The sequence below is a fragment of the Candoia aspera genome, chromosome 3 (assembly GCF_035149785.1).
Source record: "Candoia aspera isolate rCanAsp1 chromosome 3, rCanAsp1.hap2, whole genome shotgun sequence".
In the NCBI taxonomy this organism is placed as follows: domain Eukaryota; kingdom Metazoa; phylum Chordata; class Lepidosauria; order Squamata; family Boidae; genus Candoia; species Candoia aspera.
The window spans coordinates 208,815,521-208,885,162 of NC_086155.1; the positions used below are offsets into that span (position 1 = coordinate 208,815,521).

The 69,642-nt window shown below is 52.6% G+C and overlaps 2 protein-coding genes across 5 annotated transcripts; both read left to right on the top strand.

Moving 5' to 3' along the window:
• The first annotated feature begins 248 nt into the window (after nt 1–248).
• On the top strand, nt 249–26,240 carry GPT (glutamic--pyruvic transaminase). 4 transcript variants are annotated; one of them, XM_063299776.1, is made up of 12 exons: nt 249–372; nt 11,623–11,791; nt 14,385–14,474; nt 15,803–15,911; nt 16,873–17,006; nt 18,607–18,850; nt 20,612–20,691; nt 20,995–21,131; nt 21,232–21,406; nt 23,197–23,352; nt 23,930–24,042; nt 25,468–26,240. In XM_063299776.1, the coding sequence occupies exons 2-12, from the start codon at nt 11,654–11,656 to the stop codon at nt 25,568–25,570; spliced, it is 1,479 nt and encodes a 492-aa protein (XP_063155846.1). In that variant the 5' UTR covers nt 249–372; nt 11,623–11,653; the 3' UTR covers nt 25,571–26,240. The 4 variants fall into 4 exon arrangements, with proteins under 4 accessions (XP_063155846.1, XP_063155845.1, XP_063155844.1 ...); XM_063299775.1 differs by lacking the exon at nt 249–372 and adding an exon at nt 2,737–2,837; XM_063299774.1 differs by lacking the exon at nt 249–372 and having other exon boundaries at nt 11,391–11,791.
• A 25,141-nt stretch (nt 26,241–51,381) lies between these two features.
• LOC134494765 (uncharacterized) lies at nt 51,382–68,305 on the top strand. The gene is made up of 7 exons (XM_063300012.1): nt 51,382–51,441; nt 52,111–52,199; nt 52,864–53,187; nt 54,276–54,413; nt 65,410–65,504; nt 67,522–67,816; nt 68,072–68,305. The coding sequence occupies exons 1-7, from the start codon at nt 51,382–51,384 to the stop codon at nt 68,262–68,264; spliced, it is 1,194 nt and encodes a 397-aa protein (XP_063156082.1). The 3' UTR covers nt 68,265–68,305.
• The last annotated feature ends 1,337 nt before the right edge of the window (nt 68,306–69,642 follow it).

Genomic DNA, 69,642 nt, shown 5'->3' on the forward strand with positions numbered 1-69,642 from the left:
TGCCTTTGGGGCACCAAGAGCACTTTATTTTCAGAGCCGCTTAAGTCCCACTGCTCCTTTTGAAATAGTATCTGTTCTCTGCTCTTCGATACATTTTGCCTTATCCTTGGGCGTGTTTAACCTGGCATTTTCTTCCTGTATTGTGTGCTGGTATTTTTAACCTGCTATTTTTATCCTGACAGCCACCCGAGAGTCACTGGGTGGGTGGCTGGGTGGATTTTTTTGTTTTGGTCCGGAGAGGTGATATAAATAACCAAACTGGGTGCCCCGGGAATCAATCAGCGTTCATCGATCCCAGACGGCCTAGGGAAAGGCCCTCTGCACATGCCCAGAGGTCTGCTCCGTGACTGGCTGGCCGTAGCAAGCGAAGAGGTAAACAACCAGGCGCAGCTGAGTCCCGGAGCGCCACGCATTCTTCCAGGCTGACCCGGAGCCCAAATAAAGCTCCGGGCGCGCTGCAGCCGCCGCCTGGTCCTGCCCGCCGTGCCCGGCGCCGCAGCCGCAGCCGGAGCCCAGCCCGTGTCGGGGGTGGGGGGCTTCCCGCGCCACGTGCTGGTGTGGAGGGCCCGGGAAGCGGGGTGCTCGGCCGGTACCCCGGGAGAGCTGAGGGGAGCGGGGCCGGCGGGGCTGTGCGGGGCTGGCCCTGAGCAGCCGGTCCGTAAAGGTCAGCCCGGCCCGCCCGGCCCCACCGACGGCAGGCGACACCCCCTCGCGGCGGGCGCTCCCTCTGCCCGGCTGGAGGAGGAGGAGGAGGGGGAGGAGATTTGCAGGGAAGGCGCTGCCTGGCCGGCGGAGACCAACCCCCCCCGGGAAGGTAGGCGAGGGGCTGCCCCCTTGGCGCGGGGGGGCTGACTGAGAGCAGCCCCTCAGCCTGGCCAGGGAGGGCAGCCTTGGCGGGGGAGAACAGGAGAGTGGGGAGGAAAAACTTGGGGGCAAGGGGAGGGGCTTGTGGCAGCCTGGGCAATGGGTCTCCACCGCCCTTCTGCATCAGGGGCACTGGGGCTAATGGGAGTTGTAGTCCCCCAAGTCGGGGAAGGGTGCTCTGAGTGACTTAGCTGGAGCTGGGAAATTTTTGGGGTTCGGGGACAAAGGAGGAGGTGGGAGCTTCTCACCTCCCTGGGTGGGATGCCTGGGGAGGGGAGGGGAGGGGGTCCACGCGTGTTCCGGAGGGCGCTCAGCTCTGCTCGGAAGGGGCTGCCTTCTCTGCCACCCTGAGGGTCCGGGGCTTATTCCAGGTCACAGCAGCCTGGACCCCCATCTGGGCCGCCAAGGGCTCCCACCTCTCTGGCCTTGCCTGGGGCCTCCAAGAGAGCGCCTCTGGCCAGAGACCAGGGCCACCTCTGGGGCTGGGAACAGAGGAGCCCCCCTGCCTTCTGGGCTTGGCCAGGGGGCACGTGAGGCTGGGGAGGGGGCATGCTCTGCTGTCTCGCTATTGGGGGCTGGGGAGGGCAGGACGAAGCTCAGGGAATGCCCCCCTCCGGCAATGTTGCTCCCAGGGCTGGAGGCTGGGGCAGGAGAGACTCCATGGGGGCAGGCCTTTTGCGGCTCCAGGGGGAGATTTAGATCCCAGCAGCTGCACCCCTCTTTCTTGTCCAACCGGCAACAGCGAACCTCGTCCCTCTTGTGGCTGAGAACCCTGTGTGGGCGTTCCAGGAAACTGCCAGGAGTTGAGCTTCCCTTGAAGGAGACGTTGCCTGGTTATCCGGGCTGGGGGGTGTACAGCCCCTGCCACGTTTCTCCCACCAGGGAAAACCTTTCTTTCCTCCCCTGTTTGCCTTCTGAGCTGTGATTCCAGAACGCAGGTCCAGGGGAGGCTCTCTGGAGAAGGGCCCTCGTTGCTCCCGGGAACCCGCTGAGCCCCGTGGAGGGGGCTGCCCTCTGGCCATGGCGCACACTCGGGTGCAACTGCCAGCGCCAGGAGGGTGCTAGAGAGGGTGTTCACGTTCACACTGGTGCTTTCATCTTTCTGATTGGGTGTAGTCAGGTTAGTGAGCTAATGATTAGGAATCGGTGCAGCCAAAGGAGACTTTGAACCACCTTATCTAGCACCTCAGCCTAATATTTGAATTATTTCTTCTGTCGGACTGTTCCTTCAGGAACTCAAGTCTCCCTCCATTCCTCCCAAAGAAATCCCTGTAAGGTAGGTTGGGGCTGGGAGGAGAGCTTCCATGGCTGTGGGGGGATTAGAACTTGGGTCTCCCTCTCCCCTCCCAGTCCAGCTCCTTCCCCACTGGACCCCCTCCCACCATGGCTCTTGGGCTGAGTGGGGGGGCCTGGCCCGGAGTCCCCCGGGGAGCCACCATGGCTTAGCAGGACCAGACCTGGGTCTCCCCCTCCTACGCCAGCCCCTTCCCCACTGCCCCACAGGGTTTTAGGTTTTTTTCTCCCCAATGAGCTGAGTCTGTCTTTTGTGTCACCACCGCTGGGGGGCAGCAAACAGCCCCACCTCTCTCTCTCTCTCTCTTTCTCTCTCGTCCTCTGGTGGTGGTTCAGATTTCTGTAGCCCCAGATCTGGTGGCCTTGGGCTTTGCTAGGATTTTGCAAGCTGAGTTCACAGTCTGAAATAGCAATAACAGCAAATTTAGGATATTCTTCAACCCAACTATAGGATAGTCCTCGTTTAGCGACCACAATTGGGACCAGCCACTCAGTCATTAAGCAGAGTGGTTGTTAAGTGAAACCACAACTGTACTTATTATGATCTTACTTCAGCTTTCCTTTGCTTGATAGAACTGCGAAGGTTGTAAATGTGAGGATTGGTTGCAAAGTTATTTTTTCATCACTGTTGTAACAGTGAACAGTCACTATACAAAGCAGTCACTAATTGAGGACTACCTGTTCATGCTGTAACCCTGAATGCCTTTCATGAACTGGCAACATTTGCCTGACATCTTAAGCTGGAGTATCTGCAGACCTAAGAGCTAGGTTCACACAACACACTTGTCTCTAAATTAACCTGTTTTTTGGGTATGTGTAATACATTGAGTCATGCACCAGCCAAACAGACTGGTTATGCCAGTCCAGAGCAGAGCAGGCCACACAATAGGGGGCCTGGAAGGAAAAAGTGACAAGGAAGAGCTAGAAGCGTTGGATGTGTTTGGCCTGACAAATAGAAGATGGGATGGGGACCCAACTGCTGTATTCAGGTCCCTAAGGGATTCCTTGTGGAAGAGGAGGTGGAATTCTTCAGAACAACGGGCTTAAATTAAAGATAGTCCTCCCTTAACAACCATCTGTTTAGTGATGGTTCAGACTTACATGAACCGACTTGTGACCGGTCCTCATACTTACGACTGTTGCAGCATCCCCGCATCACGTGATAATGATTTGGGTGCTCGGCAACAGGTTGGCATTTATTACCATTGCAGCGTCACGTGACATCATTTCGACCTTCCCAGCTGGCTTCTGGCAAGCAAAATCAATGGGGAACTGTGTGATTCGCTTAACTACCGTGTGATTAGCTTAATGCCTGCAGTGTTTTGCTTAACGACTACTTCACTTAGCAACCGAAATTCCGGTCTCAATTATGGTGGTTAAGCAAGGACTACCTGTACAAGGAAGTAGATTTTAGTCAGACCTCAGGAAACATTCTAACAGTAGGAGCTGTTCAGAGGACAGAAAGGTGGAGAACACTGGTGGGCATATGGAGGTCGGATGGCCACCAGCTGGGGATGCTGAAGTAGTGGGCAGGGCGTTGGACTAGATGCTCTCAAAGGTTCCTTTCAGGCCCTACGTCTGATGGTCTTATCAGCTGTGATGGGTGCAGATCTGTATACCCATCCTGTGATTCCTTTCTTGGGTAAGCAGCGTTGTGCAAAGAGACAAGAAGGAGTAAGAATAGTGGGCCAAAGAAATTAAGGGCAGGGGATAAGAAAAGAGAAGGAAATATAACTAAAAGTTTACACCAAGACCATTCGTTATTCCTCTGCAAAGACAGAAAGGCACATAGAAGGCACGCTTCCTTGCATCACACTTGCGCGGGCTTCCTCCATGGTTTTCATTCTTTAAACGTCTCACGTCTCTCTCTCTGGAGATCGCATCAGCCCCCTGGCTCTTTCGGTCTTCCCCTTCCTTTTGACCCATTCACTCTTCCTTCACGGATTCTCTCTGTGGTTTGATCCTCACGCAGTCCTCTATGTGATCAGACACCCTCAACATGCTCCTTTCTGGCCGGTCACTCACCCTGGCATCCAGTGAACGAATGGAGGCATTACTGAGGCCCCTCCATCCTTGGCTCTCTCTCTCTCGGATTTCCCACACACCTTTCTTAAGCACCCCCTTCCGCTTGACTTTTGTGACTCTTCGGGCACGGCCAGCTCTCTGTCCATAAAGCAAAGGGGGGCAGCAGCACCTGCTGCTACACAACCATTTCAGCTTCGCTCTACAAACTTTCATTCCCCAGCACAGACCACAAACCAGCCATTAGCCTTCTACCAACACTCACACCTTTTAGAATTTCCCCATCAGCTCTTAAGTTGAACGCCAATATAAAAATACTTCCAATCCAACACATCTCCTGGCCCCGACCCTCAGCCATTCCCTCCCCGCCGGTTTGTGAGATTCTTGACCCTGGTTTAGCTCGGATGCCAGCAGGGTTGGGTCTGGTTAGTACTTGATTGAGAGACCAAAATCCCAGGGCAATGGATTAGGCAAGAGACTGGAGAAAAGCCTCCCTAGACAGTGCCAGCCACTTCCCCATGGCTGCCAAGAAAACTGCATGAATGTGCCCATGAAGTCAACCTGGAGTCAAGGGCAGCTTGAAGGAGTTTCTCTCTCTCTCTCTCCGTGTTGGGTGGGGGCATTTTGCTGCCCACTCTTGGACTAACTCCAGGCATGACTGCTGGGAAGAGCATTTTTGGCAGATGTGAATCATTGACGCATTCTGTGAATCAGCACGGAAAATACTGGGCCAGGGCTTAGCCTGCTTCCCAGGTGAGATTGTCCTTGGCCAGAGCGTGGCTGATTACGGATTAGGGAAATGAAGGACCGGGATTGGGAAACAAAGTCCAACAGTCTCATGGAGGGACTGCCCGGCTGCCCTTCAAAGCTGTGCTTAGGACTGTGTTCCCCAAATGGGACTGGATAGGGCAGATTTTTTTCCTGCTGGGTGTGGACAAGCTTATCTAAGCTCCCCTCTAGCCTTTCCCACCCCGACGTCCTCCATGTGTGATTAACTCCATGGAGTTACATGGCTCTGTGCCTTGGCAGCTGAGCCAAGGGCCAGGGCTGATAGGAATTGTAGTCCAAAACATTCAGAGGACACCAGCTTGGGAAAGACAGCTGGTCTTGAGCAAATCTGCCCAATCTCCTTGCCCTGGCATGAGGCTAGCCCACAGACCTCTCCACGTCCACCTGCTTCTGCTGCGTCTCAGGGTCCTGCCGCTGAGCCACCCCAGGAGTGGCTGAAGGGGCTGCGCTCGGAGGCATGCTTCCCTAATGTCCCACCTCATGACACTGTGAGGGGCATTGATGAGCACTGGGGAAGTGGCCTGCTCAGTGCCTCTTGTGGCTCCAACTGGCTCTGTTGGTTTTTTGGGGGAAGCATCCCTTTCAGCCTGGTCCTCTTCACTGGCCCTTCTTTCTTCTGATGGTGGCAGGGGGAACTGAAACTGCCCAGCCACTTTTTTAATGGGTTCGTTGACTGGTGGACTGGTCCTCCTAGAGTGGGCAAACCCTTGAAATTGACCAGACTGTGCCTGCATGTAATTGAAAGGACTCAGCCTGTCCTTCCGGCAAGAACTTCCCAGCAGCCTGGCCTCCTGACTTCCTCTAAAATATCCATGTTCTTAGGATATTTGATCGCTCCCACACTCATCCCTGTAACTAAATCCCATTCCCATCTCAGCTGCACAAATCCCAATGACCACTGAGGTCAGTAGGTTGACTAAACCCTTTTTTTTTAAAGCTGTTCAATTGTGTCTGATTCTTGGAGGCTGCCTGGACAAATCCCCACAGTTTTCTTGGCAAGGTTTTTCGGAAGTAGTTTGCTATTGCCTCCTTCCTGGGGCTGAGAGAGAGTGACTGGCCCAGGGTCACCCAGCTGGCTTTGTGCCTAAGGTGGGACTAGAACTCACCATCTCCTGGTTTCTAGCCTGGTCCCTTCACCTCTAGGCCACACTGTCTCTCTAACTGACCCATAGTTTGAATGAATTAAAAAAGTTCATTTGGTCAACATACAATGGGAAATAAAAAATCGCGGTGCAGGGCGTAACCAGAGCACTGGGCCTGCCAATGGGAGGAGGCTTTTCACGTGCTGCCTGACATGGGGCGGGGCTGGAATTTCGGCCAAGGGGACCGCCAGTCACGGCCCTTGGACTGTCATGTGTTCCCAGCGGGAAAGAAGAGGTGTGCTTAGGGCTCGGCTGTTCTGCCCTTGCTGCTCTCTGAGTTTGGTTGTTTCCTTGCGGACGTTTCGTTGCCCAGCCAGGCGACATCACCAGGGCGAGGGAGGGTGGGGTTTGCTGCAGACGACCTTCCCTTGTGGAGCAGTGAAGCGAGGACCAAGCTCAGAGGGCACCAGGAACATAAATGTTGCGTGTTGGCTGTATGGAAAACAGCCCAGCGCAGGCCCTTCTGAGCGCATGGCAAGCACACACAGTGGGGGCAGCAAGTTTTAGGGCAGCATGATTTCCTGCCAGCTCTGGGACAGGTGGCAAAGCAGCTGTGTGAAAGAGCCTTGGGGAAGCAAGTGAGATACGCCAGAAAGGGCTCGGCCCCTCTGCCCTCCTCTGGCCGCTGAAAGCCCTGGGATGGCAGATGAGGGTGGGGTGGGAAGCGTGTGCCGCTGCGGGGCAAGGACCATCTTGCTCCACCGCTGCCTTATCACTGGCTGCCCGGGAGCAGAGCAGCAGCATCAGGCTGATAGGCCCACCCTGGAACGCCCTGGATTGTTTTTCAAACAGCCTCCTGGCAGAGGCGCTCAGATGGCTCCTGGCGATCTGCCCTCGGGGGAAGGAGCACCGCACTGTGAGGGCCAGAGGTAGGATTGGCCAGCTCTGCTCCTGGGCTGGGGCTCAGGGTCCACTTGCCCGCTCTCCAGCTCCCAGAGGCCAAACAGGGTCGCCTGTGGAAAGCGCTCCAGCAGCAGAGGGTGCCAGCCCCCCCCCCCTCTGGGAGCCTTGGCCTTGGCCAGCAGCCTTCTCCGCTCCCTCCCAAGGACCTGCCGCTGGTGGGTGTGAGCTGATTTGCGAGCTGCTTGGGGTGGGGGCCTCGGTCACTTCCTGGGAGCAAACCTACCACCTGATTGTGGGATCTGTCGGGACAATTCGTTTTTTAATCCTCCCTGAGCCTCCTGCCATTTAGTCCCTTTGGGTAAAACTGATAGTGGAAGAAAGAGGGTTAGGCAGGCTGGCCTGTGTTACCCACAAATCTGGGCCTGTGGAAGAGAGGCAGAGGAGTCACTGAAGGCAAGCCGAAGGCCCCAATTGTGGGGAGGCTGACTTCTCTGACCACGGGGCGGTGTCCTCTCCATGGCCAGGCCACAGTCAAGACCTGGTGACATCTGTCCACCCAGCACAGAAGGCTGGGCACAAGTTGGGTGGGCACAATGTGGCACAAGCCACATTGACCCCTAGCATGAGGGAGAGAAATATGGACCTCACTGGGGTTCTGGATTAATGGGCTGATCTTGGAGGAGATCCCCTCTTGCTCCCAGCCTTTAGCTGTCATTGGGTGCTGTAATGCAACGTGATAGGCTCTCCTGCTCCTAGCCAGGGACCTCAGGGTCCCTGATGCTTCAGGACTCTCCTCCCACATTCAGGTACCAAGGCTTCTTCCTGTTCCTTTAATGGCAGCTGGCCCTGCAACAGCAACTCAGCTGAGGCTGTTCCCATCATTGTCTCTCTCCTGGAGGACACGCTTAGCCTACTTTGCATCCATGAACGGGCAGTGGTCGGCCAGAGCCCTTGGGTGCTGGGGAGGTGGGGTGAGTGCGTGGGCACTGGGGGGGCTGGGCGCTTATCAGAACAGCTTGGCTTCTCCCTGGAGGAGGGGGGCTGCAGGCATGGGTGCCCTTGGGCCAGGAACTTGGCTGAGCTCCTGAGGCTGGAAAGGTTGGGCGTCTGGGGAAGCGGGAGGGAGGGCTCCCGTGGACGAATGGCCACATCCCAGCAGGCTTAGCACAGATGGCCTGAGAGCGTCAGATCCAGCCTCGTGCAGGCAAGGAGGCACCACTGAAGATGTCCTGTCCAAGGACCTTGCCCTCCAAATCCTGGCACCTTTGTCCTCACCTTGAGAGAAACGCTTCTAGTGGCGAGGATGGAATTATGTTTGGGGGTGGGGTGGGGTTCTCAGCTACTTTCTGCAGGCAGGGGTGTTTGTTAAGGAGCGAGGCCCCTGGGGCTGTCACTGGACATCAGGAGCTGGCAGTAGCTTTTCCCAAGCAAAGTCCAACTGGGGGTATCTGGAGATGGAGGCCACAACAGCAAGATCAAAGCGCTGTCCCTTTTTAATGAAGCAACAGGCTATCTTGATGTTTTTGACCCCTCCCCCGCTCCTGGTGGATGCCCTGCTGTAGAATGTCTAAAGCAGGGTTTCTCAGCCTTGGCAACTTAAGATGTCTGGACTTCAACTCCCAGAATTCCTCAGCCAGCCATGCTGGCGGAGGAATTCTGGGAGTTGAAGTCTAGACATCTTAAAGTTGCAGAGGTTGAGAAACACTGGTCTAAAGATGCATGTGGTGCTTACATAAATGAACAGAAAAGCCAGTGTCCCCCTGCCCCATGGCCGCCCACTCTGCCCTGGCCTGGTCAAGGCCCTCCCGGGGTTCCGTCTGGGAATGTTCTATTTTGTTCCCGTCAAAGCAGCGGAACCTGCTGAGTCCCAGGTTCTGGATCTGCTGGAAGATGTGGTGGCTCAGATCCAAAGCAGGCTGAAGGCAGTGTTGGGGGCCCCAGGGAGGGGGAATGTGCCAGTGGCCAGAGGCAACGTGGACAGGCTTGCCTTAAATGACTTGTGGGCACCCTGGCACCCCTGGGAGGGTATCCTGCTCCAGTCGCGTGGAGTGGCACAGCAGCAGCCCTGGGCACCCTCTGTTTTGGAGCTATTCAGAGGCTTGGTATCTTTCCCAGCCAAACAGACTGCACTACGGATTCTGAAACCATTTTCAGCCCATAACAGTTCATGTGGACAAGGAGGCATTTAAGCCCTGAATTTTTCTGCAGCAAGGGCATAGCCAGAAGCTGGAATGCTTTGAAGGTATTTCCCATCAAACCCCGCAAGGGTTGGCATCCTCACACATCATGGAATCCTCTGGAGGGGTCCCATCAGCCCGTTATTTGCACTACGTCCAAATGCCCGCTGAAGCACTCCTCTGCAGCGCTGACCCCTGGTTCCTTAGGAGCAAGAATGAGACGTGGTCCTCTCCCTCTCTGTGCACAAAGGCGGCCAGATACTCCTGGGGACCAGATACAGCAGGACAGCAGAGCAGGGCACCTTCTGCTGCACCTCTGGGTGGCCAGCGAGGTTAGGGGTGGGGGCTGGCCAACCTGAGGCCCTCGGCTGCTGTACCTCCAGATTGGAGAGGCTGACCTGGCAGTCCCTCGATTCCTCCGAGGTGCCTTTCTGAACAAACATCCCAGAACAGGGACGTCCCGTGGGCCACGTAGGCCTGCCCCACCCTCTCCTGGCTCCGAAGCATTGCTGGCAGCTGCTGACACTGCCTGGCCCGGCTGGAAAGGCAACCCAGCAGGTGAGGCTTGTGGGCCTGCCCGAGATTGCTCCCGCCTCCTGCTCCCCGGCCCGGCTGCACTTTCCGAGTGGAGAGGGGAGGAGAGCAGTCGCCTGTCACCCTGAGCGGCTGCCAGGGATAGGAAGAGCTCCTTGGACTGGCTCGCCTGCCAGGCCTCTGCTGGCAGAGCTGGAGGGGGGGCTCTTTGCAGCCCACCCCAGGGGATGCCTGCACTGCTGCTGAGCTGCTCTTCAGGTGCCCCCCCTTCTCTCTGAGGCTCGTCCTCCCTGTGGTGCGCAGAGACCGTCTGCCTGCCCAGACAGGCTCCAGAGGGCACCTCTCCTCCTGGGGGGCTCCGGAGGGCCCAGCTCCCCGTGTTTCTCTCGCCTCTTGGGTCCCCTGTGCTGGGTTGAGTGGCGAGGGAGTGCCGGAGGCTGCCTACTCTGCTGGCCCGGATTTGCCCCCGCTCAGGACAGATCCTGTTCCTCAGGTTTGCGGGTGAGCCAGCTTTGCTCGCGGCCTCTGATGCCTCCAGCTGAATCAGGCTCCGGGTGCCATTTCCTCGGTTCGCCTGGCCAGCCACTCCAGCTCTTCCCCAAGGTTACCTCCCAGGGAGGCATTTTCCTTGGCTGCTGCAAAGCCACCTTCTTGGCCAACCTGGGCAGTTTAGGGGTGTCTCAGCTCACCTTCAGCTGTGCACGCACAGGGCTGTGCGAGGGTGTGGGAGGTGCCAACAAATGGCTTCTGTCAGTTGTCTGATGCGAGGGAGGTTCCTCAAGAGCTGGTTTGGGGGGGCTTCTAGATTGCAGCTTGCCTTGCATCCATCTTGAGCCCCCAGGTAATGCTCAGCCTGCTGCCCTGCATATTGATCTTCACCTCCCAGAGGTCTAGCAGGTCAGGGGAATTCTGGGTTGAAGTTCAGCATGTCTGGAGGGCATCTGCTTGTGGTCTGCCCTAATGGGGCAGTTCTCTGCTCAGCCACCCTGGAGTGGAGGTAATTGCTGGCAACTTCAGAGTGACTGACCTGCAGGCTCGCTTTGATCCTGGGAAGATGCATGTTGATTGCAAAGGTACCAAAATGCATCTTCAGGGCCAAGACGGGGTGAAGCCATTGCAAACCAGTGGCAATGCCCATTCTTGTAAGCGGCCCATGGGGAGTTTAGAGCAACAGGAAGGCAGCTTTGGGAGTGGGGGGCTCTTCAGGACAGAGGAGCATCCTGCCCATGCCTTTGAGGCTTCTGCTCTCCAGCTGTGCCCAGTCTTTCCATCCCTCCTCTTGGCAGCCCCGCCTCTTTCTCTGGGTGCAAGCGAGGGGAGCCCACTCGGCTCCCCGGCACCCAGCCAGCCCTTCCCTCCCTCCCTCCTCCCACCTGGGCAGCCTGCCCAGAACAAGCAGAACCTCCGTGGGACAGTCGGTGTCTGCTTTGTGCCAGTGGCGCGAGGGCCGGTCCTTTCCGCCACCGTGCTTTCTTCCAGCCAGTCTCCTCCCTCCTGCCCTGTGTTAAAAGGAGCAGCTTCCCCCCTCCCTGCCCATGTGGGAGCAGCTGCCTGGCCTGCCTGGGAGCTGGGTAGGTCCCTCCTCCTCCTGGGGGCAGGGAGGCCAGCCAGGAAGGAGGGGGCCTCGAGCTCAAGGGTGGAAAGGATGGGCCGTCTTGGAGCTGGGCTCCCCACTTGGGTTGGGTTCAAGCCAGGTCCGCCCCTGCACGATTCTCAGCAACTTGGGAAGGGAGAGACCTTCGCCGCCTGTGTGGTGGCTCCTGGCTTCCCTCCCCTGAGCCGGGATCCCGAGCAGTGCATCCCTTGCACGTGCAGCGGCCGAAGCTGTGGCGGCCGATGCTGAGGCAGCGCTTTGCCAGGGCCGTCCTGAGCGGCAGGCTCCCTGGGGCCGAGGCAAGGGGACCACCCTGGTCGGTCCCCCCTCCCTGGCTCAGCCCCGGCCCTCCTTTGCATTTCAGGGCCCTGCGGTGGCAGGCGAGGCAGTCGGAGATGGCAGGGAACAGGGCAGTGCCGGGGGACAAAGTCCTGACTCTGGAGTCCATGAACCCCCACATCCGGAAGGTGGAGTACGCCGTGCGCGGACCCATTGTTGCCCGGGCCAACCAGCTGCAGAAGGAGCTGAAGCAGGTAAGCCGGGCACCTGGCAGAGTCGCTCCTCTGTTTGTGAGCCCTGAGGTTGGGAAGGGTGGTCTTTGCTGAGTGGCCTTCTTTCCCCACTTGCCATTTTTTTCTTTACCGTCCTGGAACAAAGCCCTAAATACTCAATGCACCGTGATAGAACTAAACAGTTCCAAGGTGAGCTTCTTGAAGGCAGCCGGGATTCTGACCTGGGCCAAGTGACAGTGAGGCTGGAGCTGGCGGAGGTTCACTCCACAGACCACCTGGTCACAACTGGGGAAGTGGGTAGCAGAAGCTTTGCCATCAACTGCATAAGGAGGGTCACCGAAGACAAGATACCATCTCACGTCAAACAGCAGTGAAGAGGCCACCTGGAATAAAGGGCGGCCTTCTTCCCAGCACAGGGGCTTTGGGGTTGGGATCAAGATACCCCTGGCCCAGAAGAAACCCTCAAGGCAGGATGAAGGTAGGATGGTTCTCAGGGGCTTCCAGGCTAGGTCACCCCCCCTGCCCCAGGTTGATCTGGAAACTGTTCCCTCCAAGCCTTCCTGTGAGACAGCCCTCCCGTTGTGTTTGTGGTCATCCACTGGCCTCTGGACATCTTCTTGGGTGCCTCTTGGCCTCATTTTCAAGGACTCCACTTCCTAGGCTCCAGAGATGAGGCCTAGGGCAGGGCACCAAGTCTGAGGAATTGACGCCTGGGAAGTTGTTAGCTTTTAGGCAAGTACCATGCAATTGTTTTCGGGGCGATAACGGGGCATTAAAAGGCACCCAAGAACGTGGGTGTGGGTAAAGCCAGGGAGCCTCTGATTTCCAAAACGGCCCCGGAAGAAACTTTTCCCCCTTAAACGCTGTGTTCACCCAGCCCCCCTTGACAAGGCTGGGTAAGGAGTTAGCAGATGCACTCTCACAGTGTGCTAACCATGGCTAGTATTTTTATGATTTAGTGTTTTGGGCCAGCCAAGCTTCCAGACTTAGTTCACGGTATAATGCCTTATGTGAACCGTGAAAATGGGTTCATTCAGTAACCAAGTTGAGTATCCTGGGTGAACACAGCCTGGGAGGTGCATTGGAGGAGAAATGCCTTCTCCTTTCACGCTTCTCTTTGGAGGGACCCCCCCCCCCCTGTTAGGAAGTAACATACCAGCTAGAGGAGGCCCAGCGGCTGGTGAACGTCTCGTCTGCTTCCGAACCCCAGAAGGGGCTGGGGGCGTGCTGAGTTCCCCAGGCCCTGATTTTTGCAGTGAACAGCTGTCTTTTAAGGGGTGGGTTAGGGTGGTGTAGTACTCCCCTCATGACTACCTTGCCCCCTCATCCCCAGGCCTTGGGGAGAAACTGCAGGGCTGAGGGGGAGCGGATCCAGGGGCTGCAGAGATGAGGGCCCTGGCGCAGCTGCTGGCAGGAAGGCAGGAGGCACCCTTGCCAGATGTCCCAAGGCAATGGTGAGCTGCTGCCTTGTGCCAGAGGGAGGAAGCAGCCACACTGGTGGGGGGGAGGCAGATTTTTGTGGAGAATGCAGCATCTGCCAGAAACAGCCCAACCTTTTAAAGTTGTATGCTAAACCATGGTGTGATTAACTGTGGTTTGTTGAATAAACCTCAGTTGGCCGGCTTTGTACCCCACACTAAGCCATGGCTTACAAACCACAGTAGCTGGGTTTACAGCACAAGCAAAGTCAAACAAGCCACAGTGCCAGTGTCAGTGGTGAAACGGGCTGGAGCTTGCCAGCCCCAGGATCATCCTTCCCCTCCGGGTATGTTGGGTGACGAGGGGCGATGGAGGGGGTGTCCCACAGAGCCGCCGCTGGGCACTCGGATGGAGGGTGTACGGGAAGTGGGAACATCCACGGGGAGGTTGCGGGGCTACTTAGCATCTCCCTAAAATCTAACGTGGTCCCTGTGACTTTGCAGACGCGTCCCTCAGTTGCCCTGCAGAAGCTCTTGGTGGCCTCCCGTCTACGGACTAATCGGGCCCAGCCCGATTTGGCTTCCCAAGATCAGGCGAAGTGACACCGGGGCAGCCACCCAGCCGGGCAGCTACACGGAGCCCGCGAGGCCAGGGGCTCGGGGGGTTTGAAAAGCGTTTCCCCTCCCCAAGAGCCAAGCGGATGGCGCTCAGTGGGATGCGCGCGCGCATGCGTGGAGGAGGAGCGGGGGCTCCCTCTGGCGTTCAGCAGGGTCCCCGATGCTGAAGAATTGCAGGCGACAGGCAGGAATTCCCCGTCCCCGATTTCCTCTGGGCAAAAGGGTGCCTGACGCGGCTTCCCCTGCCAGCTGCCAGGAGCACCCGAGCCCCAGCAGGGGAAACGTGGTGGGAACCCAGGTGCCCTTGGCCCTGTGGTCATGGGGGGTGGGTGGCGGGCGGAAGATACCCCCCTCGGCCCCACTGGGAGGACAGTCCAGCCACCTTCCTTCCCAGCAGCAGCAGCAGGGAGCAGATGTTTCAGTGGGAGGGGCGGACGAGGCCTGTGAAAGCCCTCCCCCCCGGAGGCAGCAGTGCATCTTGCACCTGGCTTGGACTGCCCCACTGGCTGCAGGGGAGCGGGGGAGGGGGGGCTGGGGCTGGTCTCTGAACCAGCCCTCCTTTCTGCTTTCCCTTCCAGGGGGTCAGGAAGCCCTTCACCGAAGTGATTGCGGCCAACATTGGGGATGCTCAAGCTGTGGGGCAGAAACCCATCGCTTTCTTGCGCCAGGTATGATCCGGGGGCTGGGGAGGCTTCTGAATAATGCCTCACCTTGGCAGGGAGGGGGCAGGTCTTCCCAGTTCTGGAGACTGTCCCTTCGAGTTAAGCAGGGGGGAGCCAGAGGGGGGTGGGGGGGAAGGGGCCACACCAACTGCAGGTCCTAGTCCTTCCCAGGCCTGGAAGCTGGCTGGGTGGGGCGACCTTGGGCTGGTCATCCTCTCAGCCCGGGTCAGTGCCAGGCTCTGCCACAAGCTGGCTGATAAGGCAGCCCTTGCGGCCTCCCTCGCTGGTCGCTGCGCTGTGAGACCTGGGCAGGTGCCGGGAAAAGCATCTGGATGCAGCAGCCATGCAGGGGAGCGGGGGGGAGGAGAGGAGGAGGAGGAGGAAGAAGAACCTGACAGCAGCAGCTCTGCGGTTGCAGCAGACCCCTCTGAGAGGATTTGGAGCACAGGGCCGTCGGGGTGTCCATGCACTGCGGCCAAAAACGGCAAGAGGGAGGCCCTGGTGGCTCAATCAAAGCTCCACCAGTCGCATATAAAAAAAGAGCGGAGCTTCAAGCTATAGTTGCAACCTCTACCTTGACTTTTCTGAGCATACTCTGTAACCCCTCTGGATCCCATCATCCCTGACTCTTGCCTTTGCTGGGGGGTGGGGGGGTGCAGACCCGCAACTGTGTCACCCGGGGCAAACATGGATTCCGCTCCCATTTTGGCGCCCCCCCAGCACGGCACCTGGGACACGTGTCTCAGTTGCCCCCCCCAGTTGCGACCCTGGGTTGGTGTCCAAATAAGAGCAGGAGGTGTGAAGCTAACCTAAACCTCCCTCGAGTGGGGCTCGGCTCCTGGTTGCTTCGCCACCATGCCTCTGCCACCTCCTGGGCCTCTGTGCAGAGGTGGCTTCCCACGGAACTCCGGGCATCTCCCCTCCGAGGACTAACCAGCCTGTGTAGCTGCCAAGGCCAGAAAAGGGGCTGAGAAAGGTGGAAAGGGATGTCAGTTGGTTTGTCCTGCAGAGGGGAGAACAGCTCCCGGAATCCACCGTTCCTGCAGGGGTCTGGTTGGGGGATGCCAGGGCTGGGGCATGAAAGGGAGGGTGTTTTCCTCGCTTGATCAGGCTTAGCCCCGATTGGGTTGATCCCTGAGACGGACCTGGATGGGCTTGGAACCTGGGAGGACAGAATGAGGAAGAGAGTGACTCTGAGTATGTGCAGAAAGCCCGCAAACACCTCATGCAGGCGATCTGGGGGGTGGCAGGAAGGGGCAGTGCCTGCGTGGAAAGTGGGGGTGAGGCAGTGGGGAGGCTGCGGCAGCTCCCTCACCCTAGATTTCCCCTGACAGGTCAGCTCCCTCTGCATGTATCCTGACCTCCTGAATTCCCCCGATTTTCCTGAGGATGTGAAGCAGAAAGCTCGGCGGCTGCTGGCTGCATGTAGAGGGCAGAGCATTGGTGAGTGTCTGGACATCCCCGGGGGGTTCCTTCTCTCCCGTCCCTTAAAGGAGGCCCTCAGAAGACACTCCTGGGCAGGACCCCAGCCCCGAGCCTCTGACAGACCCTGGGAAGAAGAACCGGATGTGCTGCTTTCCCCTCCTCTGACGGAGTCGCCCCCCATCTCCGCCGTCTGTTGGAATTGCCTGGTCCAGATTTCAGCAGATGATACTAGCAGGCCAAGGTGGACCAGGATGGCTCCTGCCATTTTGTCCTCCCCCTTGGTTGTCTGGGGCAAAGAAGGATGCCCTTGCCCGATCCCTTTCAGGTGGGGAGCGTGCCTCCCCTGCTCCCTCACAACTCTCCAAGTAGGGCCAGTCCTGCAGTGGGGCAGTGTAAAGCAACCGGCTGCAGATGGCACCGTTGGGGAGGGGCCTCTGATGTCTGAATTAAGCACCTTCTGACCCCTCAGGTCCTGGGGATGGGGTTGGTTGGATTTAACTTCCGAGCCCCAATGCCTTGGCCTGGTCCTGTTTGCAAGAATCCTGATGTCTGAAGAATGGCAAGGAGGGACGAGGGACGCCATGTGTATCGCCGTGTCACCAAGCAAATTACGCCGTGATGACACCAGGGTGCCCATGAGCGCACTGTGGGCTCTCCCAGGGCCCCACGACCTTGAGCACAGCGTGCCTCTTGGATCATGGCTGCTTCCTTCATGGGCCCCATTAGACCCCGAAGGAATTAAAATTGTGCATCGAGCTTGCAAGCCTCAGCAGGGCCTTCCCCTTGGCCTTGGTCCCTCCATCCGCATGGCTGCTGCCTCTCCCAGGACGCTGCCAGTGCGGGTCGTAAGGACCAGCAAGCGCGCCTTCCTCCTCACAGAGCCCCTTCTGCCCCCGGAGAAGACCAGGCTGGGCTGGAGAGCCAAGCCATCCCCCCAGACCACCTGCCATGCCCGGTTCCTGTCTTCTCCCTGCCCCAGGGGCCTACAGTGCCAGTCCCGGGATCGAACTCATCCGCAAGGATGTGGCCACCTTCATTCAACGCCGAGATGGGGGGATTCCCTCTAACCCAGAGAACATCTACCTCTCTACGGGTGCCAGCAACGCCATTGTGGTAAGGAGCCCTGGTGCTGCAGAAATGGGACTGGATCTCCTCCTACTAGCAAAGGTGCCACTGATCGATTGCTGAGGCTGTTTGCGCAAAAGAGCCGAGTTGCAGGTCCTGAGAAAGCACCTGTGGGGCCTCAGGATGGCCGCCTTCCAGCGCTGTCCCCTGGCAGAACTCCTTCCCCACTTGCCTTGCCAGGGGACAGCTCTGGGCATGGCCACAATTGCACAAGGCCCCTGTTGTCTCTGTTCCTGGCACCCTCTGTCTCCTGGCAGAAGCGGGGCAGCCAAGTTGGAGTGGATGAGACTGCCTCTGCAAGGACCCCCAAGCACGTAGGGGACCGAGCGCTGCTAGGCCGCGGAAAATACCCCCTGCTGTTGGGGTTGCCATGACTACCTTTGTAGCTTGACTTGGCACCAGAATAGCCCCCTCCCTTCATTTCCAAAACTGGGAATTGTCTTAGAATCTTAAAGCACAGATAGGAAAGTGTGCCATGTTTTTGACACATTTTAAGACACTTCCCTTTTGTTTGCTTGCATTATCGTCCCCTTTCTCTGAGAAAGCCAGGCACAAGCTCCCCTTCATTCATTATCCCCACAATAACCCAGTGAGGCGGTAGGTCTTCTGAGCTGCTCCTGTGCAAAGCCAACAGCACCTGCAGCAAACTTTTTGCAGTGAACTCCCCTGCAAGTTCCAAGTCAGCATCTGGCCATCCTCCAGGGAAAGACTGCCAGGCTGCCCCCTTCAAATAGCGGCCGGCCACGTTTTGGGATGGTCCCCTCTGAGAAAGATGGCTGCCTTGGGGTGCATCTTGGAGGTCTGTTTGCATTTGGAATTTGGCCAGAGCGAAAGGGGGTGGGGGTGGCTGAATGTGACCGGCCCTCTGGAGCTGCCCGTTTGTAATCGGCCTCTTGCACTTAAGTGCGTTTTCCTTTCCCTGCGTCAGCCGAAGGCACAAGGCCCAGTTGTGGTGTCTACCCTTGGGCGAAGCAGAGGCATTTGACCTGCTCCGGCACACATCTGCCAGGGCCAAAGGAAATGCCAATGGGCAGCCTGTGTGAAGGCAAAGCGCGCGAGGGTTTTTCTGGGTCCCAAGCCAAATGCCCCTCTTAGGGGATGTCCCTCCAGAAGAGCAAGTGGCCAATGACTGTTTGTAGGCACTGTTTGTTTGGAACAGTGTTTCTCAACCTTAGCAACTGTAAGACGTGTGGACTTCAACTCCCAGAATTCCCCAGCCAGCATGGCTGGCTGGGGAATTCTGGGAGTTGAAGTCCACACGTCTTACAGTTGCCAAGGTTGAGAAACACTGGTCTGGAGGGTTGGAGAGCCCAACTGTGTCTCTGCCCCTTTCCCCCACCGCATTCCTAGAGATGGCACGTTAAGCCCATGCCTGCAAGTGACTTTGCCACAAGGCTGGCGCTTTAAACCTCCTCTAGAAAGACCTGCTATTTTCTGTTTGGCCCTAGGACTGGCAAGCATTTCAGATGGCACTTTTGAAAATTCAAAGCCCTCCGTTGGCCACAACGAGCTTGGGGGGAGGTGGGGGTGTGTCTGAGCTGCTCCTGCTGCTGCTAACCCCCCCCTTTCCTCTGGGTTTCCCCCGCAGACCATCCTGAAGCTGCTGGTCTCAGGGGACGGGCGCTCCCAGACAGGCGTGATGATCCCCATCCCGCAGTACCCACTCTACTCAGCGACCTTGGCAGACCTCAACATGGTGCAGATCAGCTACTACCTAGATGAGAAGAACTGTTGGGCCCTGAACATTGAGGAGCTGCGGAGGGCGCTGGTCCAGGCCCAGGAGCATTGCCAGCCCCGCGTCCTCTGTGTCATCAACCCGGGCAACCCCACCGGTATGGTCCCACTGCAAGGAGCCCAAGAGGGCACCTCCTTCTGGCATAAGTGGTGTCAGGCCACTCTCATGATTCCACCTCTTGGGGAAAGGAGGCGGCACTTCGCCCTGTGGGCTTCTCCTGAGCCCGCCAGGAGCCTCCTGGGAGATTCCCACCAGCAGTCTCCCAAGGGTGACTCAGTGGTGAACTTAGCTAGGCCTTGCTGGCATGATGAGGAAGGCGCTTTCCCAAAGACTGCAACGTGGCAACTTGGGGCCACAGTTTATCCCCGGAGGGTCCAGGTCTGTCTGTGGTCCAAGAACCATCAGCTTCTAAGGAACACCCTGCAGGCTTCGAGTCCAGTTGTTGGGTGTTTCCAGTCTCCTCCACCAGCAATCAAGACTTCGTTGTTAGGAAGATCTCGGGCTGGGAGCGGGGCAGTCAGTGGAATTAGGACTTCGTAGACTGCGCACCTCCCAACAAGGGGTAGGAGGGCTGCCTTTCCTGGAACATTTGAGGCCCTTTTTCTTCTCTTCTGCCCTTGGGAGAACAAGACCATATGGACTCTTAGGAGGTGGAATTGGGAACTTCCAACAACAGCAATACAGGGATTAATATTTTATAGTAACCCCAGAAGACAGGTGCACCAGTTTTGTTTGTGCAGCAGTAATTGCTTGCTTCCTGAGTTCACGCACCACATTGGACCATAATCTAACCAAAGTGGGCTGCATTTGCAAGCAAAGAAATCTAACCATGACTTCAACTAAACCAGCTTAGCTGTTACGTGATTGAAGCTGGTCCAAAATCTAGCCTGTAGGCCCCCTGCTGGCCATCCTTGGCTAGTACAAGCTCAGCATCCCAGCCTGTTTTCGACTGTGCCCTTATTTTCCCTCTGGGCCCTTCATGGATTGGTGTCTCCAAAGGTTTTCATCCACCACCAGAAGAGATGGTGGCTTTCCTGTTGTTTACCCAGGCATTTACCCCGGAACGGAAGGGGTGAGCTGACAGCCTCTCTGCTCTTCCGTCCACTCACCTTTGCCTTCTGGGGAGGTGGAAGGAGAACCGGAACCAGAAGGGGGTCCACCAGTCCCAAATCCAGCACGATGGATGGTGGAATAAACCGCTGAGCCTCTGCAGTCCTGCCCTCTCTTTGCTTTCTGTTTTTCAATCGCTCGGCAGTCCGTCAAAGGGCGGGGGCCAAGTTTACTCAAGAGTCTTTGATGGGGAACTTTGTCAAAGGCTGTTTGGAAATTTGTGTACAAAAAACCACTGGGGTCATCTGCGTCTAGAGGGCTGCTGCCACTCTCAAAAAGTTCTGAAAAGTGGATGGCAGGGTTCACCTTCATGGAACAAGCCTTTCTTCAGAAGACTTCTCTTAAAATTGTGTCCGATTCTCGGAGACTGCCTGGACAAGTCCCTGCAGTTTTCTTGGTACTTTTTTTTGGAAGTGGTTTGCCATTGCTTCCTTCCTAGGGCTGAGAGAGAGTGGCAGGACCAGGGTCCCACAGCTGGCTTTGTGCTCAAGGCAGGAGTAGAACTCACGGCCTCCCAGTTGTCTTGGCTATTCTCCCCCCCCCCCCGCCGCCTCCAGTTAGGCCGTTAAGTTGACCCCATGGCTCCTAGGCTGAGATTGACTGGGGGGAGACGTTTCCTATCTTTGCCGGGAGGTCAGCTGTTTCCCATCTCCACTCCCGGTGACTCGGGGGTTTGTTCCCAAGCCCTGGCGTTCTCTTCCCAGGGGCTGCTCCAAGAGCCTCTTCCTCTCTCTCGTCCTCCCCGCAGGCCAGGTGCAAAGCCGCAAGTGCATTGAGGAGGTCATTCACTTTGCTTGGGAAGAGCGTCTCTTCCTCATGGCCGATGAGGTAAAATTGTCTCCTGTCCCTCCATTGAGCCGTTTAGTCCCAAACTCTTTCCTTTGCAGGGTGGGGCACCTGAGCCAGGAGGCAAAGTGTGCCCGTGGTCAGATTTCACAGATCCTTCTGGCTCGGTCTTCCTGAGTGTGGTGCCTTCCAGATGTTTGGAAGCACCGTGCCTACCAGCTCCAATCTGCCCAGTCAGGGGAACTGTAATCTAAAACATCTGGAAGAAGTCTGGGACTTAAGCGGTCCACCCTTTCACCTGCCTACCATGCTCTTGACCCAACCAGGTCGCTTTCCCACCTCCAGGTTTATCAGGACAATGTCTATGCAGAGGGCTCCAAGTTCCACTCCTTTAAGAAGGTGCTTTTTGAGATGGATCCCAAATATTCGGAGAGGGTGGAGCTGGCCTCTTTCCACTCCATTTCAAAGGGCTTCATGGGCGAGTGAGTAGTACATACAGATTGGGTTTCCTTCCTGCTGGTGAGCTTCCAAGGCTTCTGTTCCTGCTGACCAAGGCCATCTCCTGTTGCCTTATGTTGCCAGGTGTGGTTTCCGTGGAGGTTACATGGAAGTGATTAACATGGATCCAGAAGTCCAGCAACAGCTGACCAAGCTGGTCTCCGTCCAGCTGTGCCCACCAGTGACTGGCCAGATTCTCCTTGATGCCATGGTCAACCAGCCACAGCCTGGAGACCCTTCCTACAAGCAGTTCAGCGAGGTGAGTCCAAAAGAGCCAGGATGGCAAATGGGGTGGAACACTGGGGGGCCCCACTCCTCACTGATCCCAACGAAACAGTTTCATGAAGATGCTAAGAAATGCAGAACATCTGCTGAATGCCATATTGTGTTTTATGTTGGCCTTCCCCAGTCCTAGACCTTCCAGATCTCTGAACTGCAATGCCCATCACGCCCAGCTAGCACTCTCTGAGGATTATGAGTGTTGTCATCCCACACATCTAGAGGGCATCAGATTGGGGGCAGTGGCATATGATTGGGGGCACAGATTTAGATTCCGAATTTTTCTTTGAAATATGCATATTTTCATCTTGGTGCAAGGCAGCGCTTACATGGAGGGTGCCCACAGGGAGGCCTACATGGGAAAAAAGCGCAGGGTTTCAGTTGTTGGCTGTGGCTGCCACCTTGACTTTTTTGACCCTCCCCCTGCATCTGCATCTGTGTGGAGGGGCAAAAAGGTCCAGGTGGCTGCTGTGACTGTACAGTTGAAGCTCTGCACTGTTTTTGCTTCGTGGGATATTCTTTTGCAGTTTAGAAGAGAGTGGATAAAGACAGTTACTCCTCCAAGTCCCCCCCCAGTAATTTGATAGCTGCAGCTGGAACGTTAAACTTAAAGGGGAAATATCAGAACATCTTGCCTGCAAGTGACCCTCCAAGATGGGCCAGGAGGATGGGGGAGCCCACCCTGTGTGGCTGGAAGGAGAAATGTTCTGAGTGGGCTCTGGCGCATCATCCGTTGCACATAATTTTGTTGATTTCATTCACGGTTTTTTTAACATAGCGTTAGCTGCCGAGTCCTGATAATGAGATGGGTGGCCATAGAAATAGTTTAAATACATACCTACGTACAAAATAGTGAAGAGAATACTGTGGACTTTTTATTATGATCTGACCAGGAGTGGGCCATCAGAATCTCTGGGCCTGTTTGTGGCCCCAGACCTGTTCCGCAGCCTCCAGAGCCGTTGTTGACCACAGGGGCTGAAACTCGGTGGCAGAATCTCCTGTCATTTTGAGACAGGAAGCTGCAAAACGTTGAGTGAGCCCTAAAGCAGGGTTTGATGGTTGTAAAACCCAGGAAAACTGCCCAATCCCCGCAAAGGAAAAATTCTTCAGGAAACCCGGCCGCACTGACTTTGCAGTTCTGCCCTGCCGTCCCCCAAAAGGTTGCCCATTGCCATGCTGGGCTGGGGATCAGGACCAGGCTGAGGGCTTTTCATGGGGGAATGGCCAGTGATTCCTCATGACCACTTAGAGAACCTCAAACGTCAGTGGCAGCACAGCTGGCCTAGCAGATGCTCTCCACCTTTCTGGGGAGCTTCTTGGAAGCTTCCCGTGACTTCTGACACTGGCCATGGAGGAGGGTGCTACGAAGGCAGCTGGAAGGGGAAGTGGTTCTCGCTTTTGCTGCTGATGGGCAGCCATGCCACCACCCAAACAGGCTGGCCAGTTGACTGTTGCTGCCGCTTGTTGAGGTCCACTAGGCTGGCCCTTGGTGGGGTGGAAATGGCGTGCAGTGAGAAGCTTTGGGGGTGCAGTGGGCTTGGAGGCAGCTGGGAGGAGACCCAGAGGGCTGCCCAAGTCATGATTTCTTCTGCATAATTTAGCTGATTAGACCAGAGTTGGTTGGGTTCTCACAACACACTAAGCTAACAGAGGGCTTAGGAGGTTCTGCGAATTCGGCCTGTGCATTGGGCAGTGGGAGTTACACACCAGTGCAGTGGTGCTAAGAGAAAAGGAGCGACTGTGCACCATCACCTGTCTGCCCACCTGCAGGAAAAGGCTGCTGTTCTGGGCGCTCTGGCCAAGAAGGCCCAGCTGACACAGGAGATCCTAAACCAGGCTCCTGGGATCCAGTGCAACCCGGTGCAGGGGGCCATGTATGCCTTCCCCCGAATTGAGCTGCCCCCTCGTGCTGTGCAGGAAGCTAAGGTAAGGCAGCCCCTCCCCAGGTCCGGCGTCTCCAGAGATGGGGAAGGGCCAGGGGCTGTCCTGGTCCCCCAAAGAGAAGGGGCTTGTTTGCCGGGCTGGGAAAGGAATGCGGAGAGCAAGGGAGCGGGGCCAGAGCCTGGGTCGGGGGGGCAAGGTCCTCCCCACCTTCTGCTCAGAGAGACTCCTGGGCATGCACAAAGAGGTGGAACGCGGGCTGTCCACAGCAGGGCCAAGAAGGCCAAGATGGTTGCCATGCGATCAAAGGGTTAAAAGGGGATGGGGCTTCCCCGTCCTGCCTACCCCCCCCCCCTGCCAGTCCCTGACTTCCGGACCCCCCCTGCAGATTTGGCCTGCATGCATCAAACATCCCTGGCCATCATGAGAGAGTCCACATGCTCTCTTGTTTAAATTAGTTAATATAACACAATTATACCCCACTTTCTCTTTATTCCAACACTTGAGGTGGCTTACTACAATAAAAAATATTGAAGCAAATCAATGCAATTAAAATCAAAAGCAACACCGAACCCAGTTGCAGATGTGGGCAGCCCCCTCTGATCTCTCCCGCCTTCTGCAGGCGCAGGGCCAGGCTCCGGACATGTTCTTCTGCCTCAGACTGCTGGAAGAGACAGGCATCTGCGTGGTGCCTGGCAGTGGCTTTGGCCAGGAAGAAGGCACCTTTCATTTCAGGTAAGAGCTCTTCTGCCCTTCCCTGAGGGGCCTCTCTGGATTCTATCCCAGGGGCCCCAAGCGAGACACAGCACTGGTCCTCTGGAAGTGGACCCCTGAGCCACCATGTTGGACACCATCCGCTGTTCTCACCAGCCTCCCCACAGCAATACCAGGCCCTGAATCCCTTGGGATCCTAAGAGCTCACCTTCTCTGGCTCTGTCTGGGCTGCCCTCCATAATCCCTCTGCCTCCCAGCAGCCAAGGGCTGCCAGGACCAGCCCACAACCCCCCATCATGTGAAAACTGAAGGCCAAGGATGTGATTGAAAGGTGGATATGTCTACGCAGGCCTGCTGGGCATGGGGCAACCGGGCTAAAGCATGTGGGCACTGGCAACAGGAATGGCTCTCGCTGCAACAATTCCAGCATCATTGCTCCAATGTGTTACAGCAAAGAGTAGGGACCACTGGGGTGGGGTGGGGTGGTCCTTCTGAGATGCCTCCTGCTCTAAAGAACATCTGAGTCCCTTTGGGGTAGATGGAACCCCTCTGGGGGGAGGAATGAGTTTGAGGCTGAGTTGCCCCTGGGAAGTCATCTGGAGCCCCTGAAGGCCCTTCGGTTGGTCTCCATGGCTTGCTGGAGACTCATACTGCCTTTGGCATGAGACAGTGTGGACCAGAGAGTCCTCTTTCCAGCCCCCTTTGTTTGGAGTCCTTGGTGCTCTCCGAGCGTGGCTGTTTGCTTGCAGACATTTCATCACCCAACTAGGCAACATCTTCAGTGCAAGAAGGGAGTGGGCCTTGCTCCCTGTTTCTATACAGCAGCTTGCCCCTGTCAGTGCTGGGGGGGTGCGGTTTTCCCCTTGGTAGTTCCTTGATTGGGGTATCGTTTTCTGCCTGATTGTTTGTCTGGTGTGAATCCCTGCTTATCCGGGTGTTGGCTGCAGGAGGGGGTGTGTTTGTGTCTTTTTGTTTCCCTGTTAGCTTTTTAACTGTTTCTTTTGAATGGTGTATGAATGTGGTTTATCTTCATGAATTGATGGCTGATTTGTCTGAATGCCAAGCTTCCAGGAATTCCCTCGCGGTTTTGAATTTGGCTTGGTCTAGGATGCTCTCAGTTTCCCAGCAGAAACTATGGCTGAGTCTGTCCATGTGTTGAGAGTCTGTCCAACTGAGTCTGTCCCTGTGTCTCCTCCTACTAAGGAGACAAACAATCAAGGAGAAAACAATACCCTAATCAAGCTACGGCATATAAACAGAGAGCGAGGCCCCCTCCCTCCTCGCACTGAAGATGTTGCCTAGCCTGGCAATGAAACGTCTGCAAGAAACAACCAGGCTCGGAGAGCACCAGGACTCCCCAGGGTCGACCCCGAGCTACAGAGATTCCCTTCTGTTGGTACCTACTTGCTTTCTCACATGGTTCTCTTCTTGCTCTCTCCATCCCAGAATGACCATCTTGCCTCCCCAGGAGAAGCTGGAGATCCTGTTGCAGAAGCTGATCCAGTTCCATGCCAAGTTCACCCGGGAATATTCCCAGGTCCAGCTGTAGTGTGAGACAGGAAGGCCGGCTGTAGAGAAGCTAGGGCATTGCGGGGAGGACCACCATCTAGTCTTTGTGCCACCTTCAGGGTTTATGAGTGCCCCCAGCCCCGACCTTGTCCCACCTCCATCTATTAAAGAAAAGACAGGGGAAGGCTTGGAGCACAGACTGGGCGTCTGGGAAGGTTGCCAGCTATGCCTGACCTGGAACGGCACACTTCAGGGGTCTTCGGATGGGTGTCCCTACAAGCAAGACCTGGGCAGCTCTGGGCACCGGCTACCTTGATCAATTGGGGGTCATCAAGCCAAGTTGCTGTCCCCCGGGAGTTGGCTTGCTGACTCCACCTTCACAGGCTCAGCCCTAGCCCAGAAGGCCGACCCTGCCTTGAAACTCAGGACCCCAGCACGGATGTGCCTTTGTGCTCTCAGTCCCCCCCTGGGGCTGCTCTGCGCCTTTCGTGGACATCGCAGCCGTGCCCGGTACATGCCGGGTCAGGGAACGCTGCGAGCCATTTCACCTGGGTAGGAACCCTCAGGACCAGTTTCCAGGCTGAGGAAGCCCTGAAGTCTTCTTCTGAAGCGAACTTCCTGCCTTGGAGGAAGAGAGGGCCAGTGCTCCCGCCACGTGTCTGTGAGTGTGAAAGGGGGCTGCAGACGATCAATAAAACCTACCTGATAAATAGGCTGAATCCCATTTCTGTGGGCACAGACACCACCACGCGCAGTCTGGGGCTTCCTCACAACACGTGGCGGGTGATGAACACGGATGGAGGGTGAGTGTGGAGTGACCGAGAAGGCTGCTTCCGAGAGCCTGGGTGCTCCTCCCTGCAATCATCTGGAGCCATCTTGGCCGTACTGGAAGATGCTTCACACTTTGGGATGCGCCACCCATCCTGGGAGTTGGCTGTTACAGGGGCCCAGGAAGCAGCTGGCCTGGCACTCTTTGGAAAGGACGTGTGCTGCAGGTGTCCCAGTTGGACCTCTCTTTGCTGCCCCAATTGCTCCTGGTTTCCTCCCCTCCCCTCCCCACCCCCTCTGTCAGCAATATTTACTCTGATGGCTGCAGGTTGCGTGGCACAAAAGGAGCCCTTTGCTGCGTCCTCCAAGATGCTCACGTGTCCTTAGATACCAAGCGAGAGGAGAGGTGTGAGTGACCAGGGCCCCTTGCCTTTCTGGTGCGAGGCAGGGAGAATGGAGAGTCCCTGTGGGGTGGGAGCATCGGGCACTGTCTGGCTGCCCTTTGACGTCACGACCCTCCCAGGCTTGGGGTCAGCTTTCCTTGGGCAGAGAGACTGCCCTCCCGGAGACCCAGAGGCTTCTGCAGGATTCTCTTTCTTGTCCAAAGGGGCCATAATTAGGGGGTGGGACCAACACCAAGGCATTTTGAAGAGCCTGTGCACCTTGTCCCATCTGGTCCTATTCCAGGTAATTTGGAAAAACAGAAAGCTGGTGGTGGTTTTTCCATTCCAGAATTAGGAGAGTGAGTTTAACTCCGCAGAGAAGCCCAGAAAAGTGGCTTCGTTGTGCACCATGTTAGGGGAAGTGGCTTGCTGGCAAATTATCCCGGAGAGAAGATGGGAATATTGGAACATCAGGTGGGAAGAAATAGCCCACCGTTCATTGATTTTATCACTGCGAACTATTTCTCATCAAGGCAGGTCAACCCTCCCTCTCTCCTGGCCACAGACAGTGCTGCTTTGAAAGAGCCCTGGAGCCAAGCCACAATGTTCTTTGTCTTCTTTAGATTCTCCTGGCACGATACAGTCAGCCTCCAGGCACTTTGCACCAGCTGGAATAAACCCGTCATGCTGTGAGAGTTATGATTTTAAGGCCTAATTTCAGAAACTCACAGCACAAGCCACGATGGATATGTGAAGTTCTTTATTAGGTCTTTCTCTCAGGCTGTCAGAGCCACGACTAGCCCCACGTCCTCCCGCCTCCCTTCCTGAGCCTCCCGCCTTTTCTTTGTCCCACCCTTCCTCTGCGCTGACACCTTGCGTGACGGTGGCTTCGCAGTCTCTCAGTGGTGAGTGGGGTTGTCGCTAGCTGCTCTCTTCTCGTCCCTCGTCCCTCCATTATTTCTCTTCTCTTTCTCATTCCCCTTGATGTCTAAGGTTAGAGTACCCAGTCGCAATCAGCTATTGCTTCTGGGTTCTCCGACCTTACACGTGCCTTCGCAGCTGCAGCACAGCTTGGCTTTCCTGAGCCTGTGCTCTTCCAGAAGTCTTGGGTTGCAGCTCCCATCACTGGCCTGGCTGGCTGGGTGAGATGGGAGTTGCAGTTCAACCATCTGGTAGGCATCAATTTGGGGAAGACCCCCCTGTGGTGAGAGGGAGCAAAGCAGCCTGAGAGTAGGATGGCCCTGAGGTGACCAGGAGTTGTCCTGAAGGGCCAGAGGGTGACCTTGCAGGAGAGTTCTTCCTAACAGAGGGACCAGTGGGGCTGCACAATGAGGGACCTGAACAAGGGCATGCCCTGCTTTTTGCTTCCTCCCCCCTTCCTGAAGTTATCTGGGAATGTGAAAATATTTCCTACGTTCAAGAAGAAGGATGCTGAATATGCAGACCCCCTTTGTACAGCATCTTCTCAGAGTATTTCTGGAGCTGGGATCCCTCTTCTGAGGAGGAGGAAGGCTTATCCAGACTGGTCCTGGAAGGAGTTAGGAGGGCAAGGAGTGGGACAGCTTTCCCAGCTGTCGCTGAAGCCAAAGTCCTGGAGGAGCAGAACTTTCTGACGGAGGAGGTGACTTTGCAGGGAAAGATAGCCATCCGAACAGGCTGAGGGGCGCATCCACGGACCATAGAGCGGCGCCTTCCCGCCTCTCTGGATGTCCTTGTAACGTGATGCGACCTAATCAGCTGTGCATGGGGGTGAGGACCTCTCTCTCAACTGCCGAAGAGAAGTGGCTTTTGGGAAGGCAAGGATGAGCAAGTGTGCAGATCACTGCTGCGAAGGCTGCCTAAATGGGGCTTCTCTCTCTCCCCTCCCACATCTGGTTAGTTCCTGCCTCATCCCCAGTTTGCTCCCTGTTTCCCCTTCCCTGTTTCCTTCCCTTTTTCCTTGCTTCTGCCAAGGAGGGAAAGGAGTGTGGGGGTTGTGCTGCCCACAAGTGATGAGGCAAGGGATGGCACGCACTGTCACCCAAATGATGTGTGTGATGTAATTGGCTGGGGAATTCTGGGAGTTGAAGTCCACACATCTTCAAGTTGCCAAGCTTGAGAAACACTGCTCTGGTGTGAGTCCTTGTGTGCTTCTGTCTGTGATGTGGTTTGTATATGAGCAAAAGGAAGGAATGTGCAGGTGGGGATCAGTTGATTTGGTGAATGGGGTATTTTAATTTACAGGCAACGAATGCTAATTGTTCACGCACCTGGCTGAGGAACGAGCCCTGTAATTCACTCTGAGAGCAGAAGGACGGGGTCCGGCAGCCGAGCAGGACGTCAGCGTGACCGCAGAGCTTGAGGCTGGCTGAGGTGGCTCCCTGCTGCTCCCAGCCGAGTCATCCCTGGCTGGGCACTCTCACTTGTAGGAGCCGATGGCCATGGAGGGAACTCTGTCCATGAATATTGGCCTCCCTACAAGAGGAGACAGTGAGTTCCAGTCCTGCCTTAGGCCTGAAAGCCGGCTGGGTGATGTTGGGCCAGTCACTCCCTCTCAGCCCAACCCACCTCACAGGGTTGTTGTTGTGGGGAAAATAGGAGGACAGAGGAGTATTAGGAACGTTGGCTGCCTTGAGGTATTTCTAAAAAGAATAAAGGTGGGATAGGAAATAAGTTAAATCACATTACATTAAATTTCTGAGCTGGAACATACCAAGGCGCTTCTGAGGGCAAAGGAAGCCAAGTACCAGCTGGGGCTCAGAAGTCTGGGGCAAACTGTCCTCTGGCCCCCGCCCAGGCGCCCCATGTGCTTCATGACCGGCCTCGGCTGCTTCGGGCGGCCCTTCCTCCGCTCCGTGCAGGGGATGCCCAGGGTCTGGAGCTTGCTGCCGACTGTGGGTCTGCTGGAAGGGCTGAGGGGGGCACCGGGCTGTGTGCTTCCTCCCGGGGGTAAGAAGGGGTGAGGGGGGCCTCTGTTGTTGGGTGGTTTGGCAGCAGAAGGCGGGAGGGAGCCGGCTTGGGGCAGGTTGCGTCTTGCTTGAGAGATTTTGGGAGAAGGAAGGAGGAGGAACTTCGGAGGGCCCCGAGCAAGAGGATGAGACAGCCGGGCGGGGGAAGGCTGGCCGATGCGGGGATGCCAGGTCTGCACTTATCCCAAGCCTCAGTCCTGGTTGTTCCCTCTCTGATTCCCCCCCCTCAGCCTCCTTCCCTGACGGACAAACGACTTGTGCCACCCCTGGCCTGGGGACAGCTGCTGATGCTGTGCCTGCCCCAGCTTTCTCCGTTCGCTTTGCAGGATGGCTGCCTTGGCGCTGCAGCTGCAGGTCCTGCCCTCTTTCCCTTCTCCGGGCAACGGCCATCCGTGGGTTGCAGCCCGAGTTGGAATGAGGCCCACTGCATTGGGGGCAGGTGGCCCAGAGGACACCTCAGATGTGGCTCCCACAGGGCTCTTCCAGGGTCCACCCCTTCCCCGCCTTTGCCAAGTTGCTCTCCCCACCCCCCCACCCCCCAGTCGTGGGAATGCGGACTCCTCACCTGCTCTCTCTGGCCAATTGTTTCACTTGAGGATTCTGGATCCCTCCTTCTCTTGCACTGGTGTGATCCTTGTTGGCAGAGTGCTAGAAAGCATTTGGCCCAGGAGAGATCAGAAAAGTCACACACCAGGCATTTCTATAAAAATAATGTTATTTACAGAAAGCAAAACATATTTAAAGGCTGTTTGCTGAAAGGAGAGATTTCTCTCAGCTGCATATTCTCTGCAAGCCTACAGAGAAGGGAAACTGAAACTAAAACAAGTTCAGGCAAGTTCTTCCCTTAGGCAATGCAACCATTAACATGTGAAAAGGGGACAATTAAATTCAACCTCTTCACCCAGCCAAAATGATTAGTTACCATAGTAACCTTAATCTGTAGTAGAAAACATATTAACACTCCCCTTTTTATACTACAGAATGAGATGCAAACCAATTTACTTTGACAACTCTGTATGTCTTTCCATTCACATTATTTTAACATTATCTCCCCTTTGGTTTAACAGAAAGCTACCATCCTTCTTGCTGTGTATTTCTAAATCTAGGTAATTTGTTACAGTTCCAAGGCTTTTTTAATGTGAAATGGCTTTTCATGCAGGCTTCAAAATCAAGCCTTTGTTTTTTCTGTTGGTGTAAACAGCAGCAGATCATCAACATAAATGCACAGATACATACAGCCTTGTTTGTCTTTCTTCATATATACACATGGATCTGCTTTTCCTTCTTCAAAACCAAAATTCTGCAGTTTTTCATCTAATTTTTGGTTCCAGGATCTAGCAGCTTGTTTTAATCCATAGATTGACTTCTGCAGTTCACAGACTAGATTCTCCCCTTTTTCATAGCCAGGGGGTTGCTGCATATATAATTTGTGGTCTAAATCACCATAGAGAAATGCAGTTTGAATGTCATAGTGGTGAACTGACATTCCTTTGAGTGGAGCAATTTTTAACAGTAATCTAATTGATTCACCTTTAGTAACTGGTGCAAAAGTCTTGTCAAAGTCTAAATCTTTCCTTTGAGTGAACCCTTTTGCAACTAACCTTGCTTTATATTTTTGGATTTTGCCATCAGCATCCCTTTTCAGTTTGAAAACCCACCTACAACCCAGACAGCGTTCATTTGGAGGTAGATTTACCAGTTTCCATGTTTTATTTTCTTTCAAGGATGCTAACTCCTGTTGCATGGCAGAATGCCAATTTTGTGCAATCTCAGGTGGTAAAGCATTCACTTGTTCTAAAGACTCAGGTTCTGTGAATATGTGAAAAGCCTTTACTGTTTCAGCCTGAAAACGTGATGGAGGAACGCCTTTATTACTCCTCTGAGATCTGCGAGGTAATACAGGGCTTAAATTTTGACTCCTATCACTTTCCTGAGAAGCATCTGTCTTATCAGACAGATCTTCAGTTTGCTTTTCTGGTTTAATGTCCCCATCAGGCAAAAGATCACCATCAGCAAGTCCTTGCTGTTCTCTTGTGGTGGTCAGTTCAACTGGAGAGCTAGAATTTGATCTCCCCCAGTTTTGTTCAGCAAAAGAAGCACTTTTGCTGATTATTAATTTCTCTCCCATTATGAACCTGTAGCTCCTCTGGCTTTGTTCATAGCCAACAAAGATGGCTTTCTTTGTTGTGGGGCCTCCTTTCCTTCTCTGTTGTTTTGGAATATGAACCCATGCAGTGCTACCAAACACTCTAAGATGGTTTACCTTTGGTTTCACACCATAAAACAAATGGAATGGAGTGTCCTGAATCACAGAGTTATACAATCTGTTTTGTACATAACAGGCAGTGGACATTGCCTCTCCCCAATACTTAAAAGATAAATGTGAATCTTTAAGCATGCATTCCATCGCATTTTGCAAGGTTCTGCCCTTTCTTTCAGCAACACCATTTTGCTGAGGGGTGTAAGGGTTAGAAAGAATTTGTTCTATCCCCTTTTCCACTAGGAACCTTTTGAATTTGTGAGAAAGGTACTCTCCTCCTCTATCACATTGGAGTGCAGATACAGGCCTAGGGAATTTTCCATTTGCCCATGTCACAAAACCTTTAAATTTCTCAAATGCCTCATCTTTGTGTTTTAAGATGTAGATAAATGTGTATCTTGAGAAATCATCAATGATGGTCATTGCATACCTTGCTTGTCCAAGACTTGGAGCAAAAGGACCAATAATGTCAGTGTACAATTTCCAAAGGTCTAGTTGTAACTCTGTCACTGTGCTTACTCACAGGAGCTTTTAGTGTTTTGCATTCTTTGCAAACTACACAGTCTAAGTATTTGTCACAGGGTTTTATCTTTAGGTCAGCACACAGCTGTGGCATTTGTGCTATATACTTGAAATTAGCATGACCAAATCTTCTGTGCATCAGGTGTACACATTGGTCATGATATGGAGTGTTGCCAACTGCAGCCTTGCAGCTTGGCTTCCTTGCATTTTGCACAATGTACAAGGAGTCTTTTAATATACCAGTAGCACACAGTTTTCCATTTCTACATATCTCACAACCATTTTTCTTAAATGTTATGACATACCCTGTTGCAGCCAATTGTGCCACAGATAAAAGGTTTGATTGTAAATTTGGCACATACAACACACCTTTTACAGTTTCTCCCAAGCAGGATAAATACAAGTCACCTTGTCCCATAATTTTGGTCACAGACCCATCAGCCAAAGATACACTTTGTCAGTGACACAAAAGAGCTTTTACAATTACTTAAATGACAATTGGCCCCAGAATCTAACACCCATACATCAGAATTACCCTTCTCAGCAACCTGTGCAATTTGGGTTGTCTGAAGAGCTGTAATGGTTGCCTAGTCCAAATACTCAGACTCACAAGAGTTTGCTAAATGAAATCTGATTTATTAGGAAACTTGAGACAAATACAGAGAAAGCTGAGAATGACAGAAAGCGCGCCAAATACAAACTAAAAACCCTCGCTGCAAACGTAACCCCGCCTCCCTACCAGCAGAGTCACCACCACCCATCCCAGGTGCTGGTAACCGTCATCCCTTCTAGCCTGGGAAAGCAACCTTGAGCACATGAGATAACCCAAATACATTCCGAGCCCGCAGCCAAGAGATAAACTTACTCCCCACAGGAACTGTCCTCCCTTCAAAGATGAAACACGCATCAGCTTAATGACATGCGAAACGTTACGATGTACCAAGCACATTGAAACGGTGAACATGACAAGAGCCTTCTTCTGTGTTGCCCTCGTGTTCTTCTGCTCTGTCTTTCTACTCTTGGGTCTCAAGGCACAGTCTTTCTGCAAATGTCCAGCTGAACCACAGGTGAAGCATCGCTGGCTGGCTAGCGCTGTGGCCTCAGCTTCCTTTCCCTTCTTTTCCCTTGTTTTCTGATGTTGCAGCTTTCCAGAAGAGATGGGGGGGATCTTTCCTCTCTCTTCTCCCATTCAGCGAGTAAGCGCTGTGTAACATACGATGGGGTGAGGTCTGCTTCAGGCATAGCCTCCAGGGTACAAATCAGCGTGTGCCACATTTCATTCAGTGAGGACAGGAGGATATAGGATTTTGTGAGAGGTGTAAATTCCATTCCTCTCTCCTGCAACTCAACAAGCAGCTGCTGAATATAATGCAGGTGCTCAGGAAGGCTATCTCCTTCTGCAAAGTAGGCTTTGTACAGCTTTTTTGTCAGGGAAACTTTACTCCCTGCTGTTGCCTTTACATATAAGTCTCTCAAAACGTCCCAAAGTTGCTTTGCAGACTGCATACCTCGCACGTGGACTAGCTAATTGTCCTCAACTCCCAGGATAATGGTGGCTCTAGCCCGCTCATCCTGTCAAAGCCATTCAGCACTGGGATTTTGGGGGGTTTGCTCACCAATTGACAGCCAAAGATTCTCTTTGCGAAGATACATCTCCATCTTCAGGGCCCAATTCAAATAGTTGGTCTCTGATAGGCGCTCCAGAGGCATTGCTGAGGGCTGGGAGGCAGCCATGGCTTCTTCCTTCTTTTGCAAGTCACCTCAGCTGGCTTCTTTGTCCTGTAGACCGGCAGTTGCTGGAAAATCTCCAGGTGGCTCCAAAGAAAATCTTCACAGGTCTTTGCTACCTGCCTTTAAATTGTGCATGAGGCGTGGAGCTGATCTCTCTATTCTCTCTGGGTTTTACTGGGCTTACTGGGTTTACTGGGCTGCTTACTGGGCCCATAACCTTTTGGCAGAGTGCTAGAAAGCATTTGGCTCAGGAGAGATCAGAAAAGTCACACACCATAAAATAATGTTATTTACAGAAAGCAAAACATATTTAAAGGCTGTTTGCTGAGAGGAGAGATTTCTCTCAGCTGCATATTCTCTGCAAGCCTACACAGAAGGGAAACTGAAACTAAAACAAGTTCAGTGTCAGGGTAGCCTTACTTCGAATAAGACACGGACTCACTTAGAGGGTCTAAGGATTTCCGGATTTATTGAAGCAGAATGCATACGGAGAAAAAAGACGGGAATGCGGGCGTGGTAGCAGGGTACCCCGTTTATACCCTGGTGGTGGACCTTGTCCTCCTCCACCCCCTATTGTTCCCCAAGCCGGGTCTGGATGGGTGATTCGAATTGGTATGGGTCTGGCGAAGGGCGATTCGGGTGATCTCCGATGGTTTCCTTTGTCCCTATGCCTTCGTCTGGTGCAGGTGCGTCCCCTGGGGTAATGTGTGGGAGTTCCCCTGATCTGTTAATGGTTTCCATGTCCTGTCCAAGGTGCGCTTCTATTGTCCTGGTGATTGTTTTAGGAGTTTGGGTGCTTAAGGGATGATGTGTGTGTTTAAAGGATAATGGTTATCCCTTCCTCTTTCCTGATGGGCATGTTCCCCGTTGTGATGCACTTATGCCTTGCAACGGGGAACATGACATTCAGGCAAGTTCCTCCCTTAGGCAATGCAACCATTAACATGTGAAAAGGGGACAATTAAATTCAACCTCTTCACCCGGCCAAAATGATTAGTTACCATAGTAACCTTAATCTGTAGTAGAAAACAATCTTCCCCCTGGACGTCTCTGGAAGCTCTTTCTCTGCTCTAGTGCCTTCCTGGGGTTCCGCTTTTCCTCTGCAGCCACCTCCGGAGCTTCTGCATCAGAACCCAGTGGAAGTGGGAAGAAGCTGTGCAGGAGCATGAGGGGCAGAGGGGAAGGGACTTCCAGCTGTCTTGTACCCCAATTCCCATTACCCACAGCCAGGATGAATGTTTCTTAGGGCTGAAGCAGGGAGAAAGAGTCGAAATGTTTCACCACAGTAGCACTGTTGGCAGAGTGCCAGAAAGCCTTTGGCCCAGGAGAGATCAGAAAAGTCACACACCAGGCATTTCTATAAAAATAAATTTATTTACAGAAAGCACAAAAACTTATTTACAGGCTTTGCATTTTCACAGGCTCTCAGAGAGGAGAGAGATCTCCCTCAGCTGCATACTCTCTGCAAGCCTAAAGAGAAGGAACTGAGTAACAAGCAAACTGCCCTCGCTTCAGGCTATGCAACTATTAACACCTAAAAAGAGGACAATTAAATTCAACCTCTTCACCCGGCCAAGATGATTAGTTCCCATAGTAAACTTAATCTGTAGCAGAAAACAATATACCGAACAAGCACCAATCATGCCAGCCTTGGAGGTAGGCCAGGTCAAAAAACAGGCATGGCAAGGATCCAGGAATGCTACTTTATTTTTGTGGCGTGGGTAATACAGGTAGTCCTTGACTTATGACCATTCATTTAGCAACCTTTTGAAGTTATGACAGCGTCCCCCCAAAGGGTCAGATATGACTCAGTGGTGGCACAAGGGACCTTTCACCTTCACAGGAGTGTTTTAAATGGGGGGGGGGCGCGCAGGGCTGGAGGAGAGAGAGAGACCTGCCTTGTAATCCCGAAGAATGATTTAATGTGATTCTCTGGTTGCAGGACCTTTTAGGAGTGATGTTATTGATGTTGCAGGCTATGTCCCAATCAATCAATCAATCAATCAATCAATCCCTATTCTTCCGTTATTTGAAAGATTTCTTAGCAGATTTTATAACAGCCTTTCACAACTTTCTGACCCTGGAGGAACCCTTGAAATATTTCTCAGGCCTTGGGGAGCCCCTGCACATTCAGGCCCAAATATAGGCCAGAAGTTACAGAATTATTATATTTTTTTCATGGGTAGGCCTGTATATATGCGTTAACTCTGTTCTTAAACTAAAGAATGAAACTTCCTCTTTAATGTGAAGTTCCCTGAATTTGAAATAATTTTTAAAATAAATCATGACCTCCCAGGGAACCCCTAGAGACCTCTTGGGGAACCGGAGGGTGCCACGGAGCCCTGGTGGAGAAACCCTGTTCTATAACATCTGCTGTTTTCGGAGGCATCGATGGGAACCATTGTCCTTGAAAATGTCCTCCAACAGCCTTGTGCCCATCACTCTGAAACTAAGCAGACTCCTGCTCTCAAGCGGTATCCACCATTGTTACAAATGCTATCTCATTCTCCATACTTTCCCCTGTTTCAGAAATGGTTTTAGGAAGGCATCCTTCTGGTTAGGAAGAGCATATTTCTGCAAATGGTTAGTTATCTCTTGGTCCAGCTGGTGACTGAGATCTCTTCAATCCTGCTAAGCAAGACTTGTCAAAAGAGGCAAGAGTTAGACAAATAGTCAGGGGGTTCCCTGGCTTTGAACGCAAGTCCTCCCCGGGGCTGCTGCCTGGCCTTCGAAGTACACTGGAAGAGGGATATTGAAGAGGTTGGCAGCCTAAAGAGGATCTGCTTAGTTCAACAGGAAGAATAAAGACTGTCATCCAACAGGGGACATTATACTGTATTTAGACATTATATTACTGGGCAAGCCTTATTATGTCCAACACGGGGCTGGAGTGCAAGAAGCAAAAAGTGCCCTTGACTGGAAGGGTCTTAACACTTCCGGCTTCCGTAGCACACCCACCCAGGCTCTGAACATGCACACTTGAAGTTGTGGTTCGAGATGGTGGCTCAGGTGTCGCTTGTGAATGTATGGAACTTCTGAGGCAGTTCAATTGTTCTCGGCTTTGTGGCCCCTTTGCTCTTCATTTTTATTTGGGGTGTGGGTAAGCCATTGCTGCCAGTCCTAAATTTAATAGATGGCTGTTCTGAGTGGCTCCCAAATTACTGAGGGCAAATGTTATCCAAGGGTGTCTCCACTGGTCTCTAACCACCATCGTACCAAGCTGGCACAGCCAATTTTGTGCAGCGGGGAGAAGATGGTATTTGTGTCCGACCAAACTGGAGGGTACTATTTTGGAAAAGTCAGATGAGGCCTCTGTCAGCCCCACATCGGTGGCCAATGGATTTTGGAAAGGCATCTTCAATACTAAAAAAACCCAAAAACATAATCCTGAAAACTGCTAAAGTTGTTCCCAGGCAGACCTAGAGCAAGCCAGTTAAGGAGGAATCGCTTTAAACCACTTTGTTCCATGGCCCCCACATCTGGACTCTGTTGCCCCTTGGACCACCTGCTTTTCAGTCTCCCAAACAGTCTTTCGCCACCTCCAGTTTTCAAATTCTCAGTACTGAAGCTCCAGTTGGGAGGTGCTTTGGCCTGGCCTGTGTACAGGTTTACCCTTGAACAGAGAAGGATTGGGCCTCTGTATCCAGAAGACAGTTGAGGTTTCCTCTGGAGGGAGATGGCCTTCCTCCAGATTTTGGTACACCTCTTTGCAGTCTTTTATTGGTCCTTCAACTTCCGCATTTAGTTTTAAGGGAGGAATCTGCATTCTGAGACTGTAAGAGAGGGAGAAAAACTCCCACGTTTTCCATCCTTCTGCTATGTCTCTCCTTACCTACCTTCACTCCAAACTACACAAGGTGTACTCTTCAGTCCTGTAATCCTTTTGCTCTGGTTTGGATCTTTTCCAGCTGACCAAAATGTATTTTCAGGGGTGCGGGCCAGAACACACAACCCTCCAGGAGAGCTAACCACATATTTACATAAGGGCATTACTCTATTATGTGTTTTATTTCTTTTCCTTTCTTAATGATTCCAAATATTGACTTTGCTCTTTGGACAACAGCTGTGAACCCAGCTGGTTTCTGCTCAGGTCACTCACAAGTTCGTCAGGCGGACTTGAGGTTACTCACGAGCATCCCATTGCACTTCAATTGCATCTACTCGTTTGAGATCCATATACTCAACTGGAAGTGGTCTTCACAATCCCTTTTTCATTTTACTGTTCCAAACATTTAGGTGTCATCAGCAAACTTGGCCATCTCCCTGCTCATCTGACTCCAGATCTTTGATAAACAAATTAGAAAGTGAAGATGAGCTAGATTATACATGCTGTGAAAGGAATTTGAAAGAGCCAGGAATATTTAGCCTTGAGAAAAGATGACCGAGGGGGATGAGATAGCACCTTTTGGCTGGTCTCACAATATAAAGTGCTCTATGGGCATAATATGTGTTTCAGCAAAGTATTTGATGACACACCCCATGACAGGATGATTATCAAGCTGGTTAAGTATGGGCTGGATAAACATCACTATGGTGTATTCATCATGCTCATATTCTACTGGGGAAGTTCACAGATACTATAGATGAAAGGCAGGATGCGGTGATAAGGTTTGTTCTTGATGGATCCATACTGACCTCTGGTAATCCCAACCTTGTTCTCCAGGTACTAACAGTCTGAACACTTTATGTCCTGCCCTAAACTCTTCACTAGACTCTTCTTTTTCTTTCTTTGGGATAAGGACAACATCTACTCTCCTCTTTTTGTTGGGAATTTAATCTGTTCTCCAGATTTCTTCAAAGACAGTCACAGCCATTTAGTGATCTTGTCCTTTTTCTCTAATTTTGAACACATCTGGACTTGTTCTACTTCTATCCTTTGCCAAGCTGAGATCATTCTGAGCGTTGGCTTTTCAGGCACTGTCTCCACCGTTCTGGCTCCTCTTCTTCCTTCCACTTCTTGCACTGGCCCTTCTTCACATTCAGTCCCTTACTCATTTTTTGTGGAGTTGTCTTTCATCCTCCACCCCGAATTGTTTGCCACTGTTTAGTATCTCCTTTAGGAACTCCCAGCCATCTTGAGCCCCTTTTCCTATTTGCTTCTCCTGCATAGCTTTGCTGCTGTGGATTGATTAAAATCCATTTTAATATCCTTGCAATCAAGAATTCCACCACTAGATTGTCACTTTTCCTTAAGGTTCTTGCTACTCCCAAATCTTCTCTTGTATTAAATTGAGGATAGCAGATCCTGTCCTGCTTTGTCTCTCCTCTGGAGGAAGAGGTAACTGCCCAGACGAATCTCTTACCTTTCTTGGTAAGACTGTATTTGGCAGAAGGAGCAAATCAGCCAACTCTCTTTTAGGCTATTGTGTAAACACAGAAAACTGGTTAACTGAATAAACCATCATTCAGATAGCTAGGTCTAGCTATGTCATCTATGTACAGCCATCATCTCCCAATGGATGTTAGGGTTATTAAAGGTTGCATAGCATAGAAACTTGGGAGCAACAAGTTTCATCCAAGATGCTAACTCCACCTTTGTCCCAGAATGCAATTATGTTTATAAAATATGCTTAACCTGGTTTATGAATTAGCTCTTTTCTATGTTGGTAAAATGCATTGATCCTTAACCAAACCCAACTGGAGGGGGTTGCATAACACAGGCACATGTATCATGTACATGCACTCCAGCTGAACAGTCCCCAAGCCAAGCACATTGTGCAAAGGATCAACCACTATCAATGGATTAAGTCTTCCCTGATCAGCATCATGATCGAAGGTTATCAAGAAGCCTCTTTGCCTTCCAGGCAGAGGAGTTCCAATTCAGCTTGTTTATTTCCCATAAATTGACTATTTTTGTAAAGGCAACAAAGGCTATTAAATTTATGAGGCAATGTTCTTTCTGATTCTTTTATTGAGAGGTTTAATAGGGTCTATTCCTTCTATTGCCTCTCACTTCCTTCAAGAGAGCAGAAGTTCTTATTTCTGGGTATTCTCCCCATCTCAGGACGCAGCTTACAGCCTCCCAATCTCTAGTCGTCTATGTTCTGGCCAGATGTCCCAGTCCTTAGGAGCACAGTCTCACCTTGTGCCAGCAGCCCTTTGAGCAGAAGGTGCAAGCTGTTTCCCCAGGAACCAAACCTTCTGCATCATCACACTTTCATAGTCCCCTCTTCAACTGCAGTATTTTTCTTTTCCCATCCAGTTTCCTTCCATGGATTAGAAAGAAGGATAAGAAGAGAGTTTCCTTCTTGAGTTACTTGGAAGTGTCCTCTGCTTTGTCTTCACATGAAGAAGCAAGAAGAGATCACCTTCGCTGGTGGGCTTGATGAATCTTGAAAGTTGTTCTGTCACATTACTGGTCCAGGGATCAAAAGCACATCTCAAGCCAATGGGTCTGCCTGGGAACAGAAGGAGAAGGAGAAGGAGAAGGAAGTGGGATTTGTAGGCCACTGACTTCCAGCAGAAACAGAGGTCAACATGGCAACATAAAATAGAGCAACAGGTCCATATTACAAAAATTCCAATAACAGAGTGCTCAGAAATTATACAACAAAGTCAAACAATAGCTGCATCAGTAAATGACAATATAAATAAGAATATAAATGCAACAAGGCAGTCAACGAACAGTGAATAGTCATGCCTCAAAGGCCCTCTGGAAAAATTCATCAGCTTCCAAAGGCCATTAGCCCCAAGGGGCTGTTCAAGACCACAGCAGTGATGAGGAAGAATCAAGCTTTCTGGCGCCAGAGTGGGAAGCGTGAGCCCTTGTTTGCTACAGGAATCCAGACCAGAGGGTGCCCAGCCTGGGCCCCTTCTCACTGCATCCTCCATCAGGGAAATATTTTTTTCTTCTTGGTCCAGTGAAGTCACTAATTGGGAATGTTTGCAGAAACCTAAAGTACTGAAGTGTCATGAGTGCCGTTGAGCTAAAGTCATCAGCGCAATGGCACTCATGACAATGACAAGGAAATAAGTGAAGGGGCACAAGTTAAGTAGCCATCAACCCACAACGACTAACGGCTAACAAACAATAGCTAAACGAATCACGGAGCCACCCAAGCCATCAGCGGCAATACAACGGGGATCGCCCAGCTGAAAGCAATCAGCAGAAGAATGGAAACCTGAGGATGGGCGATCCCGGAAACCCTCAACCAATGGCAGGGCAACGCATGGGACAAAGGGGGGTGACGTGACCGAGAGCGAGGGGGCGCTGACCGGCGCGGGGTATTTAAACCCCGCACCGGCGCGCTCCTGTCACTCTCAGCTTTTTTCTACCAACGTTGTACCTGCCCTGAAATAAACCAGAACCTGATTTGCAAACCAGCGTCTGAACGTTATTCAGAGGTAGGCAGCGCATGACATAAAGCTGAGAGTCATAAACTCAGCCTCGCCGAGCCCCACCGGACGACAACGAGCCGCGGGAGGAGTAGACGGCGAGAAGACCAGCAAGATGAGGCCGGAACGGCGCGGGCAAGGAGGGCGAGCCGCGCGGCAAGAGACAGAGGAGGACCGACCGAGGCCAGAGGCACCGCGGACTCCCGGAGCCATGGACGCCCACCCCACCCGACCCGAGCCTCAGCTCCAACCCCAAGGGGAGATGGCGACGGAGGCAACCCGACCGCGGGAGGGAGCAGCACGACTTCCGAAACCAGCGGAGGACCCCGCGCCCCACATCGCACCCCAGCAACGGGCGTGGAGCGACAGCCCCACGGTGCTCAACTCGGAGGAGGACGACGGAGACACCCATCAGACGGAGGAGGAAGCGGACCCGCGGCGGAGGGACGATGAACCCCACCGGCAACCCACCCCCGAGGACGCGCCAACGGAACCGGCCCCAGCGGCGGCGCGGGCTGTGGACGAGGAGGCACGAGCTGAACTCGCGGCCATGCGGGCTCAGCTGACGGAACTCCGGACCATGCTCCAGGCGCTTATGCCCCCCGCGCCACCCAACGACGTCCCCGCACAAGCCCACACCCCGAGCGAAGCACCGAACCCACACGGGCCAGCGGAGAGCCAGCAGACGGCACAGGCGGCCGACACCACACCCCGGGAAGCGAGAGGCGGGGCCGCACAAAACGCCCGGGCCCCAAAGGACTTCCCCATCTTCTTCGATGGGACCCCCTCAAAACTCTCGTTTTTCGTTACCAACGCTAGGGAGTTCATGGGGAGGCACGGACACTCCTATGACTCCGAGGCCGACAAGATCGCCGCCGTGGCGATCAAACTCCAAGACAGGGTGGCGGACTGGTACGTCCAACTGTACGAGTCCAGCTCCCCCGCCCTCGCCACCTTCCCTGCTTTCATCAAAGAGATGAAAAACTACTTCGAAGACCCCCTAGCTAAAGTACGGGCGAAAAGCGCACTCCAGAGACTTAAACAGGGCACACGCACGGTCCCTGACTACGCCCTGGAGTTCAAAGCCCTCGCGGGAAAGGTCTGCGACTGGTCTGAGACCACCCTGCTGGAAATCTTCAAAAGGGGGCTCAACCGCGACGTGCTCCAATGGGCCCTCTACCGCAACGACCCAGAAACGTTACACGGGTGGATCCACCTCGCGGGGAAAGCCGAACACGCGCACCGCACCTTCCTTATGACAACCACGGAAGACACAAACTATGTCGGGAAAAAGGTACCCGCACCACACGGGGGGATGGCCGGCCCCATATACCCAAAAAAGAAGTTCAACCGGGAGCCCTGCGGGAGGTGTGGCAAATTAGGGCACAAGACGGCGGATTGCTTCGCCAACCGACCGCCGACCAGCGCGCCCAAGCCCGCCCCGAAAATTAGCCCCAAACCACCCAACCCGGGGCCGCCCCCTCACCGCCGAATGACCGTGGCCACAGCGACACCGGAAGAGGGCTGGGACGCTTACTGGGGGGAAGAGGACAATACCGACCCCGACCAGCCGGCGGGAAATGCTCCCCGCTTGCCCTGAGACGCGTGGCGAGGCAGGCGGTGGGACAGCAACGCGGACCACCTCAACGAAACGACAAAAGCTCCGTAATATTGGCAGCAATCTAGCTCTCTGCCGGCAACGGAGCCACCACGGCCGCGGCACTAGTGGACTCGGGGTGCTCAAAAAACCTCATCCACCCCGACCTAGTCGCCAAACTCGACCTCCGCTGCTTCCCCCTCCCCACGCCGCTGGCATTCCACCAGCTGGACGGCTCTACAGCGGGAGGGAAACCAGCCACGCTACAAACCGAGCCGGTCACCCTGCAAATGGGCACTCACACCGAGCGCACATCGTTCGTAGTCACGCCCATTGGACGGCCCATTGCAGTCCTGGGGATGCCATGGCTCGCGAAAAACAACCCGCGGATCAACTGGGCGACCCGCACCTTCACATTCGGCGACGGCGAGTATCGAGCACCAGTACCAGCTGGCAAAAGCAACCCCACGGTAGGACGAGCGGAGGCGACCACACAAGACAACGCCGCTACCACAGCAGACCTACCAGAACAATACGCCGACTTCTCCGAGGTCTTCGGAGAGGCAGAGGCAGACCAACTACCCCCCCACCGCAAGACGGATTGCCGGATCGACCTACTGCCCGACGTCCCCCTACCTAGACCAAAGATCTATTCGATGACCCCGAAGGAGATGGCAACCCTCCGGGAGTTCATCGATAAAAACCTAGACAGGGGATTCATAGAGCCAGCATGCTCACCGGTCGGAGCCCCCGTCTTATTCCGGGAGAAGAAAGACGGGACCCTACGGCTCTGCACCGACTACCGGGGCCTAAACGCGGCTTCCCTGTCCAACAAATACCCCTTACCCCTGGTGAAGGACATGCTCGCCCACCTGTCCACGGGCAAAGTCTTTTCCAAATTGGACCTTCGCGAGGCGTACTATCGCATCCGAATCAGGGAGGGGGACGAATGGAAGACGGCGTTTAACTGCCCCCTAGGCGCCTTCCAGTACAAGGTACTGCCCTTCGGACTCGCGGGGGCCCCTGGGGTGTTCATGCAGCTCATCAATGAGGTACTGCATGAACATCTGTTTAAAGGGGTCCTGGTCTACATCGACGACGTCCTCATTTACACAAAAACACACGAGGAACACGTAACCTTAGTCAGGCAAGTCCTCGACAAGCTCAGAAGGGCGCAGCTCTATGCAAAGCCTACAAAGTGCGAGTTTCACAAAGAGCGGCTAGACTATTTGGGGTATCGAATCTCCGGGGACGGCATCGAAATGGACCCCGCAAAAGTCGAAGCGGTGCTAAACTGGGAGCGGCCCCGCAACAGACGGCAACTACAGAGCTTCCTGGGATTCGCGAATTTCTACAGGTCCTTCGCCCGGGGGTTCGCTGAGATAGCCCTCCCCTTAACGGACCTCCTCAAAACCAAAGGGGTGGGGGACACCCGACGCGCCAAGAACCCAGGCACAGTGCTGAATTGGACTCCCGCGTGCCAGACCACATTCGACAAGCTGAAAGCGCTGTTCACGACGGAGCCAATCCTCGCGCACCCGGACCCAGAACGGCCGTTCGTGGTCCAAGCCGACGCCTCAGACTTCTCCCTGGGAGCCATCCTGCTACAAAAAGACTCCACGGGGCTCCTGAAACCATGCGCCTACCTGTCAAGGAAGTTCTCCGAGACAGAGAGGCGATGGCACGTCTGGGAGAAAGAAGCCTTCGCGGTGAAATCGGCACTAGAGACATGGCGTCACCTACTCGAGGGAGCCACCCAACCATTCGAGGTCTGGACGGACCACCGGAACCTCGAGGCCCTACGAACGCCTAGACGCCTTAGCCCAAAACAGGTCCGATGGGCCCAATTCTTCAGCCGCTTTGAGTTCCAGCTGAAGTTCATGCCGGGCAAGAAGAACTTCCTGGCCGACGCCCTCTCCCGGCTGCCCCAAGACGAAGAGCCCGCCCCAGACACCATTGGGACGGTCCTATCCGCCTCGCAACTGGGGATGGCCGTGACCACCCGAAGCGGCGCACGGAGGCAGCTCGACGCTACGGCGCAGCCGACGGCGGGACAACCGGCGACGGAAAGAAGCCAACCGCAACTACCAGGGGGAATGCGCACGGACCTCGCCGCCGCCCTCAAAACCGACCCCTGGTTCCTGGCAAACCCCGACAAGGTAACGATGGCGCAAGACCTGGCATGGGGGGAAGGCAGAATCTACGTCCCGGACCCGCAACGCCAGGCGATCTTGCATAGGTCACACGACGCCAAGCAAGCGGGACACTTTGGGTTCCTCAAGACCCTACACCTAACACGGCGCCAATTCTGGTGGCCCGCGCTCAGGCGAGACGTAAAAACCTACGTGGCGTCCTGCCCAACGTGCGCTAGGGCCAAACGGGCACCAGGCAAACCCGCGGGGCTATTGCAACGGGTGGCAGAACCCTCCCGCCCATGGGAGGAAATCTCTATGGATTTCATAGTGGACCTCCCACCCAGCCAGAAGAAAACGGCCATTTGGGTGGTGAAGGACTACTTCTCAAAGCAGGCCCACTTCATCCCCTGCACGTCGGTCCCATCCTCACAACAACTAGCCAAACTCTTCCTCATCCACGTGTACAGGCTACACGGATGTCCCGCACGTGTGGTGACCGACAGGGGCACACAGTTCACCTCCAAATTCTGGCGGGCCTTCCTGAAGCTGACGGGGACCCAACAGGCCCTATCTACGGCTTGGCATCCGCAGACGGACGGAGCCACTGAGGTTCTTAATGCCACCTTAGAGCAATTTATACGATCATATACGAACTACCACCAAGACGACTGGGCTGAACTGCTCCCGTTCGCCGAAGTCGCATACAACAACGCCGTCCACACGAGCACGGGGAAAACCCCGTTCGAAGTAGTCTCGGGGCGCGACTTCGTCCCCATACCGGAGCTACCTCAACCCCCGGAACCCCAGGTGGACGCCAGCGACTGGGGACGGAAGATCGCGGAAGCATGGCCAGTAATCACGGCGGCGCTGAAGGAGGCACAGGCTGCTTACAAAGAGCAGGCCGACAAGCACCGGCGCCAACAACCGACGTTCCAGGCGGGGGATATGGCCTATCTCTCCACCAAGTTCCTAAAGTCAACCCAACCCTCGAAAAAACTGGGGCCTAAGTACATCGGGCCGTTCCGAGTCACGCAAATAGTGAACCCGGTAGCAATACGCCTGGACCTGCCACACAACCTCCGGAGACTCCACCCGGTGTTCCATACCAGCCTCCTAAAACCGGCAACCACCTCCCGATGGCACCCAAGCACGCCACAGCCCGCACCGCTAATGATCGACGGGCAACACCACTTCGAGATCAGGGACATCCTCGACTCCCGCAAGCAACGAGGAACTCTACACTATCTGGTCAGGTGGAAACACTTCCCCCACCCGGAATGGGTGGCGGCGCACAACGTTAACGCGCCTGACCTGACCAGAGCATTTCACCGGGCATACCCCGACAAACCGCAATCAAGGGCAGCAAAACCAACCCCCCCCCCGCAGGCCCCCCCCCGCCTCCCGTGCCCCAAGGGAAAGGGCCCCCCCCAAGCCCGCGACTTGGGTGGACCTTCCCCCCCCCGGGACTCACTCCCCCCGCCCCGGGCCCACGGGGTGGTGACAAACGAGCGCCAGCACCCTCCCCCCGCCCCCCGGCCGCGGGGGAGTGGCAAGCAAGGCAACAGGGCAACCTGGGGGCAACGCCCAGGAGACACAACACAGGCGACGCACTCTAAATAAGAAAAGAAGGGCCCTACCTGGAGCTGAGCAGCACCCGACCAGCCACGCCTCTCGCCTCGCCGAACTGAGCCAAACAAACAGGGTGTGGTTGGAGCATGCGCACGCCAGGTCAGAACCCGAGCATGCGCACCATGGACACACCCTGGGAAGGCACGTGGTAGAGGGAGGAGCAAAGGGAGGGGCGACAACTACTCCGGCGGGAACTTTGAAAAAAAAAAAAAAAAAAAAAATGTGGCGTTTTGACAGCTCCACGGGGAAAACCAAGAAAACCGGGGGAGAACACTATTCGAAAAGGGGGCAGTATGTCATGAGTGCCGTTGAGCTAAAGTCATCAGCGCAATGGCACTCATGACAATGACAAGGAAATAAGTGAAGGGGCACAAGTTAAGTAGCCATCAACCCACAACGACTAACGGCTAACAAACAATAGCTAAACGAATCACGGAGCCACCCAAGCCATCAGCGGCAATACAACGGGGATCGCCCAGCTGAAAGCAATCAGCAGAAGAATGGAAACCTGAGGATGGGCGATCCCGGAAACCCTCAACCAATGGCAGGGCAACGCATGGGACAAAGGGGGGTGACGTGACCGAGAGCGAGGGGGCGCTGACCGGCGCGGGGTATTTAAACCCCGCACCGGCGCGCTCCTGTCACTCTCAGCTTTTTTCTACCAACGTTGTACCTGCCCTGAAATAAACCAGAACCTGATTTGCAAACCAGCGTCTGAACGTTATTCAGAGGTAGGCAGCGCATGACATGAAGTGACTCTTGCTGTTATCTTTTAACGCAGCGTTTCTCAACCTTGGCAACTTTAAGAGGTGTGGAATTCAACTCCCAGAATTCCCCAGCCAGCATGCTGGTTTAACTTAACTAACACTTAAGGTAGGGTACAAGCCACAGATCAAAAGGCTGAATGCGTCTCCTCTCCGTTAACTACAAGAGGTAGGTTTATTATACAAACTATATCCTGGTGTATTAAGCCTACAATATACAAGCGTATCCGTCTGTGCTTAATACTATAATCATAAGCAAAAAGGACATCATTTACAGCATTTACTCTACCCAACAAAGTTACACATTTCCCTTTCCACTGCATTTTAACTGCCCACCTTTCCTAGCAATAAAGGTCACGCTGGCACCGTTCTTTCTCCAGCCCTCTTCCGTCAGGATGGAGAATCCTCCTCCTCTCACCCAAATCGTAAATCTCCTTTAGTTCATACTTGGCCTTATATTCTCCTCCCCCTGCCAGCCCCCATACTTCAGCCTGGTAATTGCTCCCTTCTTCAGAGTTGCCTCTCAGTTCTTATCAGGTGGAAGGAGGTGGCAGGTGGCAGCAGTGGCCAAGAGGGTATTGGCACAGGTTCATCTGATGCACCAAATGTGCCCTTTCCTAGAATGGGAGGCCCTTCAGATGGACACTCACACCCTCACCACTGCTCAGCTGGATTACTGCAACGTGCTCTACATGAGACCACTCGGGAGCTACAGCTGGTCCAGAAGGTGGTGGCACAGACAGTGGTGGGTGGGTTGTATTATGGCCATGTATCATCCCTGCTTTGTGAGCTCCGCTGGCTGCCATTGGCTCCCAGGTGCAATTCAAGGTGCTGGTTGCCACCTATAAAGCCCTCCATGGCGGAAGACCTGGCTGTCAGGGGACTGTCCGCCTCTTGTAGTTCCTGACTGTCCTTACGATTGGATGGCCTTGGGGTGCTTTGGGTCCCATCAATTACACCATGTCACTTAATAGGACCTAGATTGCGGGCCTTCTCTGTTGCCACGCCTGCCCTCCGGAATAGCATCACCTCCAGAGATCCGTATGGTGTTCTGGAGGTCACTGAAACTGCAGCTCTGCTCCCAGGCCCTGGTGAGCTATTTGGAGTTTGGGGCATGTTTGGCTGTTTTACTCCTCTGGAAGCATTTCTTTAAAATTATTCTAATTATTTGGTCTTTTTGTGTAAGCTGCCCAGAGTCTCGTGAGGGTCAGGCATCTCCAAATCAAATAAATAAATGGGACTGGGGAGGAGGGGGGACAATTGCTGCTGCCTGTCTGTAGCTGGTCTGCATCCACGGAAGGCTGGCTTGTGAGACGGCTGGGCTCTGCCGCGTCTCACTCCAGCCGTGGCAGCTTCAGAGTCTCCGCCTCTTCTCACTGCAGCCCCACCAAAATGTTTATATTGAACTTCACCTCCTTCATGCTCGACTGGCTTCTCCTTCAGCCCTCTGACCCAACTCCCTCTCTCTTCCACCCACACCCACATCCTGAACCTTCAGCATTCCTCTTTTCACCTCTTTGCAGGGTAGGTGTGGTCCTCCCTCCCTTGAAGTCCTGCGTTCAGGCCAAGAACACTTCTTCATCTCTCATGAGCTGAAGTGTGGCAAAGTGTTGTTCCAGCCCTCTTATTTTGCTTCCAACATGGCTGGAAGCTTGTAAGTTGTCCTGGATCTACACCGGCTTGTTTTGAAGCAAAAACACAAAAATGCAATAAGCACTGCATGTTGCAATTTGAGAATCTTGCCCATCTTTTACACCAGAAAGGTGTAAGGTTTTTATTTCCTCCTGCTTTCTTCTCAGTCTCCTGAGTTAACTATTTCCATTTACGTATTAGGGACATTATGAACCTTGATGTGCTCCAAAATCCTACATTTACAAAATATGTCTAACAAGGAAATCTGGCAATTTCAGAGCATACTGTAAGTTGCTATTCTATATTGATTTCCTAGGAATAAAATTCCTATTGAATTCATTGCTGCTAGATTCTGAATAAGTTGCTGGAGCCAAAAACTTAGTGCCAAACCCAAAAGATTGACTTCTACTGACAAGGACCTTGGAAAGCTGAAAAGAAATTTGCCCAAAGATAAATCTTCTCTGTTTTAGTGGTGGAACAAAACCGACGTACAGTAAATCGTGGATGAGCTGGCTTTTGAACACTCAGCCTAAATAATGGAGCCTGATCATTTAAGTTTAAATCTAACTCATGGGAAAAATAAACTAGAAAATATTTTTCCACATGTAGTCATTGTGCAATAGCTATGAAAATCATAGAATACATACTCATACTAAGGAAAAGTAACATTCACTCCTGTGATACTGAAAAATAGTACTGCCATTGTGAAAAAAAAAATGAGTTTTTTTAAACTTAAAAAAATGTATTAGAGACATTAGAGAGCCATAGAATTGTATAATGTAAGGACTGGAGGTGACACTGAGACCATCTGGTCCAACCCCTGTTCAGTGCAGGAATCCACTATTAAAGCATTCCCAAGGGACTGCCTTCCAGCTTTCATTTAAGCCCTTCTGGCTAAGGAGAATGTCCCTAAGGCCATCCGCTCCATTGCTGAACAGCTCTTATTATGAAGAAATTCTTCCAGATATCCAGCTGAATTCTGTTTCTGCTTAACTGAACCCCACCATTTCATGACCTCTTTGGAACCATCTCCTGAACCTTGACCTTGCCACATACATGACTGTAACCCGCTTCTGTGGCATCTATTACCTTCCTGCTCCAGGGGGCAGGGGGTAGGGGGCAGACAGCAGCTGGTCTAACTGGAATTTCGTGAAGGTGCTGGGCCCCATGCCAGCCATTGCCTGAAGAGGCCAGTCTCCCCAGTATCCCTTTTGGGAGAGTGCCAGCAAGATATCCTCAACACTGCAAAAGTGCCACCCTGGCCAAAAAGACTGGAGACCCCTGTAAAGCTGTGGCCCCAGGTTCTCATTCTAGAACATGAGGCCATTTTCCTGACAAATTAGGTAAAGCTGAAAGGTGTTGTCGTCCGCAAACTCTCCTCTGGTCTTAAGGTTGCTCTTCTGGGCTTCAGTTGTGGAAAGCAAACACTAAGCAACAGTGCATGTGCAACAAACAAGGGCAGTGCCTTGTGACTTGCAATGTGTGCAGACCACAGTCACTTTCCCACCCCCCACCCCCCACCCCCAGGGATGTCCTTGCCAGGATGCTGGAGTGGCACTTGTCCCTGGTACCTTTGAGGCTCTGGGGCGGCAGGTGTGCCACCTTCTGCAAGTGATAGGGAGGTGGAAGGACCTTGAGGGGTCTGTCTGGGAAGGGCCGATTTCTCAAGGATCCTGATGGAGAACACTGCTCCTCACCCTTGAGACTTCTGACAGAGACGGTACCCCCAGAGGTCTTTATTTATATGGAAGAGGAAGAGGAGGAGGAAGGGTTGGGGAAGATAATTATCTCTATGGATAAAGTAAAATCAATGGAAAGTTGGTTTAGTTGATTCATCCATGGTTTTCTCAAACTTGAGTTTGCTTTTGATCTGTTTTTAGTGCTAAGCAAATTGCCCCCTTGAAATTATGGCCCCATTCTATGCATAATATGCGGAAGTTTTACAGAATTTCAGCGTGTGCGTGTAAATCGATGGAGCATTTCAAATCTCACCAAAGTTGGGCCTCCCATTTTAGGTCAGATTCAGATCTAGATGTGATTAGTCCCCAGTCAAATTTAATGCTGATTTTAGTGTTTGCTTAGGGCTTGTCATGAGTTTAATGGGAAAACAGACTTTCCTGCAAAGAAGCTGTGTGTTATTTCCGGCTATGGGAGGGAGTCAACATCAATTCAAGATGGGTGATGGTGGTGAGAATATACGGGAGAAGGTTGGTGATAGACCGGGCAGCAGAGCAAACCTGTGGCTCCACCTGAATTGGGACAAAAGCCAGCTTTCAGGCGAGCCTCTCTCTGATTGGTCGGGACTTCCTGAGACAGGCTAGTCCTGCCTGTGAGGGAGGGGATAAAACCAGGACTGACCAGAAGGAGGTCCAGGGCTCAGCTGGAAGCGCTGAGGCCTTTTGGTGGAAAGAAGCTGTGCTTGCTCTCCAGGAAGGACCACCAGCCTGTTGGCTCATCCCCAAGAAACTGAAGCGAGGTGAGTGCAGTGAAAGAATGATGCATGAACCCCAAGGCTGGGGGACGATGGGTGGAAATCATTGCACGGCCCTGAGAAAGAGCACAGAGTGAGAAAGAAACTCCAAATAAACCCACTTTGATTTTCTGATGGCACATTCAGATTGATGTCAGCCACGTGAGGAAGGCCAGGTGAGGAAACCGGCAGAGGAGGGGGTCCCAGGCCTGCTTTTGATGGTCCTAAGGGAAAATAGCAGAACCTTGAAAGTCTCCACATGTTTCTCTCTTCCCTACCCTCTGTTGGGCCCATGGCCAGGCCTGATACACAGGGACATGGTGGGGGACAGGGGGAAAGCCAGATCCCCACACTCCCTACATGGCAGTGCCACAGTGTTCCTGATATCTCCACTCCTTGCTTGCAGGATGACGTGCATTGCCTGGGGGTGGCTGCTGGCTCTGACACTGCTGGCAGGCCACGCGGCAGCTCAGACCTGCAGGCCGCCACCTGGAGGTAAGACCCACCAAAGACGTGCGTGCGTGCGTGCAGATCCAGCTGCAGTGCTGGGCTGTCCCAAAGTCCCCACGGTCGTCTCCCGGTCTCCCCTCCCGGTAGCCTCTTAGTAGCACCTTCAGAGGCAGCCCACAGCCTCCCCCATCCCATCTGGGGCCATACCTGGTTTGCTGGAGGTGAGCAAGGGCCACGGCGCCATCCTGGTCTGCAGAGAGGAAGTGGGGTAGATTGCCCGCAGAAGGTCAGGGAGGAGGGAGGTTTGGTCTCCCCGGTCTATCCAGCGGCCACGAGCCCATCCCCCGCCTGGTCTCCAGTAGAGCAATGTTGCTTGCAGATCACATTATGCAAAGAGGGACAAATCCTGCCAGTCACAATTAAATGCACGCGGTGAATGACCACTGGATACAGGTCTCATCTGATCAAATATGCCAATGCCCTATTCTTCTCCTCCCCCAATTCGCTGGAACATAGGGATGGAGAAAGGAGAGGCCAACAGGCTTCCCTACTCCCACAGCAAAACGTAGCAGTGCATTCTGGTTGCTTCCCTCCACCCATGTCCCAGTCCTCAGAACACCCCACAGTCTCCACACAAGGGGGGCCGCTGCGCCTTTGCACCTTCCCTTCTTCCTGAAGGAATCAGGTCCCCAAGCCCTGCTTCCTGAAGGTCTCCTCCATCCTCTCCTGCAGATTTAAAGGCAAAGAACTTGGCCCAAGGACAGCCCGCCAACCAGTCCTCCATCCACCAACATCAGATCATTGGATCAGCAGACAAAGCCGTGGATGGGGACTGCAACGGGAACTGGTACCACGGCTCCTGCACCCACACCAAGAATGAGGAGCAGCCCTGGTGGTACGTGGACCTGGGAGACTCTTATAAAATCTCTGAGGTGGTGGTGAAAAATCGAGAGGACTGCTGTGGCGAAAGACTCTATCTAGCTGAGATCCACGTGGGAGACTCTCTGGAAGACCATGGAAAATCCAATCCGCTGTAAGTCGCTGTAGCCAGTCATGCCCAGCCGGTGCCTCACCAGTGTTTGGGGTGTCCTGCTTGCAGAATTCACAGCCAGGGCGGGGAATTCCCCAGAGAACAGATTTTGGGGTGCTGTTGGGTATGAGAGGCCAACTCTGACCTGGAGACTGAGGGGCCATGACTTCATTGGTCTGGGGGTTGCAAGAGACCGGTGTTGGCCTTGCAGCTGCATTCATGCCAACCCCCAACCATGCTACGTTGTGGTCTCGATTAGTTGGGGGGGGCTTAATGTGCTGTACAAACTCCACCTGATTGGTTAGTTTCTGCTTACATTTATGTTGCAAATCTAGAGATGGGTTCATTCAGTCTCTGGGTTAAGCTCATCATATGAGGACATGAGGCTGTTGTCGAAAAGGTGGTTTCTCTGCCTGGAATTTCTGCATACAGTTCTGGTCCCTGCACCTCCAAAAATATTCTTCTTGGGGTGGAAAAGATGTCAAAAAAAGGGAAACCAAAGTGGTTTGGGCTAGACCCAGCATTAAAAAAAGGAAATCAGGAGAAGGCAATGGCAAATAAAGGAAGACTGGATGATTATATTTCACGTAGAAAAACTGTCACATAAAGGAGCAAAAGAGAGGTTTTAAGGTATGGGTGAATAAGTTGCACAGGTCTGCTGGGACCTAAGGGTGTTATTTATCTATTGTTTTGAATTTATTAGCTGCCCAGCTCCCGGGGACGGATCAGCCGGACTTCATCCAAAGACAGCCATTCAGGCCAGGGAGCAAAGTGGGTTGGATAAATTCAGGTGGTCATTGGTAAAGACTGTGGCATTCTCCAGTGCATGGTCAAAAAAGTCAAGATGGCAGCCCTGACAGTGCAATCAGAGCTTTTTTCTTTTAACCATACCCTGCGGAATCCACCCTATAGCTCGTCACGCTAGGTTAATATTTCCAATTAATTGAAGTATTAGAGACAAACTGGAGGCACAGCACTGGAGGGAGCGCCAGGCGGGAGGCTGGACCCCTGCTAGGAGGGGGTGGCGCTTGAAGATGGGAAGGGGGGCCCAGAAGGACTCCTGTTCTAATGTGACCCTCCCTGCCCCACAGCTGCGGGGTTATCCAGAACTCCATCTGGGGCAGCATCACCACGATCTACTGCAATGGGAATACAGGCCGCTACCTCAGTGTCCACCTCAACAGGAAGATGTACATGACCTTGTGCGAGGTGGTGGTGTACGGCACCCTGTAGAGAAGCCACGCCTTGCGCTGGGGCCTGTCGAGCTCCTACGAAGTGCCACCTGCTGTCCAAATAAACTGCCTCCGGGCTCCTGAATCGCCTTCCTGGTCTTCCTCTGGTTCTTGGTCGGCCCTCAGCACCAAGGGAGGCCGTGACTCTGCCAATGACCATGCGCGGGGCATCTGCTGGTGAAGGGGGACATCCTGGAGGGACGGACCCCAAAAGCAGAGGCTCAGGGAAAGAGCCGCTTTGTGGGGTCTTTCAGGAATTGTTCTGGGGGCACTGTAAACACGAATCCTAAGATAAGCTTCAGAAGTACAAAAGATCATGCACAACTTTCTGCATTCAGGAAAAAAATGGGAAATCCCATCTGTGATGTTGGCTCTTAGGGTCTCCCCACGCACCCGTGGCTCTTGTCCCCAGCAGGACCCATTCCTCAAAAGCCACCCCCCCACACACTTCAGCCATTCTTTACCAGCCCAAAGTCCACCTGCAATTCACAAACATTTCTGCTATTCTGAATTAGCCAGTCTTGCAGACGCCCCAAGTTGCTTTTGCTGCAACAGAGAGCTCTGGCTCCCCGCCAAACACACAAGCCAGCCTCGCAATGCTAGTGTGCAGGATAAGGCACCCCGCTGTGGTCCAGTGGGATCGGTCCTCCCTTGTCCAGGGCAGGCACCCCAAAAGAAGAACATTCTTGTTAGCACAGTGCTGCCCAAACCTGGGTAAATGACCCAGAATTGGGTAAAAGTGGTTTTTCTTGGGGTAACGACGCCTGAACCCATGTAACTGACTAAAAGTGTTTGACCTACTCTGGGCAAAAAGGACCCAGCTCTGGTATTTGCTCCTCTCAAGCGAAGGAGTCACTTTCCCCGGTAGCCCCAGTCTGGGCCTGCCTACCTGCCTGCCTGCCTCCTTGCCAGCCTCTCCCGGGGAGTGTCCAGGAACCAGGCAGGGCTCCAGGGCAGCCCACGGCCCAGGGACCGAGGCCCGGGCAATGGAGAGATGCCGCCAGGGATGCCCTCGGGGTGGCAGGGGGTCTCCTGGAAGCCTTTGGGTTGACAGAGGAGACTCAGGACTTTCCGGTCCCTCCAGCACTCCCCCGCATCCATACACCCCCTTCACTCTTCAGATCGTCCAATCTGTTGACCCCCAGGAGGTGCCACGTCTCCTTTTGGGACTCTGCAGAGGGGGGAGCCAGATCTTATTCGGAGAGGTGCCAACCCTCTGCTGGGAACTGAACTCACAGACCTCCCAGTTAAGAGGACTACAGACCAGGGTTTCTCAACCTGGGCCAGGGATGACTTCAGCTCCCAGCGTGGCTGGCTGTGGCATTCTGGGAGTTGCAGTCCGCCCACCTTAAAGTGGCCCAGGCTGAGAAACCCTGGTCTGTAGATGAGACATTGGCATTAGGAGCTCTCCAGGTCCTGGTGCTCAGCCATGTTCCAGGAAGGTGTACATGGTGGTTCTCTAAGAGTGGGGTGTACAGCTCACCATCTCCTGGTGGTCAGCGTAACCAAAAATACCACACTGGATATACACTGTGTAAAAATAGAGGGTGGTGGAGGCCATGTGAAACCCCCAACGCGGGGGCAAGACGTACTATAACATCTGCACCGCTCTCCTTGAGAATTTAAGGGACAATAGACTGCATAGACCATAGACAGTTTGCCCATGTAACACCCACTACTCCAGCCTACCAGTTTGCTTTCAGATGTACTTTGAGGTGCTGGTTGTCACCCTTCGAGTCCTGTGTGGCTCAGGGTCCGCATATATCGGACACCGCCTTGTCCAGATTGAGCCTCCTTGTCGAGGAAGAGCTGGGAGCAAAGGAACCATAGCATGTGCCCTATAGAAACTATAGAAAACAAACACTTGAGGGGTCTCTGTGAGCTATTTCCATAATTTTGGCAGACAAAGCAACTTGGAGTAATTTTGACTTGGATGGCAGAGCTGGGGCAGGCCGTAGGAAGGTAACCTTGGCCATCACCGTTCTTTCCATTTCTAGACCTTGAGGAAGTGGGCTTGTGGACAGAGTATTTCTCAACCTTGACAACCTTAAGATGTCTGGTCTTCAACTCCCCAAAATCCCCAACCAGCACGGAGTATGTGAAAAGATGCTTGCTAAGCCCTTGTCCCGCGTGACTGATTCATTGGCCATGTTGTGACTGACTACATGATAAAGGGGTGCAGAATTCCCAGCTTAAGAGGAAACAGTTATAAGATTTTTCCTGGAAAACGCTCCTGGAAACCGGAATTAGAGGCCATCTCAACCATTCTGTTCTCCGATAACATGATGAAGAATGTGATGGCCTCACAGCGCCAGATGCATTTGAGTGAGACTGATGATTGGGGCCCATTTCAGTTGGGGTTCTGCTAGTAGGCACCCTGAGACAGCTCTGGTTCTCTTGGTGAATGACCACAGTGGAGAGCTTTGTGGCGAGAGTTCTCCTGGGACATTCAGTGGCTTTCGGTACATTGGCACGATGCCCTCCAGGGCTGTGTGGCAAACGTGGTCTTGAGGGCAATGTCTACCGTGACTGCAGTCCTTCCTGTTGGGATGTGCCCAGAAGGTGGCGCTAGATTACTACTATTTGAGGCTTTGGGATGGGATCCCATCAGAAGAGGGGCCAACGCTTGATAAAAGTACGGAACCTTAAGAGAAAATGAGCAAGTCCCACATTCGGACCATCAGCCTCTCCTTTAAATACTTTTCATGTTGAGAATGACTAGAGTAAGCAAAGTGCACCTATGTATGCAGATATGGTCCATTTAGACTCCATGAACAAACCAAAGACATACCAAGAACTACTTGGGGAAGGCTTGGACATACCATGCTTGATGTGCCTACAAGTTTCTGGAAAAATAAAAACTGACCTCAAAAATGAGGGAGGTCTTCTAGGAAAAATGGCAGAATTTGAAGTGCTCACACAGAATCAAGACCACCTACTGGGGTGTATATAGAAACTGTTACTCAGATCTGACACAGAGACAGAGCTAACAAAACATTGCATAATAAAATGGACACCACCCTTTAAAGAAACTAGAGAGCAAATTTGGTCTAGTGGTTAAGGCAACAGGGCTAGAAACCTGGAGACCGAGAGTTCTAGTCCTGCCTTAGGCATGAAAGCCGGCTGGGTGACCTTGGGCCAGTCCCTCCCTCTCAGCCCAACTCACCTCACAGGGTGGTTGTTGTGGGGAAAAGGGGAGGAGGAAGGAGTATTAGGTATGTTCGCTGCCTTGAGTTATTTATAAAAATAATAAAGGTGGGACCATAAGGAAGGCTGAGAGAAGGAAGATAGATGCTTTTGAACTGTGGTGTTGGAGGAAAATTCTGAGAGTGCCTTGGACTTTCAAGATCAAACCAGTCCATCCTCCAGGAAATAAAGCCAGACTGCTCACTTGAGGGAATGATATTAAAGGCAAAACTGAAATACTTTGGCCACATAATGAGAAAACAGGACACCCTGGAGAAGGTGATGATGCTGGGGAGAGTGGAAGGCAAAAGGAAGAGGGGCCAACCAAGGGCAAGATGGATAGATGATATTCTAGAGGTGACGGACTCGTCCCTGGGGGAGCTGGGGGTGTCGACCGACAGGAAGCTCTGGCGTGGGCTGGTCCATGAAGTCACAAAGAGTCGGAAGTGACTGAATGAATAAACAACAACAGAAGTTAAATAAATAAACAGTCACAACATGTAATGGTTGCCTATTCTAAAACACCATCAGACTCATGAGTATGAATTCAAAGATATCTGATTTATTAAAGAATAGTATGCAGTTTTCCACTCATCCCCAGCTTTTATGCAAATGCGGAAATAGGCTTCGCGAAGATCAAGCTTGGAGAAAATCTTGCCCTTTGACAAATGAGCTAACATGTCCTTCATGAGGGGCAGAGGGTACTTGTCGACAATAGAGATGGAATTTAACTCTCGATAGTCCGTACAGAGTCAAAGCGTGCCATCTTTCTTTTCCCGGAATAACACAGGAGCCCCAACTGGGGAATTAGCAGGTTCAATAAACCCCCTTGACAGATGTTTGTCAATGAAGTCCTGTAGTGCCTCGAGCTCCTTCTGAGTCATTGGATAAATTTTTGGCTTGGACAATTGAGCATTGGGGACCAACTCTATTATACAGTCAGTTTTCTGGTGGGGGGGTAACTGATCTGCTTCCATCTCCCCAAATACGTCTGCAAATTCTTGGTATTGAGCAGGCAAGCCTTCTAAATGTGGCAAGTCAGGGCGCCATGTGGTGATCACTGCCCTTCCAACCCCCGCACGTGCAACTATCTCCGCTGTAGGAGCTTGGTAAAATCCATCTTTAAAAGTCACAGTTCTGTGCTCCCAGTTTATATAGGGGCTTCGATAGGTCAACCAGGGGATCCCCAGAATTACCAAGGGATTGCCAACAGGTGCTACAATGAATTTCAAAGTCTCACGGTGGCTGCCTATTTGCATTGCCACAGTTCCAGTGAAATGGGTTGCCCCCCCCACCCGCTGTTGAACCAACTGTGTGAAGATCAAAGGATGCTGGAGGGGGAAACTAGGCAGTTCCAAAGCAGCAACCAGATCAGGGTGAATTAAACACCTGGAACACCCAGAGTCAACTAAAGCCCATACCTCTGTAGTTTTTGTGCGGGAACCCAATTTCACTTTTACTGCTAAAGTGGGACAGTCAGCACTCACCATAGCATCTTCGCACCCATCCTCTTCCGCCTGCCTGCTGGCGCCCTTCATGGCAGGTGGCTGGCGTTTCCCGCCGGCTCCTTAGAGTCTTCAGCCTCTCCGGAGAAGTATATTACTTCTTCGGCATCGACTGTCCCTTTAGCTGCTGTCATTCGCCGCGAGGGGGGGGGGTGATTTGGCCGGCGGCTCCCCGCTCAATCTCCACCCTTGGCTTTCAGGCAATCAGCTGCTTGATGCCCTTCCTTTCCGCATCGGAGACACTGACCCCTTGCGTAGCGCCGATCTCTCTCCTCATCCCAGGCTCTATAGCTTGGCCGGGCAGCAGTCGCAGCACTTCGGGGTCCTCTCATGGTGGCGGGTGGTTTTTCAGGTCGTTTGGTTTGCATGAAGGTATGCTGGGCATGCTCAGCCTTTCCTGCCAGACAGATCCAGTTGTACAATGACTCGGGGTCGTCTCTACACAACGCCCAAAGCAGGACGTCCTGGTTGAGTCCCTCTTTAAAATCTCTATTAGAGCTGACTCAGACCAGTCAGTGATTTTCCCAGCCAGAGCTTTAAACTCCAGGGTGTAATCAGCTACTGACATTTGGCCCTGGGTAAGATCCTTCAGCGCCTTCTTAGCTCTTGCCTTGGCCAGAGGATCTTCAAAATGCAGCTTTAACTCCCACATGAAGTCATCGAAATAATCAAGTGCAGGGGAGTCAGCATCACTTAATTGAACATACCAGTCAGCCGCTCGACCCTTCAACTTGGTGGCAATTGCAGTTACTTTAGCCTCTTCAGAAGGGAAGCATGCCCCAAACTGCCTCATATAACTTTTAGCATTAGTTAAAAAGAAAGATAACTTTGTTGGATCCCCATCAAATTTGACAGAAAAGACTCTCACTCCGCCTCCGGTTGGAGTGGAACCAGCCAGTGCTTGAGTGGTTGGGCCACAGGTTACAGTAGCTTTCCCTTTTCGGGGTAGGGATACTGATGGCAGGGCTCTGCAGGGTGGAGATTCATCCTGGAGCCGTCTCTGGCCCCGCTCCGCCGGCGGTCTGGATGGGAGGATGGGGGATGGTTGCAGGAAGCTGGGATCTCCTCTGTATCTCCCCTGCCCCTCCAGTGACAAAGACAGGTTTTTCAACATGTACTCCATCGATTCTATTTTGGCTTCCACCACTCTTAGTCTGTCAGGGGTTCGAGAGTCCCCTCTCCTTCACATGCCCAGTTTCCTCTCAGTTGACACTGTAGTAGATTCTTTGTCTGGGGTTAGCGGGAACCGATACTTCCAGGACATCCCCGATGTCCCTGGTTGGGGTTCCCCCACTTCATCCAAGGTGATCAACTCTGCGAGCAATTCACTGGGTGCCAGTTGCTTTGGCTCTTCCCCGTTGTCAGATTCCTCTGCATCAGAATTGGAATTTGATTCATTCCTTGACAAGTCTCAGGATTCTGAAGGTTCTGGGGTGAGATTCAGTTCTCCGCTCTTGACCGCCGACTCAGGCATCAAGCTAGCTGTCTCCTCGAGTCCCCCGGTCATGGATTTTGACTCAGCCATCGTTAACTATTTTCCCTCACAAGAGACTGATCTTGATAGGAGCTAACGGTACAACTTTGGGGATTCTCAGCTTTATGTAATGGTTGCCTATTCTAAAACACTCTCAGACTCATGAGCAGGAATGCAAAGATATCTGATTTATTAAAGAATAGTATGCAGGATCACAGAGAAAGCTGAGAATGATGAAAGTGCGCCAAATTCAAACTAAAAACGATGTATAAACTACATTGAATCAGTGAACATGACACAACACTACAATGAGAATAATGGAACGAATCCATAAAATGTACTCAAGTTATGAATTAAAAGAAAACTAGTACAAAATGTTTTATAGATGGCATATAACAATAAATGTTTGATAGATGGCATATAGATGGCAGTCGCCAGGAGTCAAAAACCGACTCGAAGACATGTTGGCATTTCTTTGTTTTTGCTCGGACCAAGCCACTAGGTTACCATGGTAACTGAGTACTTTCTTAATTATCGGCAGGGTGAAGAGGTCAAACTTAACTGTCCTCAGTTTGGGTGTTAATAGCTGCATTGCCTGGGGGAGGGCAGCTTGCCTGGGCTTATTTAGTTTTGCTTTTGTAGCTTTCCAGCACAGCCTCCTCCCAGCCCTCTCTGAGCGCATGTGAATGCACAGCTTGTAAAATACATTTTTGTGCTTTCTGTAAATAAATTTCTTTTTATAGAAATGCTGGTGTGTGATTTTTCTGATCTCTTGGGCCGGACGCTTTCCAGAAATCTGCCACAAGACACACACACACACATACAATAACTCTGTCAATAATTGCCCAGACAGAGAAATCATATAATAATACTGTAAATGTTGCAAATGCCATGAGACAGAAGGAACATTTTATCACTTGTGGTGGACATGTAAAAAAACTCAAAGGTATGGGAAAGAAATACATGGCCTATTCCAAGAATTTTAGAAATCAAATTTGAAATGAAACCAGTTCTTACTAGGCATAGTTCCAAAATGTATTAACCAAAAAATAGCAATTTACTAAGATACAGGTTTATGGAAACAAAGATAAATTTAGCACAACACTGGAAAAGAGATACATTGCCAGAGATATCAGACCGGGAACTTAAACTTGGAGAATATGCAGGAATGGCAAAATCAACGGCATATGTTCACCACAGAGACATAACCAAATGCCAGCAAGAATGACGCAGTGAAAGGAGAGAGTTGCAGACACTTCCCTGCTGTTCCCACCACCCTGTAAGCCGAGACCAGAGCTCAGATCCAGGCTCCGTCTAATTCCACTTTTGTCTTCCTCCACTGGTGCTCCAGGCATCACTCCTGCCCCTTCCTCTCCAGGAGGCTCTCAGTGGTCTAAGGAGCTCCTGGGACTGAGAGGCTGCTCAGGGACAATCCTGTCAAGCACCCAGATGGCCTCCTGATTCCAACAGTCCACCAGGCGCTCCAGGAAACAGCTTGCCAGGAAGATTCCCAAGCACCCTCAGGAGTCCTCCGGCGTCTGTTGCTCACCAGGGACAGGCAATCTTTATGGGCCCTTCTGCCCTGCAAAGTGATTTGACCTTGCCAAAATACGTGATGTAATGTAAACCCTTTGAGTCTATGCTGCTCCGGAACTAGAAGAAACTATGACCAGCTATATATGAGTGACCTTCTTCTGGTTGGCCATCAGAGGTGTGAAACGAGGGGCCACCTGCAGTCCCTGAAATCCCGAGCTGTGACCCTCAGAACCTCCAGAGATTATTGTCCAATTGCAGTATTTACAGTGGCACACCTAAGACAGACTCCCCCGTCTCCCCAGCCTTGGCACTGCCACCTTGATGGCTGACTCCCCTCTCAGCTGGCAGGATGCCTGGCCTCCAGCCTCTGCTGACCTGCTGCTCCCCAAGGAGAGAACGGGCTACACCACCAGAGGATAGGAAGCAGAGGGCTAAGCTCAGCTATGGCCGCCATGGCCTGACCCCCTCACCTACATGCACTCCAGCACCTGGTGACCCTTTGCTTTGCACTCTAAGTAGCAGAGATGGGGAAGGTCCAGCTAAATTATCAGGAGCGCTCCAGATGAAACACCCGCTTCCCTTGTTCATCTGAGCCTCCTTTACAAGAGGGGCCATCTTGACAATTCATGACAGCGGTCCATGCGCTGCACTTGTTATGGCTGGAAGTCTGGTTTACATATGACAACCAGTGCTCATCACACCACATGAGGAAGGCCTTGCCAGCACTAGTCAGGCCAGTCTGGACTGAATGGAAAACCCAGATCAGAGGAGGGAGAAGTTCTTACCACCCACCATACGTGTCCAGGTATGTGCAAACCAGGGGGCTCATGTCCCCAGAAAGCAGTTGTCCTTCCCTTATCTGGAGTCCTCATCTCTTAGCATGACCTAGCAAGGCAAGGGCCTGGAAGATGCCCCACCTGATTCTGGGACACTGGCAAGTCAACTGTCGAAAGAGCCGACAAGACACAAGCAGTGCTTCCAGGCTCAGGATGTGGAGTCTGCTACTTCCTAGATATTGGGCTTACTGACCTCCATACCACCTTTGCAAGTCTCTTGACCAGCCACTAGAGGCGGCTTCCTTGAGCTGAAATCCTCCCATCCTGCTGGCTAAGGCAAACGCGGGTTGCGGCCTTGGAGGAGGAGAGCCGTCCTTCCTGGTTACCCTGCTTCGGGTGCCACATCTTCCCTACAGGTCCCAGCCACCCCAGTTCTCCAAGATTTTGGGCACCGGTTCATCTTGGGGGTGGCTAGTATCATAGATCTCTCCCCAGCAAACAAGAACTGTGCTGCTTGGATTTTATATTTTATACCTATTTTATATTTTATAGATCTATTTATATTGTAATTGATAGGTTTTAATTGTGATTTCATTGTAAACCGCCCAGAGTCCCCTTTTCGGGAGAGATGGGTGGTGATAGAAATCTGAAAAATAAATAAATAAATAAAATTTCCCCGACCAGTCTTCCTCCGTACACTCACCAACTCAAAGCAGCCTTGGGGGGCCACCTAGTCCAACCTCCTGCCAGTTAATCACCTTTTTCTGGCTCCTTTTTGAACACATCCCTCAGTGAGGCACTTCACCGTTGAACAACTTTGATTGCCAGGAGGCTTTTTCCTAACTTGAATTTGGAAACTCTGGGGGAAAGTGATTTTGTCTCCCCAAACGGACCCTCTTCTTAGGTTCCTCCAAGTTCCAGGATTGGGGGCAAACATTCTGGTTCTCTCCGGTCACTGCAGCTGTCCACTCGTGTTGACTTTGGAGGTGTGAGCTTGGTCGGCTCTTGCAGAGTCAACACTGATTGTTTGCTCAAGACAATGCTGATGTTCCCATTTTGAAACCGGGTGGCATCTGCCACCTAATACCATTATGTTCCTGTCCAGACGATAGTCACTTAACGTGTGGAAGGAGGTGAAATCCTGTAGGAAGTGGGCTGGGTAACATGACCCCCTCCCCCACTGCCAACAGCCAGCAGCAAGGAGGAAACCACCTGTGGGGAGTTTGGAGCCTGTCTCGATTGGGTCCCTGGCCTCAAGCACAAGCTCGGCACCTTCCCATCGGTTGGCTGAGCTCCCTGAAGGAGGAGCCACCCCACCCCGATGGAAGTTAAAACTTCCAGTTTAGAAGAATTTCAGCATTCTGGAGAAATCTCAGTTTGAAGAGCAGCAGCTGTAGAGCTCACCCCACATCTGGTTGGCCAAGCGACAGACTCGAGGTGAGTTGCGGAAAGTCTGTGGAGTGAGTGCCTAAGAGCAGAACCACCGTCCTTCCCTCCTTTGGAGAGCGGTCCCCACCTTGAGGGGCGTATTTACAAAATGCTCCTCAGCCGGTTGGCAACTGACATGCAAAGCCTTTGAGGAGGGTTGAGTGTGCCTGTGCACGTGCAGACCCAGGTATGGGTAGGCAGCAATTTGATATTGTGGTATTGGCCCCGCCCCAACAGTAGGAGACCGTGAATTCTAGCGCTGCCACAGGCAGGGAAGTCAACTAGGTGACCTTGGGCCGGTCATTCCCTCTCAGCCCTAAAAAGGCGGCCAGGGCAAACCACTCCCAAAACTGTTCCCAGGAAAACTGCATAGACTTTCCAGGTAGCCATAATTAAACAAGATGAAATGTCCTCTCTAGGAATTCCAGGAGGTTTTGCCAAGAGCGGTCCTGGTTCCCTGAAATTCAGAATCCTGGCACCCCATTAAGCTCCACAGAGGACATTTCTGTTTCAGCTGCTAACAGAGTCAGTTATTCTGCTCCAGTCCTCGTTCAGGATAGGATCTGCCTCCTGCAACTTTCCTTTAGCTTCCAGCTTGGGCCGGGAGGGGGGGCTTGAGCTGCGAGGATGATTGGTCTGGTCCGGGGGGAAGGAGGGGACCTTCGTTTCTAACTAGGTTTCTTACGGATTGTTGTGAGTCGCCTGGAGCCATCATCTGGTTGGCCAAGGTGCCGTGTCAGTCCTGCAAATAAACAAGTCAGTAAAATCCAATGGCTACCCTGACTTTGCTTTCATGAACTTTGGAATCATGGCATCTTCCCAATTTAGCTTGCCTTCTTCACTTCCTCCCTTGACCACAAGTTCGTTTGTTAACTTTGCCGTTTCTCTCCCCAGAACGTCCTGCTTCAAAACTCTTGTCCTCTCGGCCGGTCTGGCGTTTTTTCCTCTTCTTCTTCCCTGCCGGGGGGTCTCGATGCCCAAGGCCCTCCTGGCCTCTCTGAGCAGGGGACCACAGATTTCCGCCCAGTTGCCAAGCAGGACCTGGGCCTGCCCACTCCCCTTACTACCATCTCCTTTGTCCCTGGCAGGATGGTGCTTGTCGTCTGGTTGTGGCTGCCCATCCTGGGGCTCCTGGCAGGCCACGGGGAGGCCCAGAGCTGCAGACCAGAGCTGAGAGGCATTGGTAAGTACTGCGGAAATGGGGGAACTGGAGCCCTCCCTCTGAAGTAGGGAGTTTGGCCAGCTCAAACACTGTAGGGAAAAGGGGATCCCTGTGACTGCCTTCCTTGAGGTCTTTTTTTTATAGTAATTTTACTAAACATTACAGTTAAAAACATGACAACTAAAACTAAAAAATGAAAGAAAGAAAAATAGAAAGTGCAGAAAAGAAGAGGAAAAAAACAGAAAAGAAAAAATATAGTAAAGACAAAGAAATGAAATATATAAAGAAATGACTTTCCCTTTCATCACAAGAAGTATAAACAATTTTAGTAACTTATCACCTTCTCTTAAAATGCAATAAATGATCTCTTCTTCCCATATCCCATCTCCCCTCATCTATAAAGAAATCCTTAAAGCCTCATTTTAATCCTGATCAGCAAACGTCCATTAAGTGTTACCAAAGATAACAATACATCTATTTTAACCTTGATCAAATAAACCAATCTTATATTCCTTCCTTTTATTTTTAACAATCTTGATCTTTAGTCCCTTCAAATAATGTCCTAGAATTTGATTTCTTTTCAATTTTTCTTTGTTTCTTCTCACAATATTTTTCAAAGCTTTAACAAGTCTCTTTTGTAAATCCAATAAAGGAAAGTTACCCAGGTCACTCTCTTGGTTTGTTATTTGTATATCCCCTTTAGTTATTTAGACATCAGCCAGTTTCTTTTGTATGTCCAGTATAACATCTTTTTTCCATCTCATTCTTGTAGCCTGTCATTTGTAAATCCACTTTCAGATCAGTCTCAATCTTGTCAGGTAAAACCTGTTCCCTTCCATAGCATCTTTTAAACACAGTCTACCTATAGAGGCAGACACTCTTAAAATAAACTTCTGGGTCCATTGTTCACAAATATCCTTCAATACTTCCAATGTTAAGGTATTTTGCTCCATTCTGTATTAGTAAGACAAATGTAAATGCTCTTCTCCTTTAATTGTAATATTTAGTTCCTTCTGGTGCCCTCTAATGTTCAACCCTCAAAATCCCATCCTATCATGCTTTTTTCAAGGAATTCAAAACAAAAGCATTTTCCCACAGGAAGAATTCTTTATAATTAATTCCAAAATCTTATTTCAAATTTATCTGGATCCTTAGTCCATTTGCAACTTTCCAAAATCAAAATTCTAATCACCCTTTTGTTGTTTATTCCCAAAAAATTTTTTTTTGAGCCCTTAAACTTGTATTTAAAGCTTCGTTCACTAAGGATTGAAGGAAACTCACCCGGTGTCTGAAACCTGTCGATCCAAAGGTTCCTAATAGCTGAAAAGCAGTTAACAAGCAATTTTCAAAAGTGATTAGAAAGGGAAGTGTGTGAACCCAGTGTCCTTTTTGAGGGCACTGTCTGCAGTTTGGGCAAGAGGGCCCCTCCCTGGTCTCCCAGAGCTCTAACCCGCCAGAGACCGCTGCCTTGTGGACTCCTCATGGGGAGCAACTGACTGGAGCACCTGCTGGCAATCTCAAGTCCCCTCCTTGCCTGGAGAGGGGTCTCCTTGCTGGCTGTTCATTCCATTGCAAATGCCAGCTCTGCTTTTTGTGGAGCCGTCTTCAGTTCGCCGTTTCTTCCCCAGAAGTCGCCTTCCTCGATATTGATACCGACTCTGAGAACGCCACATTCCTACCTCGCAGGGAGGATACGGACCAGGCTTTCCCCTTTCCACCGTGTTGCTCTCTTGCAAACAAGGCAAACGCCAAGAGTGGTTAAGCTAGGGGAAGCCCCAAATCCTCTTGTGAGTCGCTCTCCAGACCGCCTCTGTCCACTCACTCTGGTCAGCCACTTCCTGGCCAGGGCGTGCAGGACCGTGCAGAGGACCCCCTACGCTTCCCTCCATTCCACTTGTCTCCAGCAGGCACCGCTTCAGGAAAGCCAAACGTTGTCCCTGGGCCTTGGCCTTTCTGCCTGGAAGTCTGTGTGCGCATCCAGAGAAGAAAGGGCAAGACCAATGCTGACGTGCGTTTCTCCTCCCAAACTTCTTTCTAGCTCAGAACGTGGCCAGAGGACGTCCAGCTTTTCAGTCTTCACTCTATGAAAGCCCGTTCAATTCAGTGGCCAGCAAAGCCGTGGATGGGAACTGCAATGGGCGTTGGATCGGACACAACTCTTGCACTCACACCAAGAAGGAAAGGGCTCCCTGGTGGTATGTGGACTTGGGCAGCCTGCACACCATCTCTGCCGTGGTGGTGAAACAACGGGAGGACTGCTGTGGAGAAAGGCTTGTGGGAGCGGAGGTCCGCGTGGGAAACTCCATGAACCACCATGGAAAATCGAATCCCCTGTAAGTTCTTCCCCGCTCCACCGTTGCCCGCAGAAAGCTGCTAAACAGGCGCCTAAGTTGCTGGGAAAATGACATCCGTTTGGTAGCACCGAAGACATTGCAGATGTGGGGGGGGGGGGACCTAAATTGCTTAAAGCCTGGCTTTTCTGTATTTGGGAATACCCTTTTTAGGAATGCACTGACTGCTGTTTTAATCCAGTCTTTCTGAGCCACTAGAAACCATGGTAGACCGTCCTCCTTTTTCTCCTCCAACAGCTGCGGGACCATCACCGATGGCCGACTGGGCTCCATCAGCACCACCTTCTGCAATGGCCGCACAGGACGCTATGTCACCATCACCGTTCCTGGTCGCACAGAATCCCTGGCACTGTGCGAGGTGGAGGTCTATGGGACCAAGGTGTGTTCCTGTCACCCGGAGCCGTGTGTGACATGTCAGAGACAAGGATAATTAAATCAGTCATGACCCTCAAATAAACGTCCTTTGAGCAACTCTTTTGTTTCTGAGACTGGTTTGCAGGACACAAAGGCAAAGAGGGGCAGATAACCAGGAACAGGGCAATGTCTGAGTCTCCAAGATCTGTTGGGGATCGCAGTCCCAGATCAAGAAGGCCTCTTCCTTACAAATACGTTAGAGATAGCACTAGACTGATTCCACACAGAGAGCGGAACAGGTTTCACACATGGTTTTTGGAACATTCGCTAATGGCTTGGTTGGAATAAAAAGCAGTGAGAGAACTTTATCTGCTGGCAGATTCCTGACTCATCTTACTGACTTACTGAGCATTTATTGGGAGGGTGGAGGGTGGCACAAGAGGATCAGCTGCCCCTGACTTGATCCTCACCAAAGAATGGCATAGTTGAGGAAGTGGGAGGGTTACCCGAAGTTCCACATTCAGCTTACGGTCGCTCCCTCCTGCACCAACTGCCTGTGGAGGCACATGGATCTTGTCAGCCCCCCTGGCTTTCGACCCGGGTTTTCCAGAGAGGTGTGGCTAGAGCAGACAAGACACGCAGCCCTGGTCAACTGCCGGGGAATTATTAGGGACACGCACAAATCCCTTTCGACTGAACCCCGAGGCACATCAGGTTGTTTTGGAATAAACGGGGACCCAATGAATTTAAAGGAGCAGCAAAACGTTACTGGTTGCAACGTACATTTGCTCTCTCTCTCTCACACACACACACACTCATCCACACTTACTCACATCCTTCTCAACTAAGCTGCCTAAGTCCTTGCCTCGTTGGTTCCCCAGTCTGGTAGCTGTCTTGCCATTGGGGGCTTTCCGGGTGCTCAGGCCCAGCCTCCTGTGTCTGCTGCAGGTGATGGTCCTCCTTTGCTCCCCGAAGGGCTTGATTCTCCTCTCATCTACCTCCGGGAAGGGATCTTCTAGATAAGGTTCCTGGCTTTCATCCTCTCCGCTTCATCTTCAGGTAATGGCAGCTTCAGGCTGATCTCACAGAGGTAGCAGGAACGCTGGGAGATGTCAGCAGGTGAGGCAGGCCTTGACTTTAAAGAGACACAAAAGTGGAGAGAAGATGTCCCCACTGGACTCCAACAAAGTGGCTTTCAGCACACTCAGAACAATGGTAAGTGGCTTCCCTTGGCAAGATAAGCCCAGGAGAGAAAACAGCCCAAGATGAGTTTAAGTTCCTTTAAGAAGTCCACGCTAATCGTAGAGGATTCCAGGGAGGAGCAAATGGAGGGCGGCAGGCAAACATGGCTACGCAAAAAGCCAAATGAAGCTCTGAAAGCAGGAAGAAGGTCCTGGCCGGGAAAGGCAGAGAGGGCCAGGTCCTCCAGGAAGACGATCTACAAGGGGCCAGAA

Bases quoted from the DNA above. Each gene is read 5' to 3' on its own strand.
- GPT (XM_063299774.1), top strand. From the start codon at position 11,501: ATGCTGAGGCAGCGCTTTGCCAGGGCCGTCCTGAGCGGCAGGCTCCCT. The intron at 20,692-20,994 runs GTAAAATTGTCT...TCCCACCTCCAG, and splicing joins TCTTCCTCATGGCCGATGAG to GTTTATCAGGACAATGTCTA. The intron at 24,043-25,467 runs GTAAGAGCTCTT...TCTCCATCCCAG, and splicing joins GAAGGCACCTTTCATTTCAG to AATGACCATCTTGCCTCCCC.
- LOC134494765 (XM_063300012.1), top strand. From the start codon at position 51,382: ATGGGAGGGAGTCAACATCAATTCAAGATGGGTGATGGTGGTGAGAAT. The intron at 52,200-52,863 runs GTAAGACCCACC...TGCTTCCTGAAG, and splicing joins CTGCAGGCCGCCACCTGGAG to GTCTCCTCCATCCTCTCCTG. The intron at 54,414-65,409 runs GTAGAGAAGCCA...TGTCCCTGGCAG, and splicing joins GTGGTGGTGTACGGCACCCT to GATGGTGCTTGTCGTCTGGT.